The sequence below is a fragment of the Pholcus phalangioides genome, unplaced genomic scaffold (genome assembly GCF_987345545.1).
Source record: "Pholcus phalangioides strain wild (caught in Gottingen) unplaced genomic scaffold, Ppha-v1.0 ptg000009l_1, whole genome shotgun sequence".
NCBI lineage: Eukaryota > Metazoa > Arthropoda > Arachnida > Araneae > Pholcidae > Pholcus > Pholcus phalangioides.
In genome coordinates, this window is record NW_028301602.1 from 32,645,168 (window position 1) to 32,705,632 (window position 60,465).

The following is a 60,465-nucleotide window of genomic DNA, read 5'->3' on the forward strand; positions in this document are numbered from 1 at the left end:
TAATTCCTTAGTATCAACATTTAATCTTGCAAGTTCTGCAACGTCAAAGACAAAAAAAAAAAAAATTTTTATTAGACCTGTGTTTTTATCTATTTTTTGTTTTTTCTTCGAGACGTATCAGAAGAAAAAAAAAACTGAAGGCTTATATGCACATAGAACGAAAACGCGATTTCCATTAATTCTGTTTTACGTTGAAACTCGATCCGTAATTTTGTTTCCCTCCGATTAAAAAAAAACAGGTACCTTTACAAAATTGTAAAGCTCACATCAATAGCAGAGTTCTCTGTGAAATGAATGTCATCTGTTGACACCCTGAAAGCAATTAAATGCAAATTTTTCGCACAAATATCTCATTTTCTCTATTTGACTGATAAATAAAAATTGAAATACTGTACTTATGAAACACACAGGATACCTGCCCTAAAGATGATTTTCGGGAATAACAAATCATCCTTTCGTATTATGCCACACCATTGCTATGATAATAAACAATAAATTTAAAAAATATATCCGTCAAATATTTTTGGTCAGATATTGGATATTTCTTCACGTAGTCTACCTTGTACTCAATGGAACTTCCTCATGGATGTTGTCAACATTCCGGAGAACATATATCGAAGTGACAATAGATTTCAACAGAAACCATAAAAACTGATTTCAGATAGCATAGCAAATTTTTCTATTCCTACATGCTCATATTTCGAATGTATAGGTGCGATATGAGAGATCTCTATAGAGCATAGAAACATGGACAAGATTAATAGCATTTGAGGATGTTCCTCTGAACTGCAAAAGGAAATATATATGAATCATTCTTGCATATTCTACATCTAATAAAAAAAAAAATGTTTACGAGTATGATTCAGACGGAGGAGTACATGTATTACTGTACTCTCTAAAAAAAAAGAGTATTTTCTTTCTTTTCTTTAGAAAAACGAAACATGGATCGATTTGAAATCTCTCTCCGAATTCCGGAAAATGTAACGTTAATGACTGCAAAATTAATGTCAGAATGGTTAAAATCAAATAGATGTGAAATATTTATGAAATTAACTATTAAAATTTGTTTCCAATTTCACCGGTTTCAAAAACCATCTAATCATCCTTACAATGCACAAAAACTTTGATCTAACATTAATTTAGGAGGTGGTCACCCTTTTTCTAAGTCCGTGTCACTATTCAGTCAAAATGTATCGCTAATTCATAGACACATTTTTAAATCTAACCTATCAAATCCAAGACTATTTGAATTCATCAAATTTGCCAACTGGTTTCTGTATTTTTGTGAAATGCGTTCATTTTTTTTCAAGGGGAAAAGATGACGTGAAAGACCAACCAAGTTTAGAAAATTCAAATAACACATAAGTAGTATCATATTTTTAATGCAAATTTTCAATCAAATTGCTAAGATATCTTACTATATCTGAGCGAACAGCAGGATTCTATTCATTTCTCTTTCTTAACCCTTTAAGCGATTTTTAAAATTTCGCTGATCCGCATTATAACTGCCGCAATGGAAATCGCTAAATCTTCTGCAAAATGCGAGATGTCTTCAAGAATTTTTTTCCTGACTTTCTGCGGCTGATAAGTGCTCCACAAGAATAATAAAATGCAAAGAGTAGAAATAGTTTCTATCTTTCCTCTTGCTTATACTGTACGCATATTCCTACATTACACTGAAGCATAGGAAAAACAACGCCGTCTCTCTCCTTCTATTTATCAAACTTTAAACAAAAGCTGACTCAGTTCACTGGCAGTTGATGTGACAGGTTGGGGGATGGAAAACATGCTTGCGAACAAAGCCCCTTATGCACAAATAGCTGGGCTAGGCATTGCCGAAACAAGATGGTTTTAGGGACACGAGGTATCTCGTAATTTCTGAATTTCCGAAATAAAAGGCATCAAGTTAGGCGAGATATCTCGTCATTGCCACTGCAAGGGTTAAGAATGGAGCACTCATTGGGAGAAATCCAATGACGTCTTCCAAATGTATTTCAAACTGCTCTCCTAAGGTTCTAGAATCTTTTAAATGCTTTTTAATTTCTAAAGATAGCCAAGCATTGAAGTATGAGTTCACCAACATCATTTATCAAATTCATTCACATATATAATCGTATGAAATTCAATGCGTGAGTTCACACCTGTTGCGTCCATCTGAAAATGGAAGAAATACATTCGAGATATCTTTTCCTTCCTTCAGGACTTTTAATTGTTAACCCTGTAAAAGAAAATTGTCTTTTGTTTTCTTTCCTTTTACCCCTCGGCATTTATCTTTTTATTTCTTTCTCCCTTGCTACGGTTAGAGGATTAAAAAATAATTAAAAAAATATATATATATATTTAGTATAACAAAAACAAGAAGAGGGTAGCTGAGAGAGAAGAAATAACGGAAAGAAAAGCTTCCCCCCCCCCTTCATTTCCTATGTATAAATAATTATACCTTTTTTTCGTTTATCTCTGCTAGTTCTACTACATGTTATTCAAATTTGTTGCCAAAAGCTTGCACGTGAAGGGGTTAATTTTTAAATATTTTTTTTTTTTGTTTCGCCAATCAAGGATGCCACCTTCACTATTAGCTTTAAATTTGAGTTTTGTTTCGTTTAAGATATTCTCACCTTCATTCAGTCTGATCAATACGAATAAAAAAGAAAGAGACTAAATTAAAATTTCATCCATGTAGAACACATTCAAATGCCATAGTACGCAAATTGCCCACCGAGGTGGCTGAAAAAATTATGCCCATAAAAATATGGATGTCAAATGTAACCAAAATGCAGCAACCCAATATACAAAAAACATATATCACCAAAAAATTAATTTTTTTTTGGTGATATATGCTTCTAATTTTTTGGTGGTTGTTTGATAATTTAAATAATACACTGCCCATAAAAAAAGACTATGGTTGACATCTAAGCATGGATAGCTTCTCGATTTATTCCACCATGTCTATCGTACTTCTTTTTAAATATATAAATCGTGATAGAATTCACGATCCCCGGAGTTAAGCTATTCCAGTTATTTACAACTCCCTCCTACGTCACAACCTGGAAATGCCCCTTACCAATCGATAATGGTGTTCCCTTATCGAAGCAGTCGATTGACGATGTATTAATAAACGTAACGATGATAACGTGACGATGTATTCAATTAAGAATTGTCGGCATATTTTTCCTCAAGAACATTTCTTTTTACTTTTCGGAAAAACTTTCACACTCGGCGGGCTGCAAGTTTGCCGCCTCTGCACTAAGTAAATTGGTTTTTCATTTTCCCCAATATGTGAATTTCCCCAATTAAACTCTGAAACGAAAATATCTACTGGCAAAGTCTAAGAACGAACCTACTTGTTGGATGCGATAGAATATGTTTTCCGAACTTATAATCACTCACACCTCTCTCGCATCTGTAATCGAAAATTGCTCAACCAAAAAGCTACTAATCTCGGATTTTCGAACCCATACTGTAGAATCATTCTGTTACTTTCCGTGCTAGAATCATTCTGTTACTTTCCGTGCTAGAATCATTACATTCACCAGATGGTGGTGTCAAGAATCCTTTTGATATATAAGTAGTGATAACTTCCTATAGAAACTAGACATCATTATCCCGCTTCAGAAAGTTCCCCTTAGGCACGATAAACTATTTCTTTCTTCCTGGAACATAACTGCTCTGAGGAATACAAATATAGATGTTAGGAGAGAGAGAGAAAACTAGCAATATTTTTTTTTTTCTATTCGCGCTCTCTCTCTCTCTGAATCAACTTACCCACATGTCTCTTGCTTGTTAGGTAGAATTCAGCACAGACTGATAAACAAGAGTAAAAATATCGCTGAAATTGGAACTGCTTCAGCGCATTGGCTGTAAGAAACATTAAAACGCAGTGAAAGTGCATTTTCCTCAAATGACTTCCATTGAAGAAAAAAATTTCCCTTCGAATCAAATAGATTAAGTAATTATGTATTTCTCTCTCGGCTGTGTATCAGCGTGTTGTCAATCGTATTCAAGGTGTCGCGATTTCAACTTCATCAAATATGTGGTTGAACATCAAATGTTCATCAAATTATGGTTGTTTTAAAAAAATTACGTTTGTAGTATCATTTATACAAATACAACGCCACAACAGGCAAATTGCCCAACGAGGCGGCTAGGAATAATAGACAATTACAAAAATATATTATCCCATGTAATTTTTTAATTTAAAAATCATTTCAATTTTGATTCACACGCATATCATTTGATATATACGCATATTACCTTTTTTTTTAAATTGAAAACAAATTTTTGAAAAACTATTTGAATTTTTTTCATGGAATATATAAATACTAATCTAGTTTTTAGATTATGTATAACTTATGGCCGTATTCACCGACGGCTGTTAACATGCAAGCGCCTGCTAAAACGATGGTTATTTGGAAAACGGTATTCTCCGCGCTTCACAGACCGGTTAGCAGTCAGTTTTTTCGTGAAAATGTAGCCACTGCTATTTGGGCTGTTAAAAAATGACAGGCATGTTAACGCATGCGCGATTAGTGTGTTTTCGGACTTCACCACTTTTCTTTAATGTTTATTTCGTGGACTTCGATTTTTTTGGGGTATTTTTCGAAAATTCGAATTTTATTCGCGCTCTGAAGTTTCGTTTTTTCTTTCTTTCTCTTGGTAATTCAAAGTCCGTTTTGCGGACTAAAAAAGTTTTTCTTTTTCAATATTTTTGACAATTCTAATGTAGTCGAATCCTGTTTTAACGAATACCGTTATAGCGAAAATCTCGTTTTAATGAACACTTTTCTCATCCCCCAGCTAAGTTTACGTAGGAGCAATGCTAAAACCTGCAATAACTTCATAACGAAATTTCGTTATAACGAAGTGATTTCTCCGGTATCTTGGAGTTCGTTATAACGGAATTCGACTGTACAATTTCAGACTTGAATTTTTTTTTTTTTGGTAATTTCTTTTGCGGAATTTCTTTTTTTCGGTTTCTTTCTTGGGTACTTCATAGTTTCATGAACTCTGAAATGCATATCGCGCTTTTGGGCAATTCGAAGTTAAATTTCACGGACGTTTGAATTACCAAATATATATTTATACAGTTGGATCCGCCTATATAACATTTTTCATAAACCATCATGGGAAAACGCTTTAAACGGAAAATCTTATTGTTGAGAATGATTGGGACCGTGGCCCCCACACATAGGCGGAGATAGACTTGGAAGTCTGGGGGGGGGGGGACACGATGATGTTAATTCATATAGACCTTTGACGTTGGGGGGGGGGGGAGAGGAATGCCTCTCCCCGCCCATGTTTCCACAAGGACGGGGCTGACAAGGCTCCTGTCCCGGGACAATTACTATAATTTTTTCACGCTATAAATGCACTATAGAAGGGCCAGCCAGATCCCAGCCTAGGGGCCCTGCTCCAGGATGTGGGAACATGAAAATAATTAGTCTTAATAATCGAGAAAACATTGTGGGGATGTTATAAGCGTATCGGCTGTATATGTAATATTAATAATAATGAAGGCATTTAAATTTCATTTTCTGGACTTTGAATCTACATTCGTATATATATATATATATTAGAAACGAATTCTATTTCATTGTCTCTGCATTCAATTTTTTCTGTTCATTTGGTAATTTAAAAAAAAACACTTTAAACCATCGGTTCTCAACCCCCTTTTCTGACTCGCGGAGCCCTGTGGGAAAATTTAATTACTGATCAAAGTAACTGATTTATTTTTACTATTTAAAAATATTTATAATCATTTTTTTAAATTTTACTGGTTTTTATTATTTTCCTCGAGCCGCGGAGCCCTAGGGAGTGCACAAGGGCTCCGCGGAGCACCGGTTGAGAACCGCTGCTTTAAACTATTGAAAGAAAAAGAATTGATCACTAATTTTTTTCCTGTATTTTGGATGATTCGAAGTTCATACACTGATTAAAATTTCTAGGTGTTTTTTTCAGAGCCACATTATAAATTTCATATGGCACATAACTTCTCATGTGTTTTTCAAATTTTTTGTTCTGTTGCTAATGTCATGATGGAGCAGTGCACTGTAGTTATACTGTGCAGTTTCATTATGTAGTTGAATATTACACAGTACAGTATATATTTTGCATAACTGCAAAATGTGGGTAACTATATAAATTATGTACTTCTGGATGCTCAATATGAGTGTGCATTCATATAGCATTTTTCGAGCATAACTCTTGATATAATTTTTTTTTTTTGTCAAACTCAGCTTCTCAATGCAAAGATAAATGGTGCTTCTTGATACAATCTGTTCGTAGTCCAATGTTATTAGTAATCTAATGCACAGATGAGAAAATGTATTTCCATATTTTGTCATTTCCAAGATTTTTTCAGCACACAAAATATCAGATACAAGGCAGCATGTTTTCGAATACCTTGAACATAGAGACGTTTAAATTTTTCCTGCAAAATGGTGAACATATCAAAATATTTAAAAATCAATTGAAAAAAAAAATTGACAATTTCGAAAAAAAAAGTCAATCAAACTTTCAAAACTATAATTGCTATTTATTGCACTCATAAATGTATTGATAGAATAATTAAAAGGCAGAAAAAAACATTACATGAGCCCGTCTTGTTGTATGATCATCTCAGACAAATTGTCGAATTATCTTTTGTGAAAAGAAGTGCAGAACCCCCAAGAGTGTTGCCTGTAGACTGCTTGCTTAGGAGTTGAGAGGTTTACTTGATTTGATCAAATTCTGTAATAAAGTACAGTAGCCAGAAATTAATGTGTATCAACTTTTGAAGTATCAACTATATTTCATACTACTTCAGGAATTTTACTTTATACATGAAACAATGACAGTGAACTAATAATATAGATTACAATTTTTATAGCTTATTTAAAACTCAAAACCAATGAAAATAACTACAAATAAGAAATAATCTAATACTCATGAACTCTTAACCTATTTTTCTGTTTGCACAACACTTATTTACGTTAAACTCTTTCTAAACGTATTTTTTTATTCCATATAATTTTATTAGAGATGTGAGGTGAGAATATTCATTTTTCTTGTAAATAATTTAAATTTTTTTACTAATTTCGTGTATATTGTGAAATATAAGTTGCGTGAAACATTACAACCAAAACAATTTTTGGTATAATCACCCCCCCCCCCCCCATTAATCCTGGTCATGATGAGAGGTTTTAAAAGTTTGGTTATAGAGATTTTAGAAACCTTTAGATTAAATTATTATATAAACAATTATTTTAAAATTAGATAAATTTTCAGAAATACGTTCACAACAAAAGAAATTAAACCAAAGTTGATTGATAAAGGAAGCTATTCTTATATAGTAACCTTCATTCTAATACAGAACTGTTTTCTTCAATGCACATACACTTAAATATTCTGTATCACTCACTTTTCTTTAAAAGTTGTGCAATTCAGCCCCACGTAAAAATCATAAATTGAAACAAAAAATCATTCACAAAAATTAAAGTATTTGTATGCTCGACACTGGGTCATAAAATAAAGGGTAGAATTTATCAAATGATTTCATAATTGCTTTAAATTAACCATGCCATCAATAAGTTGCACAAATTTTTCTCGGAATGTAATTTTTTCTACATTTTTAATAGTAATTATACTCTTGCAAATGATGTTTCACAATTAAATAGCATATTCTCTTCCCATCCCCATTGGCACTGTTTACAAACAATGCAGAGTATTGTTTACAAACTGGCATTTCTTTGATGGCTCAATCGAATACACATACATAAACCTCTGCTTTTGAATAGAAAAATATTTGTAATTTTATATGGAAAAAATAGAAATCTTTTTTTTTTCGTGAAATCGGACATTAATATTGTTTCAGCATTTGTAATATTAAAAAAAGCACTAGTCGTCACATGGGAAAATGAGGTGGGGATGTTAACAGAGCTTCAGTCCTGGGATGGATTGATCGTAATTTTTTGTTTTTACATTCTAAATTTACATCAAAGGGCCCACAGAAAATCCTGACATGGGGCCCGGCTTCAGGATGTGGGGACCTTGGTTGAGGGATAATCAGGGACCACTCAGCAACATTATATATCACACTTTGGATACTTCAATTTGTATATATAATAATTTTATAAAAGGAAATATAAATAACTGTTAAATAAAGCTTTACACATACCTCATCAACTGCTTGAGATTCCTCCATCTCCCAGAAATGCGATCGAGCATGTTTCTTGTGACGAGGTCGAAGCGGATGAAGAGCTGTACCAACGTTACAAACATCTGTTTCTTGAAATTTCTCTAATTCGTTACTTTATTCAATAAAATAAAACTACCAATAACAAAAATAAATAACATCTTGCGGCGATAGCCAACGCGATCGTCCTCCATCTTGTTTTCAAAAACACTCGCAGCAGTGATGGTAACCTCGTCAAGCAAAATTTCCCTCGAAAATTTCCCTTTTGACTAAATTTTTCCCACACATTCCGAAATTTGTGCTGCCATCTATTGGTGGAAATATGTGGTCAATTATTTTACACTAGAAAAGCATTGTTTGGCATTTGTATATTTTTTTCAGTAAAAATTCTTTTGTCTGACCACCTCTCAAAATTTCCCACAAACGCTAATAAATTTCCCATATGGACCAATTTTGGCCAATTTTTCCCATGAATATGGGAAATTTCCCACGAGTTACCATCACTGACTCGCAGCAGCAGAGGAAAAAAGAATAAACACGTGATCGATATTGACGAATCAAGATCATCATCACTTGTTAAACGCTGTGGCCTTGTCACAGCCGCTCACTGGTTAGCCGAGAATACCGATTTTTTCTAACATACGCGATAGCATTCATCCGCATGTTATTCGACCGGCCGTTTAACAGTCGCTCCGTGAATACGGCCATTAGCTAGATTATATATCTATGTAATTAGATTACAAAGTTATGTACCTAGATAGCATTATATTGCTGTTGCATGAGGCCATGTCGTTTGTGTAAATTTAGTTACATGTTTACTTTTCGTTAGCGTCCTGTAGGGGCAAAGATTATGATATCCATGCTAGGCCAACGCCATCTATAGCAGAAGGCCTCTGCGCGAAGCTTTTTTGGCTATTTATAAGTTAAAAAGACATCTTTTAGAATTCCAAAAGAGATCAAATTGAATTACAAAGATTCCATTCAAATTCGAACGAAAAAAATACTGCACATAAGAATGTGTGGGTTTAGAAACTTGTTCTGTGGGGATCAGTCCAATAACTCAGTGCTGGTACAGAATCAGGGTTGGGTTTTTGACATGACAAGCGTCAAAAACTGGTTTAAACCGTCAAAAACCTAAATGAATGCCTTTTGATAATGTTTTTAACACGAGATGTACATGATGAAAAACTTACTTTTTGGCATATTACAATGTTTTATTTTTAAACATTAATTTATTACATTAATTAAAACAAAATATTAATTATAATTTGCAATTTTGAATTTTTCAACATAAGAGTCTAGAACATATAAAATATAATTTTATGGTTTATTTATCTAAGCTACTCATTACCTGTGTTCAATTAGCTGCTTATTCAAAATATGTATAATAGGGCATCAGGGTTAGGTTTTTGACCCCAGAAACTAACTCAGTATAAAAACTATCAAAATCTTACTGTCAATGATGTCAAATAGTTTAACTTGATAGATATGTTAAATAACAAAACACTTTTATTTAGATTAAAGGGTTTTATATTCAGAATTATAATTACTGAGGAAAAATACCAATTTTGATATTTTAAATTTTGTGATCTGCCCAAAATTTTACTCCATATAAAAATTTTCACGCAGCATCTGTTAATGCACTAATTAAACTCATTTATTTTTACCTAAAAATTTCTTAGATCAGGGTGTATAAATTCATAGAGCTTCAAAGAGTATTTTCAACCAAAGCAGAGCTGACACGACTTGATACCCAAAGCATTTGTTTTGCACGTTTGAATACAGCGTCAATTGGAAAACCATTGCATTATAAATGCTAGTAAATGTACCATATCATAGTGCAAAAGTAAGAATAAACCAAGTTTGACATATACAAGCTAGCATTGTCAAATGAAATGACATTTTAATCCTACAATTTAGTATTTCGATCGCTAGATATATTTCAATGTTATGCACAAAAAGAGTATCGTTTTAAGTATGTGGTTATCTAGATAATTTAATAACAGAAATCACCATACATATGTGATGTAATAAACCTTTTTTTTAAACTCTTATCTGCTGTAAAACGAGCACAGCAGGCGGAGACAATGCAGACATATATAAGCAGTTGAAGAAATTTTGGAAGGTCAAGAATCATTTTGAATCAGAGAATGTCAAATCATTCCATAGTTTTCCCTTTCGTGTGCTATGCTTTATTCAAATTGTATATTTTATAAGAAAAAAAAAATTATATTGCTCAATATATATATTGAGCAATATAATTTTGTAGAGTAGACAATTATTTTAGAATTAAATAATTATTCTTTGTATAACAGTCACTTTAAACATTACATGCAATTAACGTGTGCATTTCCAATGGAAATTTTTATATCGAAAAGCAATATTTGAGGTTTATGACTCAATTTACTCAATATACAACCAAAGGGCCATTCAGCATCAACTAAATAGAATATTCTATTGGCAGGATTGTGTTTTGCACAATGAATGGATGTGTTTCCGACTTGCATGATGTGTTAATAGTTTACACATTTTTATTATTTCACAGATTTAATGAGTTTAATAAAAAAAACCCAGCAAAGTAAAAATTTTAATACGAAAAGCAAAGTCGAAAGCCCAATATTGGTACATCTATTATTATTTTGAATCAGCAATTAGAGCAAGACTTTATACAATAAATTATTCCTGTTTTCCAATCATGAGAACCCTAGTGCCATATTGCAATGCATTGAAAATAGTGCAATTCAGCTAAGCTCTCTACATGTTTCTGCAATGTTGTCCATTCACAAAATCTAGAAATAGATATAGTGCAGAAAGAAAGCTGCTCTAAGGCTTAAGTTCAAGTCTATACAGGTATTTACTGCAAAGATCTCCTATACTTCTTTTAATCACAGGTTACATAGGCCTATACTTCAATATAATTTAATATATGTAAAGAAAAAACAAAATTTAAATTTTGTGATTTAAATAGATTTTTTTTTAAATCAAATCGGAGTACCCTGCACACTCAAGTCACTTATTTTGAAGGGGGAAAACATCAAACCTATGAATAAAAATGTATGCTTAAACTTTCAAATCGTCCGGTTTTATAAATATTTTCAGCTCAAATACAGTTGCTCCCACTTATAACGTTTTCCGGCTTGTACAACTTATTTTGCTGGTCTTAACTATAATTCTTATTAAAATTTTCCATTTGAAACGCTTTCCCGCTTACGTTTTCATGACGGTTCTTTGAAAAAGTTATGAGCGAGATGCACTGTAATCATTGCAAATTAAACAGGAGAAATTAAAAATTTTGTTAGTACATGTAATATTTAGATTGCCCATCTCATGTTTTCATTGTACAACACAAGCGGATGAGCACATGTGTGCACCTAGTAACAATCAATACAACCTATATCTCTTGATACCAGATATTCAAACTCTATTCATCTACCCCTCGGATATAAACGTCAACAAACGACGATTCCGGCCAATTCCTGTAGAGGAAATGTAAATAAACCTCTCGCTTTTAACATCAACGAAATGCACTGACCTCTGAAATAACGACACATTTTTCCCCCTTTTATTTTCTCGATATTTCCTCAAGAAATACTATGAATTCAAATTCAACACGTCAATGAAATGTTTTTGTCCTTGTGTATTGGTAATTACAATGAAAGCAGGATAATTGTTTATCATTATTCCGTTCCATCTAATGGTCATAAGAACTTCAATGGCATTCATAGAAGCCTTAGAAAAGGGGTCGTTGACGTATGGTCCTCAGAGCTTTTTGTCGCGATCCGCTGATCATTTTCAGAAAATAGTTGAAAACATTGAGAAACGATTAATTCTAGTATTAAAGAAATTATTCTAAAGTAAATAAAATAATTCAAGAACAAATTGATGAAAATTCAGAATTAATGAAACATAATTTTTGAATTAAAAAATACTTTTTTTTCAGAATGTGAAAAAACAAATCAATGAGAAAAATTATTTTTCACAATCAAATATAATTTTTTTTAATACTTGTAATTATGAATTCAGGCTTCAAAGGTGTGTTCTGCATCTCTGTATACAAAACCTTACTTTAATTCAATTTTCATTCAATGAAAATATGTACATAGTGGTATTTACAATTGTCATGTGAATTCCAATAGGAAGGGAAAAGTTTTAGAAATTATCACATCAAGCAGGGAACTTGACATTCTCTATGGGAGAAATTTTGGTTCCAGATTTCATCAGTATAAGGATTACTCGTTCCCCAATTAAGCAGATCTAACTGTAGTTACAGCCTGTTTGCCCTGCTTAATCTGTTACTGATAGCCAAACGAGTTCTGCGCCTTGGTAAAGCACTTTTTTTTTTACTCAATTTCATGTTCTTTCTGGAATTATCCTAGTCATGTACCTCATCTTCCCTCCCAAGAGGACACTATATGGCAACATATGATGTCAAGTATTTTATTGCCGAAACTAAACACTTATCACAAAAATATGAGTTTAATGAGCATTGAACATTACAATGACCGTGGAAAAAATTTGAACATTTTAACACATTTTTTTTATCAAGTATTACATCACATTCTCTTAGCCATTGTGCAATAACTTCTAAAGTTCATTTCTTTCATAAATCTTTCTCTTGTCAAATTTTTAAAATGCATATGAAACATGATCCCTTTCTTAAAGTCAAAACATTCAATAATTAATGAGGTCATTTTTAATGTACAATGGTAGACAATGAGTAGAAAGGTTGTCTTAGAATTCCACCCAAAAATGAGAAGGGCTGACAGTACACGTCAAGACAAGAACAAAATTTTGTCACCGAACCCAGAGAGCCACTTATTCTAGATATAGAAGCATTACCCTACTTTCAAAGTTAATTACATTATGTGAAGCAACCAAAAAATCTTATACATGGTGTGCTAGGAGAAGGGGGAATTTTTTTTTCAGTCATAGCAATTAGAGATGAAAAATAGTCAGACCTTGCTACAACTCATGGAGACTGCATAAAAATTACTTCATAAGCAGAGTGACTTAATGAGTAATTCCAATTACTAAATATGCTGCAAGGAACCTATAAAAATGTTATAGGCTAATGTGATGACATTTTATTGAGGTCTTATCTAATGGTATTGTGTGTGGAGGGAGCAGTTTTATAAAGTTACCCTGGGAGGGAAGGCAACTTCTTTTCATCATTAATGGCTTAAATTGCATGTTAGCATGCACTGATCATAACTGACTCATAACCCAAGATTCCATTGGAAAAATTGTTGCAACGTGTACTATAACCTCTCATTTCAGCAGTAGAATTGAGACACATCTTGCATGAAAAAAGTTTATACACTCAAGGTGACTTAATAACGATATCCTCCACCTCCTCCTCCATAACGACTAGAACTGCTGCTGTAACTACTGCCGCCGTGTCGACTGCTTCCATGTCTGTCACCACCGTGCCTGTCACTGCCATATCTATCACCTCCCTCGTACCGTCTATTTCCATAATGACTGCTACCACCTCCTCCATATCTACCTCCACCTCCTCGACTTCCACGAGGTCTGAAGCCACCTCCTCCTCTACGACCGCCACGACCAAATCCTCTTCCACCACGCCCACCTCGTCCTCTTGGAACGTAAGACAAGTCCCTTAATCTATCTTTCATTGAATCTACCACATCTACTTCATCAGGAATCTGAACAAACCTAAAACGGAAAAAACATTTTAATGCACGTTTAGAATTTGAATTTTAACTTTCAGCTAATATAATATCTCTAAGGCTCTCAAAAAGTTGAGTTTTAAATTATTGCAAGCACACTGAAACAGTCTAGTGTGGTCTCTCACTCATGAAACCCTAACAGTCATGTGGAGGCCCATATTATGAGTCAGAACAGATCCCAATTCAATGTTAAGGAATACCTTGTTGTTGTGTGCATGTTTTGCTATTTAGTTTCAATAGGTGCACTGACCCACAACATACTTTTATGACATGAAAATTCAAGCATTTACCATCTTCACTTCAAAATAGGGACAACAGATGGTAGAGCATCAGCAAGAACACAAAACAATACTACTTTGGCAACATAAGGTATGCTTATGATAAGTGCATAGTTGCTCATTTCGATTCAAACAATCTGTTTCACTTACAAGTTAAATGGTATTACTAGCCCTGATGCAACTAGGGTCACCTAGTTAAACTTACAGGATAGTCTGACAAGCAAAATGGCTCCAAAGAAACCACTGAACTGTTTAATAAAAAAAAGTTTACCTTACAAATTTTCCCTGGCAATAATATTGGCTGAATTCCCTTGTAGCACCAGATGGGGCAGTATATTTTACATCACTCATATCCACATTCATGTAACTATAGAAAAAACACTTTTTCAAATTTCATATCATTTTCTTCAACAGTCAAACTTTTATAAAATTATGCTTTCTATTATAAATTTTCAAACCAAATTAAATAAATCAAAATATCAATTTTCCCAGCTTCAAATTCTATGTTGAATCAAAAAATAGAAGAGGGTTCAGATTGTACATGGAAATATTAAACCAATAAAAAAATTATATTAAAAAAGAGACATTCACACCATTTTTCTTGCTGTGTCCTTCACTCTCTTTAACACATTTGCAAAATTATTCGAGTGTGTTAAATAAAATTAATTTTCAATCCCTTTGCGTGTAAATGCACTAATGATGCTAGAACTTGCTTCTTGCATGAGCAAACAAGAAATGTACCCAGAGCTCATAGAATTTTCTGGGTCCTCCAATTCAGAACCAAAAAATTAGCCTCTCCTATATTCTAAGTTTTTACAAAAAAATTTAAGATATTTTTAATTTTTGATTGTCTTGGAAAGGGCAAAGATCTTACATGCCTCTGTACCCCTTAAAGAATGCTATATATCACGAGTACAGAATCTTTTCCGCAGGTCAGAAATGTTACGTTTCTGCCAATTGTGCGCAAGAAATTACCTACATTTTACTGGATATTCCAGTATTTTTGACCCTCCCATTTTTTTAAATAAAACATCTGATTTTTCCCCCCATACCTTCAATGAGACTCACTAGATTTCTTAGAGGCACAACAAGAGACATTTATTCGGCATACAGCAGATTTGATTATTCTTAGGCTTAGTTTATGTGACCAGCTTGCCACACCTTTTGAAAATAAATAAAACAGTTATTGCATCTGTATTATAATTAGTGTGATGCAATTTTGCTTTTATTTTGTCATGATGGCTCAATCCATCAGGCATGGATCCAGGATGTGACGATAAGTTCCCATATTATTTGGCTCTTGGGTGGGCGGTTGTTCCCATCCCCTGCTCTGAATCCACACATCTCCACTTATGAATGAAGCAGTGGCAAGTATCTTCAGCTGCAAATGGAGGCAGACATCTTCAGATTTGAATAGAGTAAAGATTGATATTTTCAGTTGCAAATGGAGCAGAGGTAGACATCTTCAGATTTGAATAGAGTAAAGATAGATATTTTCAGCTGCAAATGGAGCAGAGGTAGACATCTTCAGATTTGAATAGAGTAAAGATAGATATTTTCAGCTGCAAATGGAACAGAGGTAGACATCTTCAGTTTCAAATGGAACAAAACCAGACATCTTCAGTTTCAAATGGAACAAAACCAGACATCTTCAGTTTCAAATGGAACAAAACCAGACATCTTCAGCTGCGAATGAAGAAGAGGCAGATATCTTCAGCTTCAAATGGAGCAAAAGCAGATATCTTCAATTACCTATTGAATGGAGCAAAAAACAGCATCTTCAGCTGCAAATGGAGCAGAGGTAGGTGGATACAGGGTGATGTGTCAGAGAAGTGACTTATTGCAGAGATGTGACCGATCTCGTATTTTAGGGAACAAAGTTTCTCTATGTCACTTGACTTTTGGCAGGGGCAATTTCCCCATTGGATCCAGCGCTATGGCCTCCACAAGACCCCCTAGGCTGAGACCTTTTGTCAGATGCTTATATTGAATTTATAGCATGAAAAACCACTAAAATAATTATGTGAATCATTCTGGGCTGGAACCCTGCTAGCCCCACCCCTGAGAGAGCCATTCAAGCTGAGACAACCCTTCACAGATGGCTGGATGCTCAATAACAACTCTGAATGCAAGTGAATTCACGTTTCGAAACATGTACTGTTCTTTTATTAATTCATATTTAAAACATGCCTGGAATAAACGAAGAGAGGCTGGTATAACCCTTTAAGCCAGAGCTTGAATGATTGTACGGGTGAAGTACTTAACATTCAAGTTTTCAAGAATTTCCCGATCTTAAAATGTTATTTACTGCTTATATTTTTGATGTTTAGATTAGTTTTTCTTTACATTCTTTCTATCTCGCACCCCAGTGCAATATGGTTTACCTTCTCGCAACCCTCAGATAATGTGGCTATTTGTTATGAAATTAGATTCTTTTGTAGCAGACATTAGTTATCCACTGATTAATTTTTATAAATTCATTTACATTTATGCATATTTTGGTCTCTGGTTAATAGATAGCTCTGATTCTTTGAAAATTCGAAAACTAAAAATTTCATGCATATTTTGGCATTTTTCAAAATTTGAAATGGAGAGCTTCAATGAATTCACTTATTGATTCCAGCCAGAAGTATGTCTTTTTTAGCATTTGAGAAATTTTGTGACTTTTTTCTGCGGCAAGCTAACCGCAGTATAAAATCTACACGCAGCATGCTAATAACAGGAGGTACAAATGGAACCAAACTGCTAAGTATTTTTGGCAAAAAATTTTGCATGACACATTTGGTCTGGGAAAGTTAAAAATTAAGGTGGGAAATGAAAATGTGCGCACGATTTTTAGTTTTCGAAATGCCCATTCAATTCCTCTCATCATTTCAATTTTTCTGAGAAATCTGTCAACATGCTACAATTTTTTTATTCCCATCTCGCACCCCCTGCAATAACACAGCCCCAAGGGAGTAGGCTGACAAGGCTCCAGCCCTGGGGCCTGATATGGTCCTTTTTTTTCGCTATAAATTCATCATGAAGGGGCCCGTGAGAGTTTGGTTGAGGGGCCGTAAAAGATCCCAGCCTAGGGGACCCTGCTTCAGAATACGGGGACCATGATTGAGAGCCATTGGTTTTAGATGTGCATCTACTCAAGGGATTTGTTTATAATTTGTTTTCTCGAATGAAATGGTTTGTACATTTTTAGAATAAAATGTAATTCCGTAGTTGTTAACCTTAATGAAAAAAAAAAAGTTTTATCTTGCATCAATTTATAATAAATAATAAAACTTACCCATCAACGTGTTCAATTTTTCCATAAACGGCAGTCTCATCTCTGAATTCTACGGTAGCTTTTTTACCTTCAAGAGACTGTAAAAGGCAAACTAATGTCTTTTGTGAAATAGCTCTCTCACGCATGCTCATCATGATGAAAATTTGGTGATTATATTGAAAGCTCAATCTATTTTGACAGAAACTACCGGCGCCTGAAAGAAAGAAAAACAAAGTGAAGGTTATGGCGCCGGATTAAAGCGTTCTGTGTTGCCATCAATGCTGTGTTCATGTTCGTGAGCATGTCTTAAAACCACGTGATAAACACAGAAAAATATGGTACCCACTTTCGAACTGCATACCATACATCCCGTGATTTCAGAGGTCATTACGGGTGTTTGATAGATATCGTCGTGCAAGTCGCAAACGACCCTGCGATTAGATTGGCTCCCGCACTTACAGTAATAAAAATAAAAAAATATGCATACATCAAACATACCTGTCTCTGTACAAACAAGGTCTGAGCTTCAACCATCGAGAAGAAATATAAGAAGATATATAATAAAGAAAGAATTCTTTATTTCTACTCTAAGGCTTCAACTGATTTGATTTAATGCCAGGATAAACTTTTAAAAACGAGTTTTGATGTCTTCGCCATGAATCAAACCCCGATTTCATTGGAATCCAGGCACTAACCAATATTTCATGTAGACGCAGGCTTCTCTAACCAACACCACACTAAATATATGTGGTGTTGCTCTAACACTACATTCAGAAGCGCGACGCCTTAAATATAATTATTCAAGATCCCCGTCCTTAACTTCATCAATAGACACCTCTACCCCCCCCCCCCGGATGGTGACAGTAGAGGGAATTTTTTTTTCTCAACACACAACACATCTAGGAAAAAGACTTTCTAAATATTGATGTCAATACGAACTTCCGAAAGAAATCCATCCGTAAGGGTTTAAGCAAATAGCACCATAAAAGCCCCCCCCCCCCGGGCCAACACCACCTATAGAACAAGGCCTCCGCACGAAGCTCGTGACGTCACGGAAGAAGCCCATTTCGCCTATTGCCATTGGATATAGCAGACCGACGAATGCGATATCTTTACCCTTTTTTGCAGTATATCCAATGGCAATAGAAGAAGTGGTCTTCTTCATCGACGTCACAAGCTTCGTGTGAAGGCCTTGTTCTACAGGTGGTGTTGGGTAGGCCTGGCAGGGCTCTAGCACGGGGACCCTGGACATATCTTGTTATTTTATTTTTTTTACTTTATAATTTCACTGCAGAGGATACCCACCAAATACCTCAGTCCAGGGAGCCTGACTCCAGGTTGTGGGGAGCATGGGTGAGCACTAAATAACAAGCTCGCGGGAAAGGAAAAATTTCATTTCTACATAAACTGTGTTCACTTTTTTTGTTCCAGATAGGGCATATATTCTCTTTTATTTCACCTTCACAGACCTGCTGTTTCTCTTTGTGCACAAAATTTCGATATCTGTGCCAAATGAGAAAATAACACACATACTACATTGTACAATATTTTTATCTTTTGCTCGGCAAAGAACTCTGTGTACACTCAGTCATTCTAAGACACGTCCATACTTTGCAAACTTATTCATTGTAAAAAAGTTATGCCTCTCTGTTTACTGTTGTCCACAACCAATAAACGACTAAAAATGAAATGCTATCAGTAAAAATGTGGCTTCTAGAAAATATTAGAAACCAGGAAAAACATCATTGAACTAGAACCACTGCTGTCACTTATCAATTAAAATATACAACTGTTGTGATTCTTTGAAATTGATGACCGAATTCCGATTAAAGTACTGCATAGAAAAACTCAATATTGCATGATATTAACAAATATTTTAGAAGCAATAACATTAGCTGAATTGTTAAGTTTGCTTCAAAATTTTAACAGTTGCTGTTTGTGTGCGGTAAGTTAACATTAGTATAATGCGCAGATCATAGTTATAGATTGTGGTCTATATCTTTTTGATTACATAAAAGCTAAAGGTGGCAATATCTTCGCATTGTACTAACGTTAATTTATCGTACACGATCAACAACTGTTAAAATTTAAAGCAAACTTGACAATTCAACTAATGTTATTGCTTCTAAAATATTTGTTAATATCATGCAATATTGAGTTTTTCTATGCGGTACATTGATCGAAATTCGGTCATAAATTTCAATCAAAGAAACACAACAGTTGTATTTTTTAATTGATAGGTGACAGCAGTGGTTCTAGTTCAATTATGAGTGCATGTAGTATAATACAGGGTGGCAACTATCGACCGCCTAATAATTACACACTTGATTTCTTGCGAAAAACTGATATGGAAAAGTGTTTTCAGTTTTCTTTTATTTAACCCATAATTAATGAGTTATAAATATTTAAAAATTGATGACGTCAGTTCAAAATCCTTCCAAATTCACCGAACGTACACCAAACGTATATATATAAAACGTTTTTTTTTTAAATTCAGCCTATAAAATCGAGAAAGCAAACCAGTTTTTTCCCCTCTTTTGTTGTTGTTGTTGTGTGTATGCGCACACTTTTCAAATTTTTACGCGGTTGTTAATTATTACGATTCTTCTAAGGTTGCAGAGTTTTTCAGTTCATCCGTAGGATTTAAAAAAATTTGTCTCCCCGAAAAATCTGAAATTTTGAAATTTTGCTCAAATGTGCGCCATGTGTAAGAAAAATGAACCTCAGATTTAGAATAAACACAGTTAACCCAAGTATTTTTAAAACAAACATTGAATTCTCAGATTTTTCAAATTTATAATTTTTTTCAAACTTTAAAATTCATAAAATTCTAACTTATGATCTAACATCGAAATTCGAGGTTCATCTTACTAAAACATAACGTATAAATATTTCTTTAAAATTTCAGAATTTTTAGTGTAGTAGGTTTTTTTCAAATCTTAACGGATGAGCTCAAAAACTGCAATTTGTGAAAATTGCGTTCAAAGCGTTTTTTTTCTTTGATCACATTTATACTATAATTCATTTCATTTTTAATTTGAAAAAAAAAAATTAATCCAATCAACACGAAGTTTTTTTCATTTGATTTTCACAATTGAATGAAATATTTTTTAAAGTCATGTTTGAAAAATCATCTTCAGAAGTCATGTGACACCCCTTAAATGAATAATGTAATAATAATAATAATTTTATTGATTTGACCAGTAGGTCCTTCAATAAGTGGCAGCGCGTTGCTGCTATTTTTTACAGCCTAATTTACAAGACATACAATTCATTGGGAATATAATAAATCATAAAATGGTGTCAGAACAATTAATATAATGCCAGGGGAAAAAATGAATCAATCATTATACACATAGAATAAACATGTTCAAAATATACCGGCAAATAATAATGGGTAGCATACATATAAGCGGATACAAAAAAAAACTAAGTAATAAAAGAAAAAATCGATAACAATAGAAATATATGGAATCCAGTCCAAACAGAGCGAGCGTAGGCGAATACACTTGAAGATAAATAGATATATTAAATATACATCATTGTCAATTGTCGAAAGTAATTGTACTATATTAATATTAATGGGGAGATTTAAATATTTGGATCTGGGATTAAAGTAAAGAGGGCAATAAAAAAATACATGTTTTCAACCCTTTAAATGAATGGAGTACCTCAAACACAATTTTGAGATGAGATTTTTTTTTTCCAGTTCCGATTCAGAAGTTGTGGAAGATTTACGCGTTGCTTCACGACTTTTGATTTTAATTTTGCAACACAATTAACTGAGTAACACAATAAGCATAATGAATGAAATCGATCACAGTTATAAATTGTTACGATTACAGTCTAACAATTGAAGTTTAAAATTTTTACGGCATCTCATTTATGTTATGAATGTGCGTATGAAACAGTGGGTTCCTACTCAAAGCCATATCCGGAACAACAAACAGTAAAGGCATGGCTTTCAATTCGAAAATTGAGAACCGGGAGAGAGGTAAGCATGATTTTTCAGAAAAAAATTAAGAAACGAAATACATATAAGAATGGCAGAGGGCCAGCAAAATTAGTAGTACCTAGGACGGTGACATCCTGAAGTCCGTCTCTGTTAAGAGTGGACTCAAGGAAGTTGCCTCTTTGTAAATATGTCTCCTTCCCTGACATGACAAGCGCAGTTATTTTTAATTGGTCATTTGTTTTGGCAGAGTTTGACCTAATTGGTCCTTGCGCCACACAAAAATCCAATCCAATAAATACGCCCAAGAATAAGCAAACCTTCATCTGGAAAAAATAACCAAGTTCTTCGCGAATCATGTAGGCTAGAATAAATTTCAAAGTAGTCCAAATCTTTCTTGTTAAAAGGTAAAGTAAAAACTTATTAATATTTCATCGCGATAAAAATCAATTGCAGTCAAAAGGAAATGAAAAATCTTCATTGTAACATGCAGATTCGGTATGAAAATGTGACTCGATGAACAATCAATAGAAAATATCCGAAACCACTAATTATTTTGAATATGTCAATTCATGAAATTACTAGTTTGATTGAAAATTTTTGATCGAATCGTTGGTATTATTTTACTATTTTTACAAATAACCTTCGTCAAGCTGCTATTTTTGCAATCTTCGTTGCAAGTTTTTTACACGTGAAGGTTTCGATGAGTTTTAAAATAACTCAAAAACGATTGCCCTGTTTCCATTGACGAACGCAAAGGCGGGTTTTTGGATTCTAACCCCCTCTCAAGCGGAGATTACAGTGTTATTTTGCAGGAATAAACGTAAACCCCCAGAGAAGAAAAAAAAATTGAACCCCCCCCCCCCCGGGAAAATTCTGCGTACGCCTCTGCCTTTTTCATTGATCAAATATGTAATCTGATTAAAACGACAGCATATAAAAACGATCGCATAGTAAACACAACGCACTGTATGCACCTTCCCCAGAAAAATTTGACTTGATAGAGTAAAAGAAAACAAATTACCACATTTTGGCAAAAAGTGTTGTTTTAGTTTAGAAAAATTTTCAACTAGATCTCATTTGGCTAACACTTTACAAATCTGGTGATGAATTTGCCAATATAGTGTATGAAACTAACACGTAATTACACGTAACAACAAGGTTGTACTATTACACTACATTCAGAAAAAAAGCGCCAATCGTGAAAGGAGGCTTCTAATAAGATTTACGGCAGTATTCACCAACACAGTTTCAACTGCAATCGCAGGTTAAACGATCAGCGATCGACTCGGATTGGTTAAAATCCTTAATTTAACCAATCCTTTTCGATCTTCAATCCTTTCATCTGCGATTGCAGTTGAAACTGTGTTGGTGAATACGGCCGTAAATATTTCAAAGTTAATTTTCAAAAAGTGACAGCCCGCTGCTGGCGGAGAAATGTACTTTCGTTCGGAGTTTGGCACATAACTGATCATTAGAAAAATGACACGTCGCAAAATTTCGAAGCATTATAACTCAATATTCGTCCGATCCAAAAACGGAAACACTTTTCTATATTGGATTTTCACAAAGAATCACGTGTGTAATTATTGGGCGGTCGATAGTTGCCACCCTGTGTATACTGTACTCTTTTCTTATTTTCAATATTGTTCCGGATAATTTTCCAGAAGACTTCGGCGATTGCAAAACAAGAAGCGATTCGACGGACAAACACAGATTTATTTACAGAACAGCAATTTACACGTATTTACAGGCTAATCAGAGAGCTAACAACTTTCTCGCAAAGTTTAAACACAAGAGGCTCCTTGTGCCTCTCTCAGCCTTTTTCTGAGCCTGTCTAGCCTGCCATCTTGTGAGCGCCGCTCTATTTATAACCCCGACAGAAACTTCGAGAAATAGAACATTCCACAAAATGCTATCTTACAGTTTCCTAGTCGGCGGCGCTACCGTATGGAGGGGCGGGACTTTCTAGAGTTTTATCTACACGCCCTGCCAGTTCTCCGCCAATCGAATGTCTCTACGCTTAGACCGAAACCGGTATCGACTGATTTCGACATTTTGAGAGCCATCGAACGAATCGAGCCATCTATCGTCGATAGTTCGTAACAATATTTTCAAGAAGGAGCATTTGTATCTCTAGAAGATAATGGATTACCCCGGGTGACAAAGTATCTAGTTGTGACCTGGTTTGCGAATATTAGTAACAAGAAATGTTTCTTCGTTGTAAGTTCTCCAGGATTTTTTAGGGTTCCGTGGCGTTTGATCATGCTTAACCCTGAAAAAGCTGCCACGGAACACCAGCTGGAAACTCATGACCTAGAGAGCGATGGGCTAGGTGGCTGGAAAGAGTGGATGGGAAAGAGTGGCCTGGAGATTGTGCAGGCATGTTAGTGACAAAAACAATGCACAAGCAGCACATTACCCCCTCCCCTTGTCTCATCCGGGACTCTCCAACTCTTCCCCAGCAAGAAAATGAGACCCTTCCTACTTATTGGATAGATTTTTTTAAGCATATTCATAGTCAACAAAAATTTAACGAGTAAAGTCGACCCCTGATACAGTCTGGATTCTTATAAGGGTCCAATTCAGTGCCGTCAGAACACCATGGGACCTTCCTGCAATGTCGTTCTAGGGACACTCATACTAGTAACAGCTTACATATACAGGAAATTGGCTTACATATTTATTTGATCTCGCAAATCACATGGTATCAGATCTCTTCATGTAGCCCCTACCCCCTCCCCCCATTAACTTCAGGCTAAGGTCCGAATGCGCCTGGCTGACTCATTCAAACATCGAGTCGGCCGTGGATGATTCCACCCGTTTAAGATGGCTGGTTTTATGCAAGACCATTTCAGCAGCATCTGGAGCCTCCCACCTGGGTGGGAGTACCTGTATATCAATTTACAAATTCCTTTTTTTATTTTAGAAAAAAAAAGTTAGTTTATGCTGTTCTTTTCCAGACTTTTCTCAGGGTTTTGAATTCAAATATCTCAGCGAATATTGCGCTTGGGAAATTTGATTTTTTTTTGGTAGTCTCAAAAAAGACGAGGCAATATCTTTCCTATGTGTTTTTTAGGATACGGTATCCGTATGAAAATTTAGACTTTTTTTTTCTATTTCGTGACACAATGCATTTTCATTCTCAAACATGGTACAAAGTGATTTTTGAATACATTTTGAACATTTCTTTAAATTTGAATCATTCTTCTACAACTTGATGCGATAAAGGCCGAATTAGGACTTACGAGACACCCGGTATACAGAGCCGTCTAAACCAGTGTCATTCAACCACCGGGCCCTGACATCAGACAAATCGAGCAGTGAGTGGTTCGCAGTTTTTTTTTTCTTTTTCGTTTATATCCCCATCAGTCATGTGTATGGCCGGGCTTTCGACTCACAAGAGAAAATCAACCGAGCCGCGGGCTTCCAAAGGTTAACTACTGGTCTCAACAGTATCACGGAGCCTCCGGGCAAAAGTCTTCTGGTACGTTAAGCGGATGTGTAATCGGCTTTGGCTACGAGATCCCATATTTTAAATGTGCATATTTGCGTATAGTTTTGAACGCAATGATTTGAGCTCAGCTCTGGATCAGTAAAACCACCACCTCAAAACCCGGCACCAATTGGCACAGTGACTAGAAGACACTAGCCCGTGTTACCATTGCCACGACGATGTTAAGTGTAAGTGACTGAGCAACTGACCTCCAATGATGCGAGAGATATTCGAGAACACAAAGGGTTCTCGACTCAACCAGCCAGGAGGTGAAGAAACTCGGTACCTCGCTGATCAGAAGAGCTGAGCCCCCATCTAACAGGGAGGACAACAAGCCACAAAAAACATCAAACGATAACATTGGGAAATCCTTCCAAAGCTACCTAGCCATGTAAATCCCAAGCCTAAGAAACTATTATACTTACTTCAGTCTAGGTTGGACCTCAAAGAGGCCTGTCCTTGGAGGCCAAACGCGAACGCATCTTACCGAAGTGAAATCGACAATCCGAATGATCTTCAACAGACGTTTCAATACTACAGAAGCGCATTGTATTATTTTACTCGATATTGAGAATGAGATATCCATTTGTTGAATAACATTGTTGCTGCCACACGGTAAGTGGGAGATTAGCACTTGAATTTACTGGGATGAGCTAATTCAGGGTTCTTAACTTTTTTCAGTCACGTCTAAAAATCAACAAAATCAGCTTTGAGCCCCATGGGACTGTTTGTTCTTCGAAATTAATGAAACCAGTGGCCATTTATAATATACTGCAAATGGATGTGTATGACTCATCTATAGGAAGCCCCTGCGAATCAAGTTTGGGCCGTGAACCAAAGTTCAAGAGTCTCAGGCCGTGAACCAAAGTTCAAGAGTCTCAGGCCGTGAGTGGATTTGTACGACCCTTGTACACTGGGTTGTTAGCAGCCCTTGTACACTGAGTCATTAAGCCAGAAAATCATAGCGCTCCCCCACCCCTTTGGCCAAGTGATTTTTCAGAGGCCCTACCAGGCGAATTTACATGCTAAATCTCTAAAACTTCAATCAGATCTCATTTCTGTAAGGCCAATTTCTTCTCTTGATGCCCACCTGGGAACATGCGTAAAGACGGCACGGTCTGTGAATCAAGTTTTAGGTCGTGGCCATGAATCCCTGACTCTAAGAGTATTAGTACTACCCATCTCTGAAGCCTCTGCGACCAGTTGGTTAAGAACCCCTGGCATATACATTGGATCAGTCGGTTCCGCTTTTGATGATGCCCCCTCCCCCCGCCCATGCTTTTTAGGGTGATTTTGGCCAGAAATTTTTTAAAAATCTGGCTATTCGGATTCCTTACCATAAAAGCTCTAAGTAAAAAGGTCCGTTGCCTTTGTAGCGCTGTGGTCCACCGCAATCACTCGGCATGTGAGAGGTCACGGGTTTGATTCCTCAAAGCACAGTTACCAGACGTCCTCGTTTTTTATATCATTTGAAGCGTCCTCCTACGTTTTAGAAAATTCGTCTTTTTGTCCAAGTTTCTGGATTTATTTCATTTCTTTTCCGTGAATTTTAAACAACGGCCTAGCATGCTCCGGAAAAATATTAAAAAGTAAGTACAGAAAACAGCTTCTGAAAAAAAGAAAACCACAACACTTCTCCATTATGAAAATACCATTGTTTGCTCACCAACAGCTAAAGCTATATACTGAAGTGGGGAGGAAGCGTGGTACCATCTTAACGTATGGGCCCACCCGGAGGGGCCCCCAAAAAACTGACAGGGCCTCATGAAATGAGATCTGGTCAAATTTTTGTCGTTGAGTATGTTTCTTGCCGGGTAAAGAGGAACAGAAAATTCACTTTGCCCGGGGGCCCCCGATGCGTGTAGATACGCTTGAGGGAGGAGATTGTTTTCTCTTCCTTTCAGAAAAAATGAATTAGTGGTTGAAAGTTCATAGGGATTCTTTTTTGTCATAACAGTGGTGCCATCTATTGTAAGAACTTTGTAAAAATAGCATTCCAAGAGTGCGCGCAGGCTTCCTCCTTTCGCTGTTTCCGAAACTGGCAACCCTAAACCGAAGAGGAGGTCGAATTTCCTTTCCAGAATTCATCTTCGCATCAAGCAGATGTTGAGAACCTTCGTACGAACACAGGGCCGATACTTACAAGATTCGGAGCCCGGTGCGAAAGTAATAGCGGGACCAGAGGTGTTCTCAATAATTTCGGAGGCTCCCTCCAGTCCTGATTTATATATTCTGTGAGAGAGGAGAAATCGGCATCCAAAAACTTCGGAATTCCAGAATTGAAAGAAATAATCTCAAACTTATTTCTTTCTTACATCTAAAGAAATAATTTTGGAATTATTTCTTTAGGTGTAAATGAAGAATTAATAAAAACGAAATGATTCCAAAACATTATAAAAGTTTTTGTACATGAAAGTGAAGAAAATTCTAGAATTACTTCTTTCTAGATGTAAATGCTGATTTCTAAAATTGATGAAGATTCAGAAATTCCAGAATGTGTGTGTGTGTGGGGGGGGGGGGGGGGGGAGTGAGATAAAAATTCAGATAAAAACTCGATGAATGAAAAAAAAATTCCAAAATTAATAAAACTGCAGAATTTATTATTAAATGATAATAAATCAATATCACCGCAAGTGCGGTTCCCCCCCACTCAAAACGAGGGGGTCCGGTACGACCGCACTTGTCGCACACCCCTCAGGGGTCATTCAAGTATTACATCAGCATCGATGGGGGGAGGGGTTTCCGATTTGCTGACTTTTGATGACGGGGGGGGGGGGGGTGATGCTTACGTCATCAACCACCCTTTATAAAAACATGAAATATTCTTAATGGCATCCTGAAATGTGGTTTGTGAGCACATGAACTAACAATCTCCCTATTGACACGTTTCCTAGGAAGCCTCTTTAGTGATCTCTAAATATTTCGTGGATCCTTCAAGTCATCTAGAAATGTGTTTGCGCCGCTTAAGCACTCTCAAACTGTGTCACACATCATTTAAGTGATCCGTAATTATGATGCGGATCACTTAAGTAGTCTGGGGTATGTGCCGGGTAACTTGAGTGATATAGAGCCGCACTGGGTGGGTCGCTTAAGTGCTATAAAACTGTGCCAACTATCACTCAACGGATTTCTAAATGTGCCACGGATCGTTTAAATGTTCTGGAACTGTGTCGCGGGTCACCTAAGTGATCTGTGAATGTGCCACAGGCCTATTTGTGTGATTTTAAAAATGTGCCAAGGGCTGCTTAAATGCTCTGGAATTGTGTCATAGGTCACCTAAGCTATCTGTAAATATGCTACTTAGTTCATTTTTACAAAATTATGTTTGAAAGGGGCAGGCCACATCATATAACCCCCGGGACACATTTGGTCGACAGGCCAAGGCTTCGTCATTATGTGGCTTAGAGGATGGGTCACAATGAATTTCTTAAAAATAAATTTTTAGTTCTTAGCCTTCGAATAGCATTGAAATTAACAGAAATTGTTTATAATAACACATATAAAGTATTTTCTTTAATAATTTTGATTTTTAAAAACAAAAATTTTGATCTCGTTTGTGGGGGAGGGGGGGGGCAAGATCCCCTCCCTGTATCCTCCTCCCCGCATACAGTCGCTGATCCCATTAATATGCACATATGATAGGAGGTGGGGGGGCAGAGATGACGAAATTTTGCTGACAAGGGGAAAGGGGGTCAGCGTTTTGCTGACAGGGGCAGGGAGTCAAAAATGGCTGAAAAATTGCTGAGGAAAGTTTCATCACATCTTAAGAAGTCAGGAGAGAATACGGGAAAAGTCCCGTTAAATACGGGTTGTATGGCCATGTTGATCCTGCCGACATTCTAGGATGTTACTCGGACTTTTATTCATTTTATTGTTGCAAATATTCGCAGAAGACAGATGAATTTCTGAGGGATGGCAACACCAAGAAACCGCACTTTATTTTTCACGGCCGCGGTAGACGCTTTCTTTCTTTGCTGTTTGATTTGTGCTCTTAACAATAAAAACTCTTGAATTTGTTCTTTGTCCAAGAAAAGCTTTCGATTATTTCAATCACAGCTCCCATCATTGATTCGTAAGTTGAACTCTTCTTAGTTGTTAGCATGTTCTTTTCCCATACACATGATGGATGTTATATAAATGGCCGACAGTTGCAATAAAATTGAAAATACCTCGTGTTGCAATTTTGTTCTTTTGTGTGAATTTCGTTGAATTTTCCGTTTTTTATTTTCAATGGTTGTTTTATGTAAGCTTTTTTTTTTTTTTCCTACACAGTTTGTGAACATCTCATTAATACGAATTCTAATTGTCGATCACAATTATTATTTTTTTTTAATATTATAATTTCAGTTTACCGTGAACAAAGGTTATGGTAAGTTTAATGGAGTTAATTAAATGCCATTTCGAAAATTAGTCATGTAGATAAATTTCTAAATTGTGTAACACTGCTAAAATTCGTTCATCGATCCAGGACCGCGATTGTGTAAGGCAGTTCTATACGGGGCCGTCTTAAGAGCATCATGGGCCCCCGGGCCAAGTGATTTTTCTGAGGCCCGCGAATTCTCTAAAATTTCAACTAATATTTTAAGCCTCCGGTAGGGCCCATTCGTTGAGACAGCGCTGGTTCTATAGTCACCCGCGGCTCCTTCGCCCTATTTCAAGGCTATATAAATCCCAGATTGCCTTGGCGATTAAGATATTGGTATTGGCACCTAAAATTCTATGAGTGATCGATAGCTCAAACAAAAGGTAGGCGTTGAGATCCTAAAGTACAGTGGAATCCTGTTTTAACGAATACCATTATAGTGAAAATCTCGTTTCAGTGAACACTTTTTTTAATCCCCAGATAAGCTTAAATAGAAACAATGCTAAAACCTGGAATTTCTTTATAATGAAATTTCATTATAGCGAAGTGATTTCTCCTGTCTCTTGGAGTTCGTATAATGGGATTTGACTATTTGGTTGATGCTTAGACCTTTTTCTAGATTTGTGAAGCCCTGCCCTAGTCAATGTCTATGTGTGGATCCAGGACAATGTGACAGGAGTGGTGAATTGTGTAAGCTCATTAGATTGGCCCCATATTTTGCTAGACAAATTTTTCCCGTACTATTCGGCTTTTAGGACGGCGGTTGTTTCTATAGTCCCCTTCTGGATCCGCAACTGAGTAACAGGCAGGTAGTTTTTGTATGTCAATCGCGGCAGATATCTTTGGTTGGGAATGGAATGGAAGCAGGCATTTTCAGCTGTAAATAAAGCCAAGGTCTTCAGCTTCAAATGTAGCGAAAAGCGAAGTCAGATGTCTTTAGGTGCAAATGGAGTGCAAACAAGAATCTCCAGCTGGGAATGGAGGCAGGTATCTTTAGTGGCGAATGGAGAGGGAGGAAGAGGCGAATCAAGGGCGTGTAGTAGGTACATTAGATCAACCCGTATTTTATGGGACAAACATTTTCCCCATATTCAGCTTTTGGAAGGGGCGATTCCCCTTTCTGGATCGGTGCCTACACGGAACCAGCACATATTAGTATGGATATGGTATGACCAATTTGACTTCCCGACATCTGCGATTGACGAAATGACTTGTATCTGCTTTGACCATGTGTCTAGTTGCAGGCCCGATGCTGATTTTTTTTATTGGCGAGATTTCATTTTGGAGTTATGACGGGTGGCTCAGTTATAACAGGTAATTTAACCTGGTTAGCTGTTATTGGTGACTTTTTGAAGGGTATCTAAAGTCTATGCCACCCGTATCCCTGCAAAAACCTCCCTAATTCTTGTTCTCATAAGTTGGCAGCTATAAGATCTGGTTCTTGGAGATGAATATTCAGGGTTGCGTGTACTTTTCCTCTGATATGGAAGTGTGTAGTCTTGATCCCCCTTGCTTTATTGTCATGGGGGAAATGCAGGTTCTGTTCCAGAAATATAGTTATTAGTATCGACAGCTATCTGAGAGACATACTTCTAGAACTATTGATATATAAGGGATTCATGTTTTGTTTTTTTTTCATTAAGGCCCCCAAAGCAGAATGTTTTGCTTCATGCTGACTGGAAAACTGCTGTGGTAAAAATCCCCATAATCGTGTTTTCTGTAGTTTTCTTAAAATTCTTCCAGATTGTTCTGCGGTAGAAATGATTTGTTCTATGTCACAGATTTTGGCATATTCTACTTTAGGGGTTAGGACTTTCAGACAGGTGGATTTACGGGGTTAATTTTCAATATATTGTAGGTCTTTGTTACCAAGTTTTCAATTATGTCAAAATTGTGCTACGTTGCTAACACGCCACCTTGCATTTTTAAGCATTCTTGTGTTAAGATTCTGTAAGCAGGGCCAAATGTGGCTATTTCCAATTTGACAACATGATTCAGTTCCATTGTGACCTAGATTTTTTTGCTCATCAAACATCGCAAAAATCAAGATGGCAGACAAATAAATTCAGCAATTCATTTTTGGCAAGCTAAAACATCGTGAGAAATTCTAGAACTAGTGAAAAAAATATATTGGCCACATAATTACTGAATCTCACACACACGCTGGCCCATTATATTTGGATTTTGTGTTCTTAGTGTGGTTACTGTTTGAAACCATAATAGTAGCACAATTGCGGGCAAGAAATTATAATTTCTTTTGAAATCATGTTGAATTCTGTCAAGAACTCTGAAGTATTTTTCTTCTGGCAAGAGAATGCTCATCCATGAAAATAAATAATTCACAAGTAAAAATGCATAATGAACTGGGTTCTGCCTATTGCTCAATAAATTTCAAAGATGATAAACATGATATCGAGAACTAGGACACTGGTGACGATAAGAAATGAAAATGGTACTAAAATATATAATGATAGCACATATATTGGCTCGAAAAGCATTGTCGCCATCTTGAGCCAAAGCGGCAAGGTATTTGTTGTAATTGTAATATTTAATTTGTGCATGATGAAATATTTAATTACTGTTTTTTCTCATTTTAGGAAGACGATGGCAGAGATTATGGAAGTGAGTTGCCTTTTTTTAAATAAGTAGTTAGTCAAATTTGGTTTTAACACCTTGGCGAAAACATCAGTAATTGGCATTCCAAGCTTATTACCATCGAGAACAAATGTTAACCAACCCCATTAATAACTTCCATGAAAAGAAACCATCTCGGGTGTATAATGACTAATTTTTCATCACTTTTGTTTCTGTTCAATGTAATTTTCCCAAGGAATTCTTGAGATAAAAGCTGGTTACATCCAGGAAATATTCGTCTGCCTAACATTAAAACAAAAAAAAAGATTTATTACGTGTTTGACACTGACTTGCGCATTGACATGACCAATATACAAAACATTTGTTTTACCCTGCCAGACTTTCTCTTATAAAAATGTCCTTTTTTCAATGAAGTTTTTAAATTCCTTAGCTGTATTAAAACCAGGATTAAAAGTAATTTGCATAATTTATAATTGTGTTATAAATACGACTATAAATTTTCATCTCACACTTTTGCCAAGTTTCTTTCCCTTCCTTTCCATGAAATACATTTTAGCAGACACACTGTGTCACTGTATTTCTTGCCATAAGCCAAGGGTTCTTAAACTTTTTCCACCCGCGGCACCTTTCTTAAATCAACACTTACCTGTGACTCCCCAGATGAACAAAAAAATCTCTTCAGAAATTCTTAACCATGTGCAGTCCCTGACAAACAGGATTTAAGCTGGATAAAAAAATTCATTTCGCGAAAATAAGGGGAAAAGCTTTTTTAAATGCTGCAATGCTAATGTAATGATTTATGGTTGGATGTCTACTCGTTTCATACCTCCTGTACACATTTTTACGAAAGTGGCTACTACTTTTTTTGCATTCTACAATTTTCTTATGTAGCTTAAACCCTGCTGACAAAGCGTGTTGGCGGCGCACAGTTTGCAAGTCCTGCCTTAAGCAATATTTGACAGTTTTGCTGACATTGCGCAACATTTTTCGCAAGAATCAGCGATGTCCTGCATTAATTGCAATTTCCCGTATTTTTCTTGATCAGATATGGTCACCCTAATCACAAAGAAATAAAAAGTTTGTGTACAATATTTGATTGCCTCTGTTGTGAAACCACCTCTGTTATGACAAAATTTCATTGAATATTCAGTATAGTATAATTAAGTTGGACTATATTAGGGGCTTTTTAAAGATTTCATTTTTTTTTTGTCTTGTTAGCATTATTGATCGAAAACTAATGCCAATTTTATATTCATTGGCTCTCAATAGGTGTCTACAACTGATCCGGCTAATCATATTCCAAATGGCGATAACTCAGCTTTCGAAAAAGAAGGGAAGTACTGCTGGCGATGTCAGAAAGAAATGGATGGTTTAACAACTTATCGGCCAGAGGATATGACTTCTAAAGATTATTATTTTGATTCCTATGCACATTTTGGCATCCATGAAGTAAGAATTATGAATTAATCTTGTGTGTATCTATAAATTTGTTTTCAAATACATTTTGAAGGAAATTAACTGTTCTTATATAATTGTTATCTGTCCATTTTTTCTTCCCCAGGAAATGCTCAAAGATGAGATCCGTACTTTGACATATAGGAATGCTATGTACCATAATAAGCATCTCTTCCGTGGGAAAGTAGTTCTTGATGTTGGTTGTGGTACCGGGATCTTATGCATGTTTGCTGCTAAAGCTGGAGCTGCCCGAGTTTACGGGGTATATAAAAATTTCAATTTTTCTGAATGTAAAATTTATAAGTATGTATGAAAAAATATTTTTTTAACATTTCAGTTTTTAAATACTTCAGCTCAATGTTATATAATCCCATCCAGATACAGATTCTTGAAATGTGCATCCAGATATTTCACTCCTTTTTATTAGAACCACTGTTGAAAAACTTGACTAAAATTAGATCCCAAGTAAAGTTGATGGTTATATCACACTTTCAATACATCTAATTTCTTGAGACCTGACATGCATAATGAAGGATGATACATTATTTGTATAAATTTTCAATATATATATATATATACTTTTTTTTATTGGCAAATTCTCGTTTAATGAAAAATCTAATTCCTGTTTCTTGTTTGAGAAGTGTTTGACAGGGCTAAATGGAAAGGGTGCTAAAAGACTTAATACTGTAAAATTAACTTGTGCTCTCACACTTGCAGAAGTTGCAGGGAATTGCCTTAGCTGCCAAATATCCCAGATTTTCAGAAGGCTATAACAAGTTACAGCAGATATGGGAGAACGCGCTGAATGACGCGAAATCAGTGTTTCTCTCCAATTCCGCAGAGCAATATGGATGATGTGCATGTGAGGTTTAAAAGTAATGTTTCTCTCCGGCGAATGAGATACAACTACTACCAAACCACACATGTACCTCCATATTCCTCTGCGTAACTTCTAATGAATCTGTGCATGTTGGAATGTGCATGTCCGTGTTGTGAACCTAACAGAAAGCTTGTTTCTGTCTAATGCTTGTTATAGTGCTGCCATCTACTACATATATTTCAAACTATGAGTGAAGTGTAATGTTTGAAGAATTTACCATTGTTATGCCTGTTGCTCTTTGCATCAAGGCTTTTTAAAATAGGGAGATCTGCTTGCATCCACACCTCAAAGTTGGGAACCGCAGAAACCAAACTTCAGCCAAGCACCACTGCAGCAACGGTGGGGTTCGAACCCAGGACCTAGCGATGCGAGTCCATCACTATGACCACTCGACCACCACAGAGTGGAGCGAGATACTGGGGTTCGAGTCCCCATGAGGGCAGAGATGAATTTTCCTTTTCTGAAGCACATATCTTTTCATCTGGCCAGTTTTCTATATCTAGTGTATTAACAGGGGAGAGTGATATCTTTCTACATATAACAAGTTGGGCTTGGAATCAGGGTTTAAGCTGGATAAAAAATTCCTTTCACAAAAAAGCAAAAATGGGGGAGAGAAACTTTAGCAAAATGCTACAATGTTAATGTAATGATTGATGGTTGGATGTCTACTGGTTTCGTACCTCCTGTATGTATTTTTGCAAAAGTGGCGGCTACTTTTTTTGCATTCTATGATTTTCTTTCGCATTTTGCGAAAAAAACGACCGTAGCTTAAACCCTGCTTGGAATCTGTTTTGTTTCATCGATGGGATTAAGTTCAAATGTTTATGTAATTGGGAGTATTTACTATTTTACTTATTCTCATGGATCTATTTTTAGGTTGAATGCTCTGGAATTGTTGAACATGCTGAAAAGATCATGAAAGAAAATCATCTTGATGATAGTATGTTTTTATTTATTTTTTTTAATTTATTTTCTTTCTTTCTTTAAATGTTTTGGCTGCCTTGTCTTTGAAGTAAGAAAACAAAATTTTTTTCAGTTGTGACCATAGTAAAAGGCAAAGTAGAAGATATTGATCTTCCAGTCGAAAAGGTTGACATCATCATCTCTGAGTGGATGGGATATTGCTTGTTCTATGAATCTATGCTTGACACAGTCCTTTATGCAAGGGATAAGTGGCTTGTGAGTAGAATCTATTTAATTCAGTCATACAGATTTTTCCAAAAGTGTTAAGTATCTTCCGGTTGTAGAATGGGAATATTTTGACACACAGACCTCATGATTTGGTATAATTTTCTGGTGCAGGTATGATTAGGTAGAAGGCTCAGAATATCACTTTGTGTGGAAGCCTGTGGTGCTGTTCATCTCTGACCAAATTCATAGGGCATGCTATATCATGGCTTTTCCAAAGTACAATTTTTAGTCTAAAAAAATATGCAATAGAATTTTCATCCATGGTTTTGTCAGAGCCATCTCCCACTTTGAGACCATGTTCCAAATAACATTGTTGACATCAGAAACTGTTGCAGGCAAAAAAAAAATCTTATTACAGTGAGATCCTCTTTTATGGACACTGGCAGGACAAAAAAGGTTGTCCGTGAAAGAAGTGTGACCGTTTACCAGGTGTTTTAAAGGGTCACCTTTTTCATACAAGGGGAAATTATAATTTTTATTTAGAAGACACCAATGAATAAGGCAAATACACAAAAAATAATAAAAGTCCTAATGCATTTCAACACCAATGGGTGCCGTCTTCAGAGGAAAAATTTAACCACTAGTTTCGCTGACCGAGTTTCCCATTTGGGTTGAATACCAAATCTTCACGCTCGGTTGCTCAGCGGAAGAAGTACGTAGTGGTTAAATTTTTCCTCTGAAGACTGCACCCATTGGTGTTGAAATGCATTAGGACTTTTATTATTTTTTGTGTATTTGCCTTATTCGTTGGTGTCTTCTAAATATTCTTGGGCAAAGTGGATCAACTCTTCTAAATTATAATTTGTCTGTAAAAGAGGGGTGTCCTTTCAAGGGGATTTTACTGTATAACCGGCGATTGTTCCACATTCAAACAGGTTTTTTTTGCTGATTTGGTTCTTATAAATGATAGCTATTGTATTTTCTGCTGTGTAAATTTTTAACATCTGTGTTTGTAAAAAAAGTTTTTCACTGTGTGTGTGTGAGACAATGTATTTTTCTGATTTAGAAACCTGATGGAATGATGTTTCCAGACAGAGCAACACTATTTTTGTGCGCCATTGAAGATAGGCAATATAAGGATGAGAAAATAAATTGTAAGTGTAACTATTGAATGATGTTTATTTTTTTTCATAATTTTTGCATAATTTTTTATATACATTTAAATTACAAATACCAATATTTTATGTTCAATATAAATACAAAAATAAATCCTAATTTTTGGTACATTTTCCATTTATAAAAACTTTGTTAACTCCATTTGCTACTTTTCATTATTAAGAAAACAGTTGAGGTAAATGTCAAATCCATGGAACTTTTTTTCCTATGTAAACAAATTTTTCACATTTAAGCATTTAAGTTAAATAAACAGTTCTACCAGAAAACATCGAGGAAGAGCAGTATGCCATAAAATTTGAATCACAAATTCTGGATAATTCTTAAATATCTTTATTATCTTATTAAAAACCCATTGAATTGGCTAAATGTAAATTATGATGCTTTTTAAATCTCTCTTTCCTGGCATGCCGGGAACAGACCAAAGAACCCAACATTAAAAATCTGGGCGTCTCTTGAGTTTGGCAGCGTGTTGATCAATATTGGGGGGGGGGATCTCAAATTGAAAATTTCGGCAGAAGTTGACTAAAAATTGAAAGTCAAAGGCCAAAACAGCTGAAAAAAAAACAGTGATTCAATTACGAAATAAGAAATGTTTGGGTTTTCTTTCCCACATCATCAATCACTAGAAGAGAACTTACAATTGCTGGAAAAAGCAGAGAAGCTAAATTTTATGATTTTCTTAAACTGTTGGGTGCAACGACCTCCCAATATAGTGTTCATTTTCCATGGAATAAAGGGAGTCATTATAAAGATTTGACGTTACTTACGTAATATGAAAATTCAAGCATTTGCCATATTCATTTCCAAATATGGAAGACAGATGGCATGTACCAGCAACAATATGAAACAAACACAACTCTGATAACAGATATGTTGGAGACCACACTCGGGACACATTTTGATATGTACTGGTTTGTTACAAAATTCCGCCGAGGAATGTGTACAGGAGTTCATGTAGTGTTAGATATCAGTGTGTGGGATGGAATACTTTTTTTTAAAAGATATCAGTGTGTAGGATGGAATACTTTTTTTTAAACTTTGTGTAATCTCAGGAATGTTAATGCACAGATATTTTTTTCATTGCATTGAGAAAGATATAGATGCTTACAAACCAAGAACAAACGTATTTTAATAGTTATTCTAACATGAATGAAATCATATTTTATATGTGATGGAACTGCAAGATATATTTGATTCTTTTTTTAGGAGTCGATTGAATGTGTTTGTATGTGAAATTCTTTTGATTCATTCAGGGTGGGACAGTGTTTATGGATTCAACATGAGCTGCATCAGGAAGGTTGCTATTTCAGAGCCATTAGTTGATGTTGTTGACCCAAAACAAGTTGTTACTAACCCATGTCTGCTGAAAGTAGGTTTTTTTCTGAGTTCACAAAAAGTTTTATATTAGAAGTTGAAATTTGACATTAATATTGCCTTGAGAAATTCTAATATTGAATTTGATGTAGAGAAACCTCTTTTACTTGACCCAAGATAGTTAAACCTCGCTTGAGTCAACTACGATGTGCATCATGTTATCACAACTAATTTTTCGAAATTGTCCAGTTAATAGATTTTTAATATTCCTCTCATATATTTCAATAATTTTTCGTTTCATTGTTCTTTGTCATTTGTTAGTCTAAAATAGTTCCTCATACCTTAAGGAGGGTAGAATTATTTTCTACTTTTTGGAGCCTGGATACTCGACCTGTGAATTACAAAGGTCACAGATAAGCACGGATAATATGTGAAATTTTTGAGAGATGCTTGAATAAGCTAAAAAAATAGTTTTTTCTTTTAGATTCATTTTTTTTTTTAAATTTGAAAATTTAAAAGTTTTTCTTAACTACGGCAATCGCTCTTGCTCATTCACAAATAAGATATTTTGATACTTATGCTTTTTTGCCAGAATTCCAGATTATTCAGAAACTTTTTATAGAAAATTTCAGATAATTTTTTCCCCCCTTTTTGTTCATTTATAGATGATGGAATAGGATTGTTGAACTATATATATAAGTACATGTACGTGACATAATTGATGAGACCAAATGAAACGTCGCTAACTTGATATTCACTTAAGTCAACATGTTCATCAAGAATTTTGGGGTCACGAGTTATCAATGTTTCACTGTATTTCATTATATTTATATATAAAAAATGACTTAAACATTGGTGCTAATGCAGGGCTGGACAAATCCCAGGTCGTCGTGGTGACTAGAAAATCTCTACTGGTGCCTAAAATTTTTTAAATGTAGTTAAATTGGAGTAATGGCAACAAAAATTTTTTATTTCATATGTTACATCTTTTAACATATAAAAAGTAAAAGGAAACTATTTAGGACCAGTTTTTCTTGAAAATATCATGCTTGGCTTCTAAGAAATTGGGTTGGCACCAAAATATTTGTGCAATTTGTCAAGCCCTGCTCTGATGAGCAGGATAGTAGTCAAAATCTGTGAGAAAATGTCTAAATGTGATTCATGACAATGAAAATGAGGGAATATTAATTTGATTGAACCTTTTTTTGGTGAAAGAAGTACTTTGTAGTGTAGATTTTCATTTAAACTCGTGCTACTTGGAAGTGTGAATAGAAAGACGTTTAAATTATTTCCGTCAGATATGTAGAGATTATTCCATCTGAAGTCATGAATATGTAAGGATTTAAATGATTTCTCTGTCAAAATCATTGCCTGTTGATAATTGGTATATTTTTATCATTGGTTGATGTAATTTAAATTTAAAATTTTTACAGTAAGATATAAAGGTTATATAAGGCAAGTATTTAAAGTTAATACGGCTGTGCACATAGTGAGGCGACCAAAAGGTATGAGCATGCTGAACAGATTTGTGCGACAAAAACAATTGTATTGTATTTGTTATGCACAGTATATACTTGAGGAGCAAGACAAAAGAGGAGGAACCAACTCCTGGAGGTGTGGGACTCAAACAAGTTTGTTTTTGTCTCTAACCTCTATCTGCTGATTGGTCCTTTTCCTCTCTCTCTCTCTAAAAAAAAATTCTGCAGATGGATCATCATATCCTTAAATTTCAGAATTCCTCTGGTCATTTTCCCTATCCTCTTCCTGACTGGACATCTCTTCTTCCACCCCATGTGGTTTTTTCTTCCTGGTCACAATTCTTGTCTCTTCATCCCAATGTGTGTGCTGGGTAATATTAATATCGGTACTACTCATACGACTGGGGCAGATAATTCATTTGAAACAATCCCCTTGTTCTCTAGGAAATGGGTTTGTTAGAAGTATTTTTTCAAATTCAGGCTTAATTTAGCATAAATTGTAATCAAACCCCCAGTAATGTTTAGGTGTTAAATGTCATTATGTTCTAGTACAGCATTTTTCAACCCATGGATGATAGTGTGGGGGGGTTTCCATGCAGACTTGATGATTTAATTCTAACGGAATGAAAATTTATTCAACCATTGTAATTGATGTTAGTAACATACATACATACAAATAAAAGCTATATCAGAGTTCCCAGCAACCTGGAAAGTCGGAGAATCAGGGAAAGCCAGGGGGAATTGGAAAGTCGGGGAAAATTTGAAATATTTGTCAAAAGTCAGCGAAAATTCTAAATACTTGGGAGAAGTCAAGGAAAATCTGAAGGGGGGGAAAAAAAATCTAAGAGGATAAATCTATATTCAACCTTCACTTTTTCCGTGGAAGATTATTTTTCAGATCCCCAGGGAGATTAAAAAAAATCCTTATCAGCATTTTCCTCCAGATCCCCTGCTGAGAGAAATGTCTTATCAGTTGAAGGGTGGGATTTTACATACTGGAAAACAATGTTGGCCAAGGAACAATCTGCCCTCTGAGTGAATAGATAAAGGGATCTAAAGAGGAGAGATTCTCCTTTTTTTCCGTTGTTGAAAACAAAGCCAATACCAGCTCTTAACTACCTTTCAATTCCTTCTGAAAAAACATTTTATCGTCTTGCTTTTTTTTCCTGCCTGTGGGTAGAGAACCTTTAAACTTTATATTTTATGTTGAAGAATGATTTGAATTCAATTATTTCAGTGTGAGATTTTTTCCAAGGAAACTGGTATTGTGTGCAAGATCATATACACAATTTGATTTTGTAAGGTGTGGTGGTGGCAAAATATTAACATTCTGTCTGTAATGCGCTTTTCAATGGTACATTACCGCAAAATGATATAGTCACCCCCCCCCCCCCCCTGTATTTGTGGTTTTTTTCCTTCATTAGATATTTTTTTCAGCAATTGTCATTCACGTGTTTTGTTTACAAAATTTGAGTTGTGTGTTTAGGATGGCTCATTTGTCTACTGCTACTGATAATGCTCTAAAAAGACAAAAAAAAAAGTGAAAACTTAACAATAAAAATTGGCTATGTTTGGTGAAAGTAAGTTAGTTGCTGGAACGTCTTACTTCATCAAAATTTTATGCAAGTAAAAGTTGATTTCATTGGTTTAAGAAATGATTTGGATTACGCAATGTAAACATCACTGGCGATCAAGCTGTTGCCGACCAGGAGGCAGCTAGCAAATTTTCAAAGACTCTGCCGAAAATTATTGAAGAGAAGGGATATTCACCTCAGCAGGTGTTTAACGCTAACGTACTACACCATTTTGCAAGAAAATGCAGCATAGAACATTTATCACCCAAGAAGAAAAGCAAGCCCCTGGTTTTAAGGCAAGTTAAGATGTAAACTATGTTGTAACTATGTTGTTTGTGCAAATGTATGTGGGTACATGGTAAGACCCACCGTCATTTTCAAATCTACGAATCCGTGATCATTGAAGGGAAAGGATAAGTCAACGCTTCCTATACTCCAACATACACTGGTGTAAGAAATTAAGAGAATTTGCAGACTTGCTCGATTATCTCTGGAACTACTGTACCGATTTTAATGAAATTTCATAGCTGCCAAGTCTCCCGAATTTTTCGGGAATCTCCCGAATTTTATCTTCATCGCTCGATCTCCCGAAAAGTTCTTAAATCTCCCGAATTTTTACGAAAATCACAAAAATCCCTAATTGTCCCTAAAAATTCCCTACTTCATTAAAAAAATCCCCGCTTATGAAAACAATCCCTAAGGAATTTCTTGTGGGGCATGAAGCCTCTTTTTTTTTTCCTTTCGAAATGACGTTACACATCGTAAATGGGGAAATTCCCTTTTTAAGGAAGTTTTACAAACCCTCTGATGGTAACAAGAAAGTTGTTTGTCTTATCGTGCAGGGAAATGGCGTAGCAGCCAATAGTCCTGGATAATAATTGAAGATTATGGTGATGCACATGTGGTCAAAATTTCTTTTGTTGAAGTTACGTACGTGCGATATAACAAAGCATGAATACTGATAAGCAAAAATATATTTCATCAATTTTAAAGATACTTATTCCGATGAATTTCCTTTCATCAAACGTTCCAGAAGACTTTTCCTTTTTGTACAAGTTGTGTTACGGACATGATGGCAGTCTTTCCATGACCGATGTTTATCAGTCGTGACGTGAAAAAAAAACATCAAGCAAGTGTCACAAAAAGTCAGTGTTCTTCAAAAATTGACGGTGTTTTCCTTCATCTTCCGATGATTTTGGGGTCATTCGCGCAGAATGTTTGGTCACAGCGTTTCTGATTGAACATAATATTTATTTTTACATCATTGAAGTTTTGGCCTCCAATTTCACTTGTTTTTTGCGTAGGAATTTTATTCCCAAGGGTTTAACTTCCATGTGTGTAAAATCCTTATTTTAATTTGACTTTAGTTTTTGAGTAGGGATTTTATTCCCTACGCTTTAACTTTTATGTTTGGAAAATCCCTATTTTATTTGGAAAAATCCCTATAGGGAGTGGTTTTAGCGTAAAATACGGGTTTGCGCGAAAATCTCCCGAATTTTCATTTTCAAAAGTTGGCAGCTATGAAATTTGATATGTACATACATTGATACAATATAAAACAAATAACCATTCAATAATTGTAATACACACACGCATGATCGTGCGTAACACTCGTTGGAGTCGGAAGGTATGAAACAGCGGTTGCAGAATAAACAAAAAAATGGGTTGATAGGGGGTATGGTCCCCTCTTACAGATATACAAAGGTCTCACAGCGTGATTTCATACTTGAAATAAGGCAGTTTATCATTTCCAGTGGCAATTGGTCCCACTCGTTCAGCAACACTGTTTTCATTCCATGGATGGTTCCCGGAGGGGGGTTGCGAGTTGCAATTGCCCTCCCCAGACAGGCTCTATAGGATTAAGGTCTGGAGATCTGGCTGCCCAATCTATCCGGCGAATATCCTCACTCTCTAGAAAATCGTCGAGCAGAAGAGTTCTATGTGGCCTCGCGTTATCATCCATTAAAATGAACTCGGGGCCAACTGCATCCCTGAAAATTCGAGCATAGGTCTCCAAGACCTCATCCCTATACCTCACACCAGTCACAGTGTGCTGCTATCCAGCATGATGCCTGCCCAGACCATTAAACCTCCTCCGCCATAATGGTCAATTTCACGGACATTTGGAGGGTAGGTAGTGGGTCCCTGGTTCTCCATATGAACGTGCGGCGAGAATCGGTACTTAAGCTGAACCGGGACTCATCAGTGAAGAGAACGGTCGCCCATTGATCCATACTCCAATCTCTATGCTCTCTGCACCATGATAAATGGATTCTCCTGTCCGTAGAAGTGAGCAGGACGCAAACAGCAGGTCTTCTTGCAAACAATCCTCTCTCATGAAGTCTTTTGGAAAGTCACCCTTGATATACGGGTTCCTGTGGCTGCATACAAGTCATGAGAAGCTGTAGCACTCCTGTTACACCTCGCTATAATCGACAAATGGCGATCTTCTCTGGCTGTCGTGGTTCTTGCACGACCTTGCCCAGGCTTTCTCTCGATGGATCCGGTATCCTGGAACTGTTTCCATAAGTTACACGCGACGCTGGGCGTTAAATTGAACTCTACAAATCTGGACTTGAGATTGGCCTGCTTCTAGCCTCCCCACAATTTGCCACCTCATTCCATCATCTAAACGTTGGTGGTTACTCATTTTTACTGTTACAATTTGAAATTAACCGATTGCTGCAAAATAACACCAAGAAATTCGCTGAGGTGTGCTACCGAACGAAATGCGTCTTAACTTACGCACGCTTATAAAGCCTGTTTCTCTACTGGCTCCGCCTATACACACGTGTACGCTTACGTATTTGACGTACAAGATTTGCATTTTTGTCTAGAAGCAGTGGTTTTACATTCAGTTCAGTTCTTTTCATGAAATTTGATAAAATATACAAATTCTCTTAATTTATTTCACCAGTGTACTTGATGATATGAAGAAGAAACGGCAAACAGAGAAATCGCAATGTTGTTTCAGAAAACATCAACAATCAATCGCTGCACCCTCTTTTACATTCCCTTATACTTTTGCATCATCCTGCTCTTCTCATGATGTTCAAGAAATGAGATAAACAAATAAAACTGTTTTCGGTTATTCACAGATTTCCCGTATTTTTCCCACCCCCGGAATGTAACCCCACATGAATATGGGGGGGGGGGTGATGATAATTTAGAGTGATATTGTGTGGATGGTTTAGAAGAATTATGCGCATTACAGTGTACGCGCTTTTGGTCAGAAAAATTTTTGAATTTGGTCAGGGAAATGATCAAGCACATTTTGCTGAGAACCCTGTATATCTTCATACTTAGATTAATCATACACCATTGAAGAAAATACAAGAAATTGGGTTCCTAAATAGGGGATATCATTAAATTTTTTGCCAAAAAATATTTGGCCTTAAATGCAATTTGATACTAGTTACTGTTAAAATTGCTAAAGGGTGATAAAATATGGGATATCACCAATTGTCATCAAAAACGTTGGCAGGAGTCTGCACAATCATTATTAAAATTGAAGAAAGATTGTGGGGAGAAACTGTTGAACCCGACAAATATAAGAGATGAATATTTAAATTTTTTCTTTAATTATCATAATATAATTTATATATTATGAAAATGCAGTGTATTCACTACTTTAGTAAATATTATAAATTCAAATAAGCATCTTTAAATGGGACTAAAATATATTTAAAAGAATCGGAACACAATCAAAAAATGCATAAATGTCCCATAATACAAGACACAAGTTGTGATCAAATTGTATAATACCTTTCAATGGTCTTTGGGTTCAGAAAGGCTGAGGAACACATGCACTGTCTGTGTTTCCTCTTAGTGCTTCGTGAAAATTTTTCCATTAGTTAATTCTCAACATTTTATTTCAGGAAGTTGATTTGTATACTGTGAAGCCTGAAGAGCTTAAATTTTCCAGTCCATTTCATTTACAAGTAAAACGTGATGATTATATTCAGGCATTTGTGACATTTTTCAATGTAGAGTTTACAAAGTGCCACAAGAGGACAGGCTTCTCGACAGGTATGAGTGAAATTCATCTCATCTACTATATGTATGTGTGTTGTATTTTTAAAAATTTAGCATTTGATTTTCATCTCTGCAGAATCGAGCAGCCTTGATGCTCATTTACAATAAATGGGGGTGCTTCATTAGAAATTTTTCCCATATTTAGTATTGTATGAAGAAAAAATATTGTTCTTCCATCTAATTCCCCCCCCCCCTAATGTACAAGAATAAATTGTATAATAAATATCTTTTTTGTTATAGCTCCTGAAGCTCCTTACACTCACTGGAAGCAAACTGTATTTTATTTTGATGATTATCTCACTGTGAGAAAAGGTGAAGATGTTTACGGAGTATTCAGTATGTGCACCAACCCCAAAAACAAGGTCAGTATATATATATTTTTTGCGGCTTATGAAAATTTGTGGGGAAAAGTGTGTGTAAATTTCATATTTAAATTGTAAAATGTATTTAATTTGAAGAATGTCCATGAAACAATGTCTGAATTTCATTTGAAAACAAATTATTGTTATATTATTGTTATTATATATTATAGGTAAAATCCTACTTTCTGATTTTGTCCTACTTTTCCTACAAAAATCTGTCAAAATTTATATTACTGATTTTAATTCAGGAGGGAATCATCGATATCATGACAAATAATACAAATGTAATAGATTGCAATTAATGATTCTACCGAAGCAAAAATTGTATTGTTTTAAAGTTATTTGGAGGGTGTATGTGGACCATTTGGTGGTTTATCAATTTTTCATTTGCTTAGTTTGAGGGTTTAGCAAGTAGAGTAGTGATTAAAAACTTGTGCCTGGTTGAGAAAAAAAGTAATTTTGTGTTTACTACTTCATGGTCTTGGACAGTAACATTCATCATTCAAAATTATGGTGCACATTTTGTGTATAGGTGAAACAACAGTTTGCATAACAAAGCAGTTGGGTACATCAGCGTATTCTAGGTTTTGTGACTGATGATACCCAATAACATTGAATTGTCTTCTGTATGCAGAGGCATAAACAATATTTACAATGCTCGGCAAAGAGCTACAAATGAAAGTTTCATTTGTCAAAAACAGTTACACTGGCATTGAGCGCTAAAATTTAAACATCCTTTTAAAAAGGGAATGGCAACACTGTAAAACCACCTGGTCCACCTTGATTTATTTATATCAGACCTTGTGTAATTCACATTTGCATTATGCAAGTGGTCTAGAAAGAGCGTCATTCTTAAAAAAAGAGGAAGAACTGTGGAAGAGTTGACAGACTGGACTATAGAAGACTCACCAGAACAAACAGAATCACTCTACAAAAAAAGGTATGCAATATATATTGTGAGGAGAGACAAAAGAATTATCTGTGATTGCTAGTACCCTATTTTGGCCAAAGATTGCTTTTGTAACCAAGTCATTTCTGTCATTTTGCTTTGGCTGAAGTCGATCTTACAGGATACTGAAATAATGCTATGAAAAATAATAAAATAAAAATATGAAATTAAAAACAATAAAATTTCAGGGATTTTTTATTATGCTATGATTGTGTTGTCTGAGGGAGCTACTCTTTCTAATTTTTTTAGTGAGAGCTCTGCTATAGTGTGAAACATTAATATATCATAATTATTAAGTACAAAATATTTTCGTATAAATTTTTTGGTCTGCATAGCATCCCTTAAGAGCAAAAAAAAACTAGCATAAAATGTGTATATACTTACAACAAAGAATTCTTCTTCTCTCTTCCCCCCCCCCCTACTACCATTCTTTCTTATTTCCCCACGCGTGCTCACTCGTTCTTTCATTTTCATCTTATTTTAAAATTGATCCTTTATTTTATTTGTTTTAAAAAGTTTTAGTCCTAAGGGCCAAATTCCTTTTTTGGAGCATCGAGCAATTTACATTTGTTGTTTGTTCTATTGTTACTTTTGTTAATTTTTTTTAATGTTATTTGAAATGGTGATTTAAGAGAACCCGTGCAGAAGCTAACTTACGCGCAGCGGGAGAATACCAAAATGTGTATTAAAGACGCGTATTATTAATACGTATTAAGCGTATTAATACGCTTTGGAGAATACTCTTGTAGCTGGCCAAGGTTAAAGAAGCTCGCAGGTATTTTGAATTTACTTACAATAAAAAAAATCATCCATTTGAAAATCGCAATCTATCTACAAATAAAATTTGTACTATTTTTCTAACTGGATTTAAATCTCAGCAAGAAACCGTACCCCCAAATTTGATCGTAAGGAGAACTATTTATGAAAATATCACAGAATCCTGCAATTCAACATTTAGTTTAACACAAGGGTTTCCAAATCAGATGAAAATTGGTCATCAGGCTGATAAAAACTCAGTTAATGCGAGCCGTAAATAGAGGCGGATTTAACGGTGGGCACACCGAGCGTTCCTTTGGCCCCTACTTTACACTTTTTTCCTAATTTAAAGGGCCTAATATTAATTATTTTTTTTATGCCCGGGCTTTCAACTGATCTTTATCCGCTTCTGGTCGTAACTTAATTTAGAGCATCTTCACGATACTTGGAAGTATCACTTCCGAAAATCTGCCAAGGCCAGATTTACTGGTCAGCACCAGAATTACCCTGCATCTGTACCAACAATTATTGGATCTGGTACCTACCGCAAAAGGATATCATAATGCATACCGATAGGTATTACACTAGTATATCCTTAGCTGAAGAATTAAGAAAAATGAATTGCCACTTGACCAGTACCATACAAACAAACAAAAGGTGTTCCAACATGCCTGCAGAAACCAAAATTATATGAAAAAAAAACTGTCGTATACAAAAGAGGAAATACAATGCTCTTAGCTTGGAGGGATAAAAGAATAGTATCATTATTGAGTAACTGGCATAATGCTGGAATGATAACCACTAATAGATTTATACGAGGTGGTGCAAACAAAGTAATCGAAAAGCCAAGTGTAGTTGTCGGGTACACAAAGTCGATGGGTGGTGTTGATCGGGCTGATCAATATGCCTCTAGCAGGGCTCCCACTCGGCCTACTTTTTGGTAAAATGTCCTACTTTCTCGGTTTTGTTTTACTTTTCCTACTTTTTTTTACCAAATCCAATCGACGAAATTTGTGTAATTGATTTTAATTGAGCAGAAAATCATTGATATATTGTCAAATATTACAACTGTTGGAGAATGCAATTAATGATTTCGCCAAAGCAGAAATTGTATCATTTTAAGGTTATTTGAGGGATGGGGGCTGTATGTGGACCATTTGGTTGATTAATTTTTCATTTGTTTAGTTTGAGGGTTCAACAAGCAGGTTAGTCATTAAAAACTTCTGTCTGTATGGAAAAATAATTTTGTATTTATTACTTCATGGTCTTGGACAATAACATTCATCATTTAAAATTACGGTGCAAATAGGTGAAACAACAGTTTGCATTTCAAAGCAGTTGGATACATAGGCCTATTCTTGGTTTGGTGATTCTGCTGCTACCCAACAGCATTCGGTTGTCTTCTGTATTTTTAAGGCATGAAGAGGCATAAACGATATTTGCAATGTGCTCAGCAAAGAGCTAGAAATAGAAGTGCTTCATTTGTCAAAAATGATTACTCTGGCATTGAACAGTAAAATGTGAACAAAACAGTAAAATTTAAAACATGATGAACAACGCAGTAAAACTATCTGGTTCATCTTGCCTTATTTACATCGGATCTTGTAATCAACATATTTTGCACTGTGCTTTTGGAAGTGCTCTGGAAGAAGCGGCATTCTTAAACGTACGTTTTCAAAATTTTCTGTACATTGTCGAGGAGAGTTGACAAGCTCTGCATTTTAGAAGACTCTAAAAAAAGAATGTAATATATGTGAGAGACAGCAAAGAATTATCTGTGGTTGCTAGTGCACTGTTTTGGCCAAAAATTGGTTTGTAACCAAGTCCTTTATCATTTTGCTTTGGCTTGAGTCAATCTTATAGGAAACTGAAATAGTGCTATGAAAAAAAAAAAAGTTCAAAAATTCAAAATTAAATTATTTTTTTTTAATTATTTGAAATTTTTTTGAGATTTTTTTCCATTATGCTATGATTATGTTGTCTAAGGGGGTTACCCTCCCCAATCCTACTTTTTAGTCCTGCGTTTTCCTACTTTTTTTTATTTTTTGATTGGGAGCCCTGCTCCAGTTATTGTTTTTTGAGGAAATCACTTTTAAGTGATGGCGGAAACTGTGTTTTTGGGAAATGGAGACATCAATAATCAATTCATACGTTCTGTATAAAACTGTACAGCACAATAAAAATGAGAAAGCACTGACGCATTTCAGTATCGAAAAATTTTAGTCGATCAACTCATAGGAGATTTTCGTTAGGAGAAAACAAGAGTTTCTACATCAATTTCTGAAATCAGACTAAACGGAAAACTTCATATATTGAGAACAGGTCCAAAGAGGGACTGTGTTGTGTGCTCTACAAGGAAACAAAAGGATGGCAGATGTCAAACAAGTGATTACTGTGACACTTGCCCAAGTAAACCCAGGATGCACATGGGAGATTGTTTCCAAAGATATCACACCGTGGTGAATTACAAAATTTAAAATTTATCTTTCATTTGCAAGAAGAAAATGCATATGTATAAAATAAAATTAAAAACATTCACAAGCACGTGTAATTCTTCTCACTTAAAATAAGACTGTTTCACTCTTTCCGCTGCGAAAATGTGCCGGAGTTGCTGGTAGGCAGTGGTACAAAAATGTGCGGAGCACTAAGGGTTAATGCATGGATATCCAACTTAAAAGTAGGTCCGGCTAATTACTTCATATTTAATCTCCTGGCCTTCGTATATGTCTAAGCGAACTCAATATTTCAAAAATCAAGCCGAGTCACTTTTTGGTCACAATTCCATACAATTTTTAAAATTATTGATGTGACAGAAAACCCCCACCAAATTTCCGCATTTCTACAGTAAATTCGGCAGTTTTAACAATGATTTCTATGAGGATCACCCTTTTCCTGACCCTCAAAGCGATGCTGATGATGATTATGTCGTCTATTCAAAAAGCCTCATTATTGGGAGTATTGAATATGTGGCCAACCATTATAAAGGCATAGATTATTATAGTCAGACCTCGTTAGTGCGTCACCCGGTTAACAAGTCACTCTGCTTACCGGGTCACTTTTTGGAAGTCCCAATTGTCCTCAGGCAGGAATTGGCACAGCTATGACTTACTCCGTTTAACGAGTCACTCCGCTTACTAAGTCATATTTTTGCTCTCCCAAGAGTGACTCTTTAACGAGGTTTGACTATATATATATACTGGCAGCGTTGAAGAAATGACAAACCATTGTAAAGGCATATACACGTCTGAAACACATTGCTATGGAACCACGGTAACCAAAGTAAACGTTCGGAAAGTGATTGCTGAGTCCCAAAAACCATTGTTGCCCGGCAGTTTTTTGCCTATTTGGGGCATTTGCACTGCTCTGACGAAATTTTAAAGTAGCCTATCGTTCAAGTCCGGTCCCATTTGGTATATATGCATAATTTGGTGACGGTCGATCTAAAATTGTAGATTTGTATAGAGAACATACACACACATACAGATATACAGAAAATCAATTTTATATATATAGATCAGCACTGACAAGCATTTGCGAATTTTTTATGTTGCCCAATTTGGAACTCAACCAATTTGCATGTTGGCGAGTCTTTCAATTTGTATTTGGTTGCAATGTTATGTCCAGTAAAAATATTGTTTTAAGTCCTTAAATTTTCAACATAATTTAACTGTTTACTGCTGAAGATGACCCAAATAGGGGGCATGGGTATGTTTTGTAGGCTTTAGTCAAAAACTGGGAGAGAAAGAAAACTTGTCTGAGGCATGGACCGAAGAAACAACTGGAACCCTCTATCAATAGGATTTTAAATGCTGGAGTATTACAGAATGATAGGGTACTCAATACCCTATCTTTACAAAGAGATAATACTCTCTGGGGCAGGGTTGCTTAAAAACCTGGGTTTTATTTATTTAAAAAAACCCGGACAGGTTTTTTTGGGCAAAATGGGGAAAATTGAAAATTTTCCACAACCTCAAAATATCTGATTTAGACATGTATGTACATCCTTTATGTGTGTACATCGTATATTATGTCTAAATATACATTTTTGGTGCATTGTTTGTAGTAAAATAAATTTGGATAATAAAAATTCTGAGAAATCAGGGTGGTATCTGAATTTTTTTTCTCCTAATTTTTCAAATCCCACAGAAAATCTACCAAAAGTGTCCTGATCCATCAAAAATAAAACTTTTAGCTTGTAATCAGAACCACATTAAGTTTTTCTTTTTTTAATTGAATCCAAACTTTCAGGGGCTAAAGTCACATGCTTTTCTTTTTCTTGAATTTCTCACTGTTGAAGAATATCCCTGCTTCATTGTATTCTGAAATTTTTAAAAGAGCAGTAATAATTAAAAAATGATCTGGTTAAGAGATGATAGTCATTCTGAGGATTCATTACTCTGGAAGTGCTTTCCACATGTCCAAATTAGCCATTTTTGGGAACTTAAAACTACAGAATAACTTGAATTATCATTAAATAAAAATTAATGTCAATAACATTATTGTATATTAATATCACTTTATACCAGACAATCTGTCATGTATTGCAACAGAGCTACAGAATGCCTTCATCAGGCTGATTTTAACAGGCCAATTTTCGGGGTCAGGCTTATATTATGAGCATCTTGAAAAATCAAGCTAGGGCTTATTTTCTGGTTAGGTCTTATTTTTGGAGAAAAACTATACTTTTTGTTCTGTTTCACTTGAAGGTGTTCGTTACGAATGTTCTATATCCCAGGTGTTTTTTTTTTTTTTTTTTTTTTTTTGAGATGTTATTTTTGTCTCTTGATATTTCAATTATGAAAGTTTCATGTACCTGTATAAAACTTATAAAAAAAGTAATGTTAACATTTAAATATTTTTTGAATGAAAATTCAGTTTACATACATTGATTTGGGTTACTTCTTCACTGATGCTTTAATTTATTTATACAAGGATTTGTGTGTGGGCAAAAAATTGTGTATTATAAATAAGCAATAATTTCTTTGAATATGTTTATTACATATCGGGTCTAATACATATCTAAGTTCATGGTTAGATTTTCTGTTTGCGGTTTCTGGTAACATTTTAATATGTGAATCTTGTACCTAAATGCTTACATAAAAAAGGTAGAAGAATTATATTTAAAAAGTGAGATCCCCAAAAAAATTCGGGTTTTTAGTCCGGGAGGAAATGGGCATCTGCTCGGGGAGGAAATTTGACAACCCTACTTGTGGGGGAGTTCAGTAGACAAATTACTCTCGAAAATCCATTAAAATGAAAGGATGAATGTCAATACAAAGATAGTATGAATAGAGACTCGTGGGGAGAGGGAAAGTGGTCAACATTTGGACGAGTCCATTTTGAACACAAAAATCTCAGGATTTTCACAAGCCTCCCTGATCTTCTCTCTGGGTTGTTTGAAAAATAGTATTCAGACCTGCCAACTCTCCCGATTTAGGCGGGAGGCTCCGGATTTTTCATCCTTCCTCCCGCTCTCCGGATTTTGGCAGAAAATCAGATTTTACGCGAGCTTTCACGTTGCCATGGCGTCAATCATTACCGTCGTCGTTAGGGAAAACACCCATAGAGGACAGCCGTGGTCATTTCCATCGAGCAGCCTTAAAAAAGTCTCTGTGACCGCATTTAAGCAACTGGCAAAGACGCGACTTCGTTTTCGTAGCGTTTATCGGCAATCATTTATCAGGGGCGTGACCTTGGTTGCCGAAATTTCTGTATAATCGTTATTGTATTCCATTAACAGCCATGCGGTAAACACATTTTTTCGTTGGCTGCTTTGTAATTTTAGTTTTTTTTTAATTGTTTCTTCTAATTAAACGTGTTCTGAAAAGGACTGAATAAAACTTTAAGCTATAATAAACTTTTAGCTAAAATATAAAGCTTTTAAGAGTTCATATACCCAAGATAGAATCACTGATAGCATTCACAAAAGGAAACATTTTATGAACAGTATATAGATGTGATTTCTCTATTTTGCACTGAAGGACTGACATGGAATTATATTCTGCTCAGGGTCAATCATAGACTAAAGATATAATAGACCGCGCACGCTATTCATAAAACTTGTCGAACGTGAAGAAAAGATGAGCAGTATTGTCGGGGAAGAACAGGTTCTGTGCTATTACATTTAGCTCGTTTTCGCAGAACATAGCGATTTCGTGTTAATGCTAGGATGTTGTAACGAAATTTGACTAGATCGAGTTGATGAAAACTTTCCTTCATTTCTTCAATGAATTTCATTCATTCTTTTGTAAAATATTTAGGGAATGAGGGATTCGAAAAAAAATCAATTCTATATAATATGGCAAATACTGGTGGCAGATGGCAGCACTACACATAACAAGCATTACAGCGAAACAAAAACTTCACGTCAGGTTTCACTACACGTACACGCACATTCCCGCATGTACCGATTAGTTGGGGGTTCTGCGGGGGGGGGGGGTACATGTGTGGTGTAGCAGTAGTAGGTAGGGCCTCCAAAAAATGGCTCGGGATCCATGATGTTAAGTCAGCCACCTCGTTGGGCAGTTTGGCTGTTGTGGCGTTGTATTTGTAATATAAACAAATATTGAAAAACGAAATTGTTTTATTTTCCAAAAGGGATAATTCCTAATAGTTTAAGACTTTTGAGTTTTTAAATCTTATTATATAACCTATCTCTTATATATACAGTCTATTTCATTTATATTTTTAAATATTCTCTTCTCATTCACTTTGTCACTTTTAATTTTGAAAATTTATTTTAACTAGGGGTTATTAAAACATAAAAATTATCTTCCAAGACCATTAAAATTACTCTAATCATACATTCATTTTGAGTATATAATTATGATGCATCATATTATGTTATGTAATCTAACACATTCACACCATATTCAGTCATGAAATATTTAAATAATAAGTAAAAGTTTCATTTCTAACATTTTCTTGAAAAACCTTTTATAACTTTATCACACAGAAATGTAAACACTTACGTAATATTTCAGGAATAAAATGAATTTTTCAAGAAAATTGCAATACCTCATCGTCAGTACTTTTCTAAATTATAAGAAATGAAATTTCGTGTAGCGTATATATGTAATAATTTAGAGTACGTAAATGTATGTTACATGTCACATATGTGTAACCTCTTCGCTCCAGAAGTATACATATGTGAATCTTCATTTTTTTTTTTTTTTTTTTTTTTTTTTTTTTTTTTTTGGCATTAAGTAGTTTTTAGAATGATTTTTGCATTCAGTTAACATCTGAGGTACACATAGTGACTTCAAATCTTAACTCAGACGGTCCTAATAAAGATATTGACTGAAAATTAATTAATCAGTTAATTAATTGATTTTTGTTGTTTGAGGGCAATTTCACATACAACAAACACAAATTAATCAATAAAAAAATTTCTTTTCTGTAATAGTTTTATCTCAAGCATGAAGAGAGGTAAAAATACTATTTTTAGAGGTAGTTATACATTTTTATGCAAAACTGCCATTGTCTAGAGGGTGCGTTTTCATTACATTCTATTTAAATAAAATATTTGCCATAAATTCCTCATTCTGAAAAGCATATTTTCTTCAAGTTGAGCGAAACTCGAATAAACTCACTAGCTCGCCAAATCTTGGGGAGACTTATATTTCAGTTAAAAGTTAATAAAACTCATTACTTCAATCATTTATTGCCAAAAATTCTATTAAAACATTTAATAATGGCTCATGACATTTTTACCTAAACTTGGAACTTTAATTGAATTAAATCCAAAATGGAATTCTTAAAAACTGAGACTACGTCAGAAATCCATTGAATCGTCAATTTAATATTTCAATTTTTAATTTATAAGAAGGGGAATAAGCAAAAAAGTATTCCCTTGTGAAAGGATACTGGTCCCCCTTTCCTAAACCGTTCAGAACATCTGAAAGCTGCGCAAGTGTTGACCATTCTAATCAAAAATAAGACAGCGCGTGTAGATCGTCCTGCGAATAGCCATAAGGAAAGCATTGCCAGCGAGATTCCCTGACCAGCCTTTTGACCGGAGTCATGTGACTTCGGATCTTTGCTTCACATTGTAACCCCTCGCGCGCTCTCTATATTATTCTTACTCTGTGGGGTCAATGCAGAACCTGCCTTGGGGGGGGGGAAAGTGTAACTTTTTCTTGATTGATTGAAGAAAAAAAAATTTTTTTTTTTTTTGATTGAGCCTGTGAGTGCTGGGGGAGGGACACCCCCCCCCCCCTCCCGGTAGAATCTCTGGATTTCAAAAGTTGGCACGTCTGAGTATTGTAGATTACAATGATAATTATATTGCTTAAGTAATTCTGTCGAAAGATTTAGAAAATTATTTAATGATTATACTAAGTATTTTTATTTACTGGTATAATGTCAGTTTGAACATTACATGCAACCAGTGTATTTATTCTCAATGGGAATTAATATATTGAAATGCACCCTATTTGAGGTTTTTGATATGGCAGTGTAAACCTTTCAAAAATCTGCCAACCCTGGTTGAAATGAACAAATTTTCCATCAATTCTTTCATTCAAAGCTGACATTTTTGTTTCTGGGGAATTTCTCTTATGGATCCACAACATTCCGCCTCCTGCTTAGGTATACTCGCAGATATATATGTTAAGTGAACCTGAACATTTGTAACTATTTTTTTTTTATCCTTTTTCTCAAGCCATTGATACTCACTAATGACATCTTCCAGATATTACACAGTAGTTCAGTTAGCAAAACAATTGGAATGATAAGTCAAATTTTTGTTATCCACTGTGCGTTTAAATCCTCTACACACATTCAGGTTTGCCTGCACAGGCACATTGAATGAAGAACCCAATTCATTCCTGTAAAAAAAAATACTGTACAGGTCTCTTCATACACATTCAGGTATACCTGTGCAAGCATATTCGTCAGGTGAACCTGAAGGTTTTAGCTGTGTTTAGATTAATCTTGATTTAACTGAAAATGCTGACCACATATTCCTCCCTAATTTTGCTTCATTCGCTCTGCCCGGGACTGGACAAAGCTATTTCCCAATATGCCTAGGATATATAAATCTTTTATATATATATATATAGAAACACACATTTTTTTCAACCACATGCCTGGCTCTCATATAAAATACCTGTCAGTCATGTATTACTTTTGAGTTACATGCCCAGCTTTTGGGGATTTGTGCAAACTTCTCTCTCCCTCCCTCTCCTCCCCCCCCCCCCCCCCCCCCAATGTGGCATGGTTATACAGTGATACCTGTACTGACAAAAACATTCATGATTTTTCTGCCTCTGCTAGCAAACATTTCCATTGGTATTGATGCACAAGCCAATGTGGGACAGCCGTGTCGTGAGCTGAATTTCAACTACAATCATCATAATTTTGCACTGGAGTCTGATTAGCTCATGTTAACTTCAGAATCTTTTTCCAGATGTACTACTTCTTTTGGAAGTCTTTGAACTATATATTTCATTTAAAAAAATCAAATATTCAACTAATAGAAAATTCATTGAGAAAGGGGAGCCTATATTTTCAAAGCATTTTTTCAATGCAATACAGTGTGCTAATCAGTGTAATCTGAAAAAATAATTTCAATGAGTAATTTCACTCTTCAAAATTTTAATGGGTATTTTTGTTTTAAAAAAAAAAAAAGGTTGTTTTTTAAATTGAAGAGAAATAAGTCTTTAAAAAATTACCTAAAATTTTATATTTTCACAGCTCAATGAAATTTAAAGGAGTAAAAATAAGTTTTGATGCATTAATCATGTATCTAGACACGTAGCATCAAACTGGACATTTCGGGAGCTTATTTTTTCTATCTGTATGTACGAGAGACAGGAATGAGATGAAATCACTTATGGATGGGAACATGAACTTCGCTGGGTTGTGTGTACATTGAGTAAAATGAGATCTTTGAGATCTCGTCATCTTGTAAATTCTCATTTCTACAATTTTGAAGCTGTTCATTTTTGTCTTTGGTCAGTTTTGCTTTTTTTTATAGCACTACTTTGTGTTTCAAAACATATCTTTAAATTTTGGCTAGTACCTGTAAGGAATTAAACAATTTCCCATAGAAAACCTATGGAAAATCACATTTTGACTGAGGAATGCTATTCCAGATGTCTCTTAGCTGAAGTATCACTATATACCTGGGCTAGACAAATCCCAGAAGTCGGGTCACCATGGCGACTAAAAAATTGGTATTTGCACCTAAAATTTTCTTTGTGCAGTTGTTAAATTGCAAGCTGAGAGCAGCACAAGATGTTTGGAATTTATAGCAGTATATCTGCCAACGTAAAAGTGGGTCACTATACCCTGGAAAAAGTCAAAAGAAGCATTATTTTCTACCTTTTTCAGGTAAAATTTATTTTGCCACCTAAAAAATTGTTCTGGTGTCTAGATGTTGTGATTTGTCCAGTCCTGGTGCATACCTATTTGTCATAATGATGTGCCGGGCATTCTCGCATTTGTGTCTCATGCACAGGGATATTGTGTGGTTCTTTATTATGTTTTTTTTTTTTTCAATTTATCCTCATCAAGACCTACATTAATTTTTTTTCTTTCTTTCTCAGAGGGATCTGGACTTTACTATTGAAGTTGACTACAAGGGCGAGCTGTGTCAACTGATGGATCGATTCATCTACAGAATGCGTTGATAGGGTCCTCGTATACCTGCCCTGTTACCGAATTCGATTGTAGTGGTTCCATGTTTCTAAAATGTTTTTGTTCTTTTTTTTTAGTAAGGGAGTGAAACAAGTTTTTTGTGAATGAACTGAAAAATGTGATGAAAAATATTTCTTGTGTTTGTTAAATATAACTGCATTTAGCTGGTTCTTAAATATTAATGTGGAAAAAAAGTCTCAAAATCAGTTTTCTTTCATATTACAATTTATAAATAAATAAAAACTGCTTAGGTATTAGATTATTGAATTCAGAAAGGAAATGGGCTCGCCAATTTATTTTCTTGGCAGCGAACATTCAATACAGGTTGTGAAATTGTCGGTTCATGGTGCTTGCGAAAGAAACTTAACACTTTCCTTTGTTGGAAGGATATATTTTATTGCCAATCGTCTCATAAATTCTCCCTCTACATTATATATTTAGTTTCATGTTTTCCGCCCCTCCCCCCTTCAATTTTACTACAATGCAGACATTAGTTCCGTAGCACACATTTGGTGATCTGAATAGTTTGTAATAATTTTATGAGCACGAACTTTTCTTGGAAATGTTATATCATTTGATAGCATTTCTGTTAGCATGAAGTAACTGTGAAGTATACATTAGGTCATAAAAATTATTTCTTTGAAATCATTATTTTTCTTTGAAAGAAAAATTAGAATCATTTTATTTGTGATGCGCTCGTGTGTATAGCAAATCTGGTGTATCCTTTCACTTATGAATTTTGATCCATCTTACATATTTTGTATTACACCATTTTAGGAGTTATTTTTGTGATCGACATCAGTGGAATTTATTACATGCTTTTGCAAACATTCGTTTAAAAAAATTGCAATGGTTGGGACTCTTTTGGATCAACAATTGATGTGTTTTTGTATTTTGCTGAGCATGCATGTGCGTGTGTGCTTCGAGCAAAGATAATTTTTTCTGTTTTTTGCCAAAAAAAAAGCAATTCTCACTGTTGATGACAGTCAGCTATTTAACTTCTGAGGTTACGTTTAATTTATGGTAGGATTTGCGTCAATCATTTACGGATCATGTGATGAACGGTTTTATCTTCCAGAAAAGTTTTCAAATAAAACATTTGTTCTTTCAATGTTGTGTTGATTATTTTTATAATATGCTAAGCAACTACTACTTAACCATACATCCACCTTGTAGCATTCCTCTACTGAATTTCTAATGAATTGGTAGTTTCTGTGTAATGCTTGTTATATATATGTGTAGTGTTGCCATAGATTTTTCTAACTATAAGTTAAATGTAATGATAAATGCAGCTGTACGTTGTCAATTGTTCTCTAGGGCAAAACTTTTTAACGGGGAGATGGGCTCGCATTTGCACCTCAAAGTTGGGAACTGCCGAAAATCAACTTCAGCTTACCACCATTGTGGTGACGATGGGGTTCGAACCTGGGTCCTCGCAATGCCCTGTATCATGTAACAAGTTATATTTTCGCTTGAATGTTCCATTGCATCTGCTTGTTACATGTCATTTTTCCCTTCTATTTTGTATCCCAATGCACTGGCATAGCGTTTTGTTTTGCAATTTCGTAATTGTTGCTCGCATGCGTTTGATGCAGGGGTCTGTAACCCAAATGTGGCTCACTGACGATTTTTAGAGATTTAACTACTTCACATAGAAAAACGGTTAAATTGTAAAAAAAAAAAAAAAAGAGCACTGGCCACTGAAATCTATACCGTTGCATGTAGAAATGCAATTTTTCTAGATACGGTTAGTAATGGTGTGCATTTTTGATACATTAAAAGGGCCATCGTATCAAATTCGCGGGACCTAAAGCAAAACACTTATTAAGCCTATTTCATATATTTTTAGAGGTAAAATTCTGTATCTAAAAAGTATACAGAAATAGTGAAAAAAATTTAAATCATTTAAAAGGTAATTTCACATTGATCAAATTAATGAAAATTTATAATTAATGAAAAAATAGTTACAGAATTACTGAACGAGAATTCACAAATCAAAATGTGAATTTAATGAAAAAATATAATTATCTGGGACAAATTTCAGAATTAATAAAAAATGGTGAAAAAATTCAGTTCTAAAAATTTAATGAAATAACTGCAGAACAAAGTGTTCAACAATTTGGGGAACCTTTTTATAATAGGAAATTTTCCAAATGTATGACTGGTGGCCCATTGCTCGTGATGGAAAGTTTTGAGTTGGTCCGCAATGTCTGACAGGTTGAAGACCCCTACTTTGAGGTGTCTAAATTTGGACATGAAATATTAACGTGGGGGTGCATTTGGTTTAATAGAGGTGAATTGCAAGCACATCCACATATGACCATGGCATACTCTGATCTGTTGTTAAACAAGAATTTTTGTGCTTTCACCTCATATCCAGAACACAGTGGACAACATATTTAACACTTCTTGAGTAAGTTATTTGTTCAATTACTTCACTCTTTTTTTTTTTGTGATGTTTCCATGAATTATGAAATCGTATAATACTATCATTTTGCCATGACTGGTTATTGTTTCCATTCTGCAAGCAAATTGCTCATGTGTTGGATGATGTCATTAATTTTACATTTTAAAGTCCTTTTTTCGCCCTTTACTTAATATTTCTTCAGCAATATTCATGTCAATTTTCAAGTCATTCTGACAATCGTTCTTTTTTTTACAGTGTTTTGAAATCAGAACCTTAATTATATACACCCTGTATATCGCAAATCATTGTTAATTAATCTGCATTATTTATGCTTCATTAAATATAAGTTCCAATATTTAACATTCACATGCCACCATGCTTTGTAACATACCTTGGCGACGGAAATGAGAAAACGCAGTAACAAGCATGACGCCTGAAAACGTATTACCAGAATGTTACTCCGTCACAAGAGAAGTATGTATTTTGGTCAACACCAGCTTTAGT

General features: G+C 35.2%; 2 protein-coding genes and 1 long non-coding RNA gene across 4 annotated transcripts; 1 reads left to right on the forward strand and 2 right to left on the reverse strand.

Moving 5' to 3' along the window:
• Positions 1 to 6,511: 6,511 nt before the first annotated feature.
• Positions 6,512 to 8,394, reverse strand: LOC149082837 (uncharacterized). Its single transcript, XR_016193303.1, has 2 exons — positions 8,153 to 8,394; positions 6,512 to 6,726 (listed from the first exon to the last, which is right to left on the reverse strand). It is a non-coding gene; the product is annotated as an uncharacterized LOC149082837 (long non-coding RNA).
• A 3,813-nt stretch (positions 8,395 to 12,207) lies between these two features.
• Positions 12,208 to 17,668, reverse strand: LOC149082838 (U7 snRNA-associated Sm-like protein LSm10). 2 transcript variants are annotated; one of them, XM_089235998.1, is made up of 3 exons: positions 17,419 to 17,668; positions 14,410 to 14,505; positions 12,208 to 13,846 (listed from the first exon to the last, which is right to left on the reverse strand). In XM_089235998.1, exons 1-3 carry the CDS (start codon positions 17,550 to 17,552, stop codon positions 13,501 to 13,503), a joined length of 576 nt encoding a protein of 191 aa, XP_089092124.1. In that variant the 5' UTR covers positions 17,553 to 17,668; the 3' UTR covers positions 12,208 to 13,500. The 2 variants fall into 2 exon arrangements, with proteins under 2 accessions (XP_089092124.1, XP_089092125.1); XM_089235999.1 differs by lacking the exon at positions 14,410 to 14,505 and having other exon boundaries at positions 17,419 to 17,665.
• Positions 17,669 to 28,762: 11,094 nt separating this feature from the next.
• LOC149082839 (protein arginine N-methyltransferase 1-like) lies at positions 28,763 to 58,665 on the forward strand. The gene is made up of 11 exons (XM_089236000.1): positions 28,763 to 28,917; positions 31,806 to 31,830; positions 33,073 to 33,252; positions 33,365 to 33,520; positions 35,015 to 35,078; positions 35,175 to 35,317; positions 36,336 to 36,423; positions 37,699 to 37,814; positions 44,690 to 44,840; positions 45,087 to 45,208; positions 57,464 to 58,665. The coding sequence occupies exons 2-11, from the start codon at positions 31,813 to 31,815 to the stop codon at positions 57,545 to 57,547; spliced, it is 1,122 nt and encodes a 373-aa protein (XP_089092126.1). The 5' UTR covers positions 28,763 to 28,917; positions 31,806 to 31,812; the 3' UTR covers positions 57,548 to 58,665.
• Positions 58,666 to 60,465: the final 1,800 nt, after the last annotated feature.

Bases quoted from the DNA above. Each gene is read 5' to 3' on its own strand.
- LOC149082838 (XM_089235998.1), bottom strand. From the start codon at position 17,552: ATGATGAGCATGCGTGAGAGAGCTATTTCACAAAAGACATTAGTTTGC. The intron at 14,506-17,418 runs GTAAGTTTTATT...TTTTTTCTATAG, and splicing joins AAAATTGAACACGTTGATGG to TTACATGAATGTGGATATGA. The intron at 13,847-14,409 runs GTAAACTTTTTT...TTTCCGTTTTAG, and splicing joins TGCCAGGGAAAATTTGTAAG to GTTTGTTCAGATTCCTGATG.
- LOC149082839 (XM_089236000.1), top strand. The intron at 37,815-44,689 runs GTAGGTTTTTTT...ATTTTATTTCAG, and splicing joins CTAACCCATGTCTGCTGAAA to GAAGTTGATTTGTATACTGT. The intron at 44,841-45,086 runs GTATGAGTGAAA...TTTTTGTTATAG, and splicing joins GAGGACAGGCTTCTCGACAG to CTCCTGAAGCTCCTTACACT.